Genomic DNA, 66,536 nt, shown 5'->3' with positions numbered 1-66,536 from the left:
GGTGCAGAGAGCTGGAGCGGCAGTGGCTCCATCCGTCACTCCTCACTGAGGAACAGGTCAGGAGTGGCCCTGAGCATCTGCGCGGTGGCCCTCCCAGCAGAGCCCATGGCGCTGGGCAGAGGAGGGGCCTGACCCTGAGGTGGGGAAGCTTGGGCACCTGGGGAGGATGTGTGCAGGTGGGGTGGGGCTCTGGGGCCTGGGGCCGCCCACCCTAATAGCAGGGACCAGAATGCAGAGGGGGAGGGGAGGGGTCCGTGTTGGGCGAGGGTTGGGCGCACTGGGGAAGCCCTCCCAGGGGGTGGCCCCTTGAGTGCCCAGGCCTCCAGCGCTGGGGTGAACAGCACCCGCAGACCCCCGGGGCTGGGCAGAGCCCCCTCCCCCAGGGCTCACCCTCCCGCTCCCAGGCTCGCAGCCTGGCTCTGTGCTCTGGAGCAGACGCCTTCTCTGTGATGAGTTCACCTTCGGGCATGCTTCCTGGCAGCAGGGTCTTTCCAGCTTCAAGCCAGTGAGGAAGGGTTCCTTTTCCAGACAGGCCCCCCACCCGACTTCTGGGTCCTCCAGCCTCCACTTAGATTGGTCCAGCTAGAACATAGTCAGGATTTGGCAAAATCAGCCGCATACAAACAAAGTAATTCTCTCTTGGAGCAAAACAGAAGGCACAGGACAACCTGGTGGAAAATGAGTCGTAAAACTTTAAAAAACGTTTAAAATGTGTCTCAGCCACAACGGAAGAGAACTGAAGCTCCACACAGATTCCAGGACATGGGAGGGGATGAGACACGACTCTCAGACTCGTCGGGTCCCAGGCAGATGGGCTGTCAGAGCTCACTTCTCTGGGGTTTCAAGCCGACGGTGCAGCCACCCACGTCAAACGCAGTCTGGAGACCATCCCCATTTCTGTGGCCAGTGGAGCCCCAAGCAAGTCAGATCTGCACCACAGACCTGCAGATCAAACGATGTTTCTTTACAGGCTGACAAGCAACCTTTTAAGTTTGAATGTTTACTGTTTTCAGTCCTAATTCTGCTTCTATATCTTAATTCTGAATAGCTTTCCTTCCCACTCCCACCTTAGGTCCATGGGGGTGTATCTCCTCTCTGACTGCACCACAGGTGCTGACCCCTGAGCTGGTCACGTGTTGGATGAAGCACTGTGGCCTCATCACACCCAACAGTGGCAGGCAGGGGACATCACTGGTGTTGGTGATACAGCTGGGGACCTGGATTCAGCTGTCAGTCCACAGCCAGATGCCTCTGTTGACACAGGGCCCCTTAGAAACAATGCCGGATGAACGCTGGGCCTTTCTCTTCATGCCTGTTTCAGCTCTCACTTAAGAAGGCACATGCGCTTTCCAGAGAAATGTTGGGAAGAAGTGGGGAAGAATTAAAAGGGAAGGAAACACCAGATGTATTGCAAACAGAATGCATTTTACAGTGAACACCTGTCCGACCCACTAGGAACTGCCAGTTAGATCTCACCAGTCGCCTGTCTTCACTTCTCCAGTTTTATCCTCCGCCCACCCTAGGTCGATGCCCACTCACAGCGTTTCTCCTTCTGGAGCAGAGCTCACACGCAGTGAGTGCTTGAGCACTCGTGGAGCTTTGACACAGGCTGCCCCAAACAGTGTGGGACGGACCCTGCAGAGACAAGGTTCCCGGGGCCCCTCCAGGTCCCCTGCCATTTCCCTGATGCGATCGTGGGTCTGACATGTCTCCACCAAGGGCTGGCCTGCCCGTGGCCTCACAGGACAGGATGCGTGACAGGCTCACCTGTCGAGACTCACCTGTGCGGTGGGGACAGGAGGGACCTCTGTGAACACTCCCTGTTCTCCACCCCTCCTGCCTGCGGGCTCCTCTGCAGCAGGATGTCTGGCTGCTGAGCGTCTGCTATGCCTCTTCTCTTCCTGAAAACGTCTGTTTCCATTGCCCCTGGGGGTCTGGGCTGCAGGGGCGGCACTGGCTTAGTTTTCTGGAGCTGCTGGGCATTCCCCCCGGCTTGTCTTCACTGTCCCCGCCGGCGCTGTCAGCTGTGTAAATCCTGCTGTTCTTCCTGTTGTGTGGTATTCACGCTTGACTCCCTGTGGCTGGTCTGCTGAGAGTTTTTTCATGCGCTTATTTCCCAGCACTTGGCTTGGTGTTTGTTCAGGTGTTTTCACCGTTATTTTCCTTGAGTGGTTTGTATTACTGAATTTTGATGTTATTTATTCTAGGTGTCAGTTCTTTGTCAAATATGTTTTTGAGAATTATATATATCTGCAGTCAGAGCAGTGATTTGATGAGCAAAGATTTTAATTTTGATAAAGTCTAATCATCAAAGCTATGATTTTTCCAGTAGTCATCTATGGATGTGAGAGTTGGACCATAAAGAAAGCTGAGCGCCGAAGAATTGATGCTTTTGAACTGTGGTGTTGGAGAAGACTCTTGAGAATCCCTTGAACAGCAAGGAGACCAAACCAGTCCATCCTAAAGGAAATCAGTCCTGAATATTCATTGGAAGGACTGATGCTGAAGCTGAAGCTCCAATACTTTGGCCACCTCATGTGAAGAACTGACTCATTGGAAAAGACCCTGAAGCTGGGAAAGATTGAAGGCAGGAGGAGAAGGGGATGGCAGAGGATGAGATGGTTGGATGGCATCACCGACTCAATGGACATGAGTTTAACTAAGCTCTGGGAGTTGGTGATGGACAGGGAAGCCTGGCGTGCTGCAGTCCCTGGGGTTGCAGAGTCAAACACGACTGACTGAACTGAGCTGAATCAACAGAAGTAAAGTGAGTGTGTCCCTAATGCACGTTTACGTGGTTCATGTGTTCTTCCGGGTCCCTGTATGTGTCACGTGAAATGTGGCGACTGTGCCCCCCACTGTGTAAGCCCACCACACACCCTGCTCTTTGGGTACAGGTGTTGCAGGCAGGACCTTGCCACGAACTCTAAGTTGCGGTAGCTTTTTCTCTGAGCATCACATGCAGTTGATACTTTCCTGCAAAACCAGGGGCTGCATCTCAGTGTCCTGAACCCACACTGTGCAGCCTTTTGCTTTGTCACCACAACAAGGTTGGCCAGAGGGGAAGAATGCTGTGATGCAGGGTCTTCAGCAGCCTGGAAATTCCTGGAGGTGGTGCTGTCTGGGCACCAATCGTCTGGTGTGGCTCCTGGCCCCACCATGGGGGAATCCAGCTAGACTGATAGGTCACTGACCTCCAAACAGCCAAATGTCTCCTCGAAGTGTTCTGGGCACCCGTGTAACAGCATCTGGGCTGCTCACAGTCCATAGAATGTGAGAGTGGTCGGCTATACCTGTCTGCTTCCTGGCGGCAGGCAGCGTAATGATGACTGTTGAATGGTTTTCAGTTTATGTTGACAAACAGCCTCAGCCAACCCACTGAGAGAATAGTGCTGTCTGCATTTGGGGGCCCTTCGCTTTAATGCAATTAGTTTTCCCTCCCCCTTCAGCTTCCAAGCAAAGCAGTGGTTCTGCCGTTAAAAGTCTGACACTTTAATTGGAGTTTCAATTAGAAATTTCAGGGTATGGAATTGTTACATGGCACCAGGTTTCTGTAGGAATGATGGCTTCACATATGAGTCATAAGAAATCTTCATAGTTTTACTGGAGAGCTTTACTGAAGCCTAGTATGGGGGTTTTGAGGGTTTGTCCAAGACTGAGGAACAAAGAATAATCTTCAGGTCTCCACCCACCCTGGTAAATAGGCATGAAAGTGAAAGGGAAAGTCCCACAGTCATGTCTGACTCTTTGCGTTTCCATGGACTGCAGCCTGTTCCACTCCATGGAATTCTCCAGGCAAGAGTACTGGGGTGGGTTGCTTTTCCTTCTCCAAGAGATCTTCCCAACCAGGGGATCGAATCCAGGTGTCCCACATTACAGGCGGATTCTTTACCAGCTGAGCCACCAGGGAAGCCCAAATAGGCATGAGAGCGACCCAAACCGAAAATATCACCTCCAGGGGCATTTCTCCTGAAAGCCCTGAAGTGGACCAATCAGCATTGCTAGATGGGAAGGCGGGTAAGTGAAGGTCAAGGGCACTGGCATCAGGAAGGACCTGGGAGAGGTGCGTGTGCAGGGCTGGCTCGTTACAGGGTTACACGTGCTTCACGGCCGACAGGCCTCTGCCTCTCGAGTCAGGACACTTCCTGACTGAGCCCGTGGGTGTTGGCGCTGCTGTGACCTACATGAAATCGATGCTCCAATTCCAAGCGTGGGTTAAAAAGTGGTGACTGTGGGTTGGTGGTGGTGTTTCCCAAATTAAGCTGCTGACCAACTGGAAGGTCACAGAGGAGGTGTCCATCAGCGGAGAGAAGGCCCGCTCTTTCCGCAATGAGGAGGCCCTCTCCATCCACGGTGAGGAGATGAAAAGTGGCCTCGGGACACTCTTCCCCACAGACTGCAGACGCCGGGCTTGGGGGGACCCGAGGGGCCTCCTCGTCTCAACCCAGGGCCAACCCACCACCCTCCTTCCTGTAGCTGTCCCCACGCCCCCACACTCCCCACGCCTGCCCACTCCTCCCCACACCCCACCCCACCCCGCCTTCCTCTAATCCAGCCACCCTCGCCCATCCTTCCCTACTGGACCCTCCCACCTGCCAAGACCCCAGGGCCGGGCCTTCACCCTGCACAGCTCTGGGCCCCGGGATGTCAGGGGGGCCTGGTCCCCCACTCCGGGCCGCCCCCTCCCTCACCTGCGTCCCCTGCAGGGCACCAGGCCGCCCTGACCCATCACTGTCTGACCGTCTCCCTCGCGGGGTGGCTCATCCACTCCTGTGTCTCCCGCTGAGGACCCCACATTACCCCTAGGTGCCCAGCCCCTGCTCACACTCCTGCTGACCGTGACTCTGAAATCCGGGGACAGCTGCCCTACGACCCTGCCACCCCCAGCTCCATGGTGTCACCAAACCTCACGGTGAAGTGGGTGAACCAGTGGGAGGTGCTTCTCACTTGATCACAGACACGCCCACCTGACCATGTGTAACAAGACCCCACACAAGTTCTGATGATAGCTGAGGGTGAAATGCATGTTCTGGTGCCACTTTTTGGCATTTTAACCATTTTTCTCTCTCTTTCATCTGGGAGGTTTGCCTCTTCTGTGTTTCACTCACGTGCTGGTTGACTTTTTCTCAGGTTCTCTCCAGATTCATCTCTGAGGGAGTGTCCTTTGCTTCCTGCTCTGAAAAGTTCCTCTGACTTTACTCTTTACCTCACTGAAGGCAGGGCTTGACGTCCGGGTTGGAGCGGGCCTGTGGCCCTGCGGTCGCTCTGCCTGGGGTTTTCTGCCAATTAGGGCCTGTTTGGGCCTCTGAGACGATCCTGGCTTGTTTCCGCTCATCCATCAGGTGCTGCTGCCCGTTGACTGGGGTTTACGAGTAATGACATCTGTGTCGCTCGTACTTGGAGCTGCCCCATCGTGGGGTGCAGCCCACTCTGTCCCTGGGGCCCCATTCCCGTTAGAATGTGTAGAATTGGTTCAACTGTCCCTGCAAAAAGTCGATGTGACTTAGCAACTGAACGGTAGCAAGAGGAGGGGAGCCCAGCTCTCAGCTGGTGTGTTTTTAGCTCCATTTTGGAAAAAGAAAGACAAGATGGAGAGAAGCATAGCTGTCACCCTGAGAAGTATCAAGGCAGCGATGGAGGTTTTAAGTGACAGAGAAGTTGGTGTCCACACTGGAGGTACCACACGGCTGGCATTCAGAGGGAAGGTGCTGGAGACCATCACCCTCTTTGCAATTCAGCGACCCCACCGGCAGGTCAGCTGAGTGGCCCCTGCTTGCCGCTCACTCCTGCCGTCTGGGGTTAAGTCTGAGGCTGCAGTTGCATTTGCCCATCAGGCGGCCGTAACAGAGTGTTATGGATGTAGTGCTAACAACACACATTTACCGTCTCCCGTCCTGGAGGCTGGAACCCAAGACCCAGGTGTGGGCAGGACCGGTCCCCCTGAGGCCTCTCCCCTTGGCCTGTGGACAGCCGTCTCCTGCCCGTGTCCTCGCTTGGCCACCCCGTGTGTGTGGGTCTCTATGTCCTGACCTCCTCTTCCCACAAGGACACCGGGTCTATTGGATCAGGGCCCACCTGAATGGCCTCATTTAACTCAATTCTCTGTTCAAAGACCTTGCTGTCACAGGCAGGCCCGATGGGAGGTGCTGGGGGCAGGGCTGCCACACATGTGTCTGGGGGCAGAACCTGGGCATCACGCCAGCCAGAGGCATTGTGGCCTCTGTGCGAAAGTGAGAGACCGGTATCCCCCACGGTTCTGGGGCTGAGCTCCCGGGGCAGAACCACGGCCTGCCTGAGGACTGAAACTCTTGCGCCTACAGCTCCTGGGGAAGGATGTGGATTTGGAACTCGAGTTGGGACCTGGCTTAGTGTGTGGATGGCGCCCACAGGCCGAGCAGACCCGCTCCCAAGTGGCCATGTCCTGGCGCCCTGCACTAAGCCAGGGCTCCCAGAATGAAGCCTCTGCCAAGTTCCTGTTAGGCCAAACAGAGGGTTTGTGATCCACGTGGTGATGGTTGGAGCTGGAGGTACAGTGCAGACTTGCGGGGACTGAGCACAGATGTGGGCAGGATGAGATGACACTTTCAGACACGTCTATGCACGGGTCAGCACACGAGTGTCCCTTCAGGCATCGATGCCTCGCTCCGAGTATCTTGGAGGTCCTTGGTGTTTATTTACTGGACACCTTCCATCATTGCCTCAGACACACCAGCCGCAGCTGTGGGTGTTTGGGACCGCCTGATTTTCTGTAACAGCAAAGAACATTTGTGGTTCACGCTACTTCTGCGTTATTCCCACATCTGCCCCCTTTGCCCTGGGATCATTAGATCTTCCCTGTTTACACCTCGGCCTCCCTCGTCCAGGGGGTGCGTCTGCCCAAGTGAGCTCTGTTACCTCTGATCAGCCTGAGAGGCAGTGCGGTTCTGAGAACTCCAGCCCGGACAAGAGCAGTGGAGGGGCGCGGACATGGCCTTGGATCTGTCATCCCAGGAACAGACGTTGACTGTGGAATGGTGAAAGTGCCTGACTTTGACCCGGACTCTGACTCTGACCCCAAGCCTAACCCTTCCGATCTCATCTACCCCATGGACACACAAGCTCCTCTTTAGTGGGGAAGACTTTTACTTTGAAAAATACTCTGACAGTAAGGAAGGTTCAGTTGCTCAAGAAACACCTGCCTTCAGGCCGTGTGTGAAGCATTTCGGGGGCGCATCAGGTGAGCCGGGGAAGCAGGCTTGGGGATTGCCCGGCCTTGTAACGTTCCTTCACTGGTCCAGGTGCGCGCCCAGCGCGGATGGGTACAGAGAACTTTCCTGCAGAGGATTCAGTCGGCGGAGGCGACTCACCGCCCTTGCGGGGCGGGCGGAGGGTGTTCAGGAGGGCGGGACGCGGCCGGGGAAGGGGTGCGGGCGGTCACAGGCCCGTCGGTCGGGCGCCCTCTCCCCTGACCTCCGAGTCTCCGCCACAGACACGGCTGAGCTCACCCGCCCCTCCCGCCGGCAGGAGGAAGGCGCCCGGAAAACGTCCACTTTGGGGAACTCTGTTTCTGGGGTCCGCCTACCTGAGGGCAGCCTCGGGGTCCGTAAGGGCTCTGTGCCCGACCCCGCTTCCCTCCGACGAGCGCTCGGCCCGCCGGCAGCAGCGGCCTCTCAGCGGTTGGCTCCGCGCTCGCCCGGCCTCCGCGCTGCCGGCACCGCCCCTCCCCGCGCTGCCGGCCCCGCCCCTCCCCGCCCCCCGGCTCCGCCCCTCCCCGCCCCCCGGCTCCGCCCCTCCCCGCGCCGCCCCGGCTCCGCCCCCGGCTCCGCCCCTCCCCGCGCCGCCCCGGCTCCGCCCCGGCGTCTTCGGGCGGGGAGGGAGACCAGGGGGCGCTACTCCCCTCCCGGCGTGAGGGCTCTGCGCCGGGCCTCCCAGCGCAGGGGCGGGCCGGCTCCCTGCGGCCGGCTCTGGGGGCCTCGCTGACTGGGTCCCGCCCCTCAGGCCTCTCAGCTTCAGGGATGTGACATGAACGCCCTTTGTGGTGAGAAAGGAGGCGGAGGAGAGAGAGGAGAGGCTCACGCCGTGACCAGGAAAGCCGCAGCCGCAGGAGGGGGAGGGGGAGCTCCCGGGGGGGCGGTGGGCAGGGGCGGGGTGCGCCCACCCAGTGTGGGCCCTGCCAGGCGCCTGGCGTCTCAGGCCCCGTGCCCCTGCTGTGACGTCCGCTGGTCCCACTGAGACCCCACACGCTGCAGCCGCGGGCCCGGGCCAGACCGAGCGGGGGTGGGGGTCCCTCGGAGGGGCAGACCGGGCGCTGCCGTTCTCCCAGGCTCTTGCTTCTCCTCTCGGCACTTCCCTCTGTCACCTGTTTATGAATCTTGTCTCCCCAGACCCCCTCCCCGCCCCCCGCACCCCAAGCCAAGCCCAGGCAGCAGCTCAGGGAGGGGCCAGGCCACCGGTTACACAGCCACAGTGCCCGCCTCTCAGCTCAGCGGCCGCGGTGACTGGCAACAAGATGGCGTCATGACCTCTGGCCCCTCACAGGAGGCCCTGCGTTGGAGGGAAGGAGAGTTACTGACGTCAGTGGGCGGTGGTCAGGCTAACTGCCCTGGAAGTGAGCCTGGGGACCTGCAGGAAGGGGGAGCGGTGATCCCTGGCTCCCCTGAGCTGTAGACGCTCTCCTTGCCCACCTCCCGGTCATGTCCCCATCTCCCCCCCCCAATAACGGGCTGGACCTGGGCCTGTTCTACTTCCCCCGGCTCATGAGGCTCATCAGGGGCTCATATCAGCCCCCAAGAGCCAAGGTCAGCAGAGGGGGGACACAGTCCTGCCTTTTACTAGTGAGTACACGTCATATGACGAATGATGATTAAGTGCTCACAACAAATGCCTGGAGGATCCAGCGGCTTTCTGTAGGGCGCGTCCTCCTGCTTCAGGGGAGGAAGGCCCGTCCCCGGCTTCCTGCCGGTCCCGCATCTGTTTGTGAGCTTTGCACCTCCTCCGGGCTCTGGCATCTGTCACCTCCATGCAACACGGTACTGCACGCTCATCCATGCCTAGTGTGCTAATTTGTGCAGTTTTTTAAAAAGAATTGTCTGCTCGTGTCCTCTGCCCGTTTTCCACTGAGGATTTGTGCTTGCTTCACACTTGCACACGTGATTATAAACACCTGCTTCAGGGGCAGTCCACGACACTGCATTTGATGGTGAAACTCTTTAAATTTCATATTTTGAGTTGGCAGTGACAGGAACATACGTGCTGCCCTGCTGACCTTGTCGCTCGAGGAGAACAGGGTTTTTGGAGGAGATTAGCAAGTGAACACTGAGGGTCTCAGTGCATTTGAACTACCCCTGCACCCAAAAAGATTTGAGCCGGGTTTCCATAAAATGCTCCGGTAAATAACTACACGAAAATAGAAATGCATACTGAAAATTACTAGAGAGGGTGAGAAGATGCTGACACCAAAACTACGCCAGAAGCAGGTTCCTGCAGTTGACGTTCAGATTAGTTCTAAAATTTTTAGCTATCAAGGCAGAGACACATCATCTTCAAATGCAAGTGCATTCATTTCTAAATTCGTTGCACCAGCTAAGCTTCGGCCCAATTCTCATAAAGACTGGGAAAGTGACTTTAATCCTTCTAGAAAGTATCAGAGCCACCATGCTCTCTGGTGTTTAACTTTTTCCAGGCAACACAGCTTTCTTGCCCTCTGGCAGCCCTCTGGCTTCATCTGACCTGAGCAGGCACACTGGTTCTTCAGTTGATTTTGTTTCTATTTATTTTTGGTTATATTATGTTGGCTTGAAGCACTGAGCAGATCTCCTGGGACAATTAAGCCATGTTCATTAGGAAAGATTTAGCTGAGTCCCCAATACTCTTATCTGGGCTCTGAAAGAATGCGGACTGCAGCACTGTGTGGGAGAGGCTGAGGTCAGGGTCGTCCAACAGGAATACTTGCATGAGCGGCTGGCAACTGTTTTCACTAAGAACGAGAATGCGCGGCCTCTGTCGCTGCATATTGTATGTTAATTATCACCTTTTTTAAACTAAGAATGCCTGATTGTTAATGAAAGTAAAGAGACAAGACCCTTGGGTGTTATTAATGGCTCTGAAGAACCCATAATCTGTTGGTGTGCTTACATTTTAAAGATCAAAACTTATAATGAAAGCAGATAAGAAAAGAGGCATATTCATGTTTATCCAATTAAATCAATTTCTCTTTTTCGTGTTTAACTATCACAGGGGTCAAACCCTATGGTTTTCCCAGTAGTCACGTACAGATGTGAGAGTTGGCCCCTAAAGAAGGCTGAACACTGAAAATTGATGCTTTTGAACTCTGGTGTTGGAGAAGACTCTTGAGTCCCTTGTACAGCAAGGAGATCAAACCAGTCAATCCTAAAGGAAATCAACCCTGAATATACATTGGAAGGACTGGTGCTAAAGCTCCAATACTTTGGCCACCTGATGGGAAGACCTGACTCATTGGAAAAAACCCTGATGCTGCGAAAGACTGAAGGCAGGAGGAGAAGGGGACGATAGAGGAGGAGATGGTTGAATGGCATCACTGACTTAATGGACATGTGTGGGGCCCTAAATGGGAAACCTTGAAAAAAGAAGGGCTAGCTTTGCGGTTTAGAGCTAAGATGGCGCCTGGCGGAAGAGATGAGGGCGTGGCCTAAGTTGTTTGTTAAAACTTTTGATTGGCGCTCTTGATTTCCATGCACGTGGACAGCGGGTGATCACCATAGACTGTTGTTACAATGAAGCGCATAACGACTTGACCTTTAAAGTGATTGGTGCAACTATGGCATATTACAATTTGACCTTTAACGTGATTGGTGCAACCCTCAAAAAACCCCCTTGCTTGCCTATATAAACCAGGAGTTTGTGGCAATAAAGCGGAACTACTTAGATGGAACCCCTGTCTGTCTGATTGTCTCTCACTCTCGGAGGGGCTGGGTTGGGGGACAGCAGGCTCTCCTCTCCTCGGGACCCCTCGGCTTTGCTGAGGGAAGTTCCACTGCCTCTCTTTCTGCGGAGCGCCCCCTGCAGACATGGACTTGAGCAAACTCTGGGAGATGGAGAAGGACAGGGAAGCCTCACATGCTGCAGTTCACGGGGCTGCAGAGTCAGACATGACTCAGCAAGTCATCAAGCGTCAGCAAACTATGAATCCTGGTCTGAACGAGTCCATCGGTGTTTGTGTAAATAGTTTTATTGGCACTCAGCCATGCTTGTTGGTCGTATCCCCTGTGCTACTATGAGCTTCAAGGGCAGCCCTAAGCTGCTGTGACCGAGACCACATGGACCTGGAGGAGAAGTTTACGCCTGGCCCTTTGCAAGAAACCATGCTGCCCCAGCTTCATCATGTAGCTTTCATAGCTAATCTAGGATTTCCAGCACTTACCCTGATCTAGCACTGGAAATACAACGGTGAGGGAAAGCCCCTCATGGGCTCCCTCAGGCCCTGAGAGAGACACGGTCAGACCCCTCCCACAGGAGGCTGAGCGCCGTGGTGGTGAGCATGAGGAGCAGAGGGTCCTGGGTGGCGCAGAGGGCCAACAGGCTAGTGAGGGGCTGGGGACACCTCTGCTTAGAGTTGCAGGGTGAGCAGGCGTTCTCCAGAAGACGGTAACAGGCTGGGGCAGAACGTCCCCATGTCTCAGCTCTGGGGGCAAGGAGAGACCCTGGGGCACTCGAGGAGTGGAAGAGTGGAAGAGAGACCCTGGAGCCTGGAGACAGCCTGAGCTCAGGGCAGGACAGAGATGGTAAAGGCTGAGGCTGAGTCCCACAGAGCCCACTGATCATGGTGAGGACGTTATTCAGACCAAAAGGAAGTCATGGAAGGTTTTTAGGTGCAGGCCTGATGTGACCAAGCATCACTGTGAAGCGTTACTCCTCGCTGCAGTGAGAAGAGTGGATGGCAGTTTGTGAGCGCTGATACGGGCGGGTCGTTTTCTACTGCAGCAGTCCAGGCAGGAGGACATCATCCCTGGACTGAGCAGGCTCGGAGCTGCAGAGAGGGGATGACTCTTGCTGCTCATCCCTCCCTCCATCCTTTCATCATCCACATACCCATCTACGCATCCGTGGACCCACACACCAACCACCGTCTGTCTACCCATCCACCCATCCAGCTGTTCATAGTTTCACCCCCACCCACCATCCTCCATCCACCCACCTACCATCCTCCACCCACCCACCATCCTCCATCCACCCACCCACCATCCTCCACCCACCCACCATCCTCCATCCACCCACCCACCATCCTCCACCCACCCTCCACCCACCCACCCTCCCACCCACCCATCTATCCCCTAGTGCCAACCAGGTCCTCCCACATGAGCTGCCCACATCTGCCCCACATGGCCCTGGTACAGGGCCATGCACCTCTGTGGAGGGGGAAGGGGCTGAGGCGATGGCAGAGACCCAGAGGCTGGTGCTGGCCTGTCACGGCCTGGGTGGTGTCTGGGGTCAAACTGGAGTGGCCAGAGCCCACGCCTCTGAGGTCAGCCTCTGTGCAGTCCCTGTGGGCACGTGCACTGTGGAAATACAGACCCAGGGCTGACCCCTTTGTCAGAGGCAGCAGGAAATAGAGTGTATCAGAACCAATAGGCTCTACTGTCTATTGTTGATCAATTATCTATTATCTGTCTAGAGACTGCTTTATGTTAGGGAAATAGCCCACCCAACTGTAGGGCTGGCAAGTAAGAAATCTGCAGGGAAGACCAGCAGCTGGAGACCCGGGGACAAGCTGATGCTGCAGCTGGAGTCAGGCCGTGGTTGGGCACAGACCCCTCTTCCTTGGGGAAGCTCAGTGTTTCCTCATAAGGCCTTCAGCTGACTCAAGGAGGCCCCCATCATTATGGAGGATGACCTGCTCTACTCAAAGTCTGCAGACGTAATTATCAGTTCCATCTAAAAACATCTTCATGGTGACGTCTAGGTGGTGTTTGACCCCAAACAGTCCTGCGGTGCTATGGTCTGAATGTTCATGTCCACCCAAATTCATATGTTGGGCTCCTAACCCCCAGAATAATAGTGTAAGGAGGTGAGGACTTGGGGAGGTGATGAGTCATGAGGATGGGGCCCAGTGAATGGGGTTAGTGCCCTTAGAAAAGAGACCCCAGGGAGGTTACTGGGAGAGGTCAGCATCTGCAACTGTGAGGCCAGCCTTCACAGGAACCCAACCAGGTCAGCACTTTAATCTCAGGCATCCAGCCTCCAGGTTGTGAGACTTAAATGCTGTTTATAAATATCTAGCATATATAACTTGCCATAGAAAGACACACAGCCTAGCCAAGGTGACATAAAATAAACCATCAGGTATGGGTTTAATTGTCACCTAATTTTTACATTTTCCCAACGGATCAAAAGTTTTCTTTGGGATGGATTATTCTCTAGCCTGAGGTTGGTACCTTGGCGGGGACACATCAGTGAAGTGTGAGTGGCAGGTGGGGGGTGGGTGGTCGGTCCAGCCCTACGGCCACGGTCCTTCATGGTGATGCTCTCATCCAGGACTGAGCTCTGAGCCCTTGGCCACCACCTATGGCCAGCACAGGGCGAGGGGAGGGGACAGCCCGAGGAGACGCCCACCTGCCTGCACTGGGTGGAAGGGGGCCTGGAGGTGTGTAGCTGGGCCACACTGTCCTGTTCAGAACATCTCACCCCACTGGTGCCTCTGCAGCCCACGTGGAACAGTGCAGATTCCAGAAGTTATAAACGTATTTTGTAGCAGTGACATTTAGAAAGCAGGAGGCATTTAGCTTGTGCTCACAAAGAGAAGATGCTTTATTGTTGATGATTATCTGTTCTCCTTTTTTTTTTTTTTTTTTGGCCAAGAAATAAAATAGGAAAGTATTAAAACCTTTCCAGTTTTGTATTTTATCTGAGGATTCATCTGTGAAGAAACACTGAATAAATTGTCTTTGCAACCAAAGGAAAGACTCCTTATCTCCTTGCATTTGGAGTAATTACCCTGTGTCTTGCATTATGGTATTAGGAAATGGACCAGAAAGCATGCTGATTGAATATCATTTTAGAAACAAGCTCATAGGATGTGTTTGGCACCCAGCTCTGCTCACTGAAGCAGTTTGGCAGGAGGGACAGGATGGTGGGAAGTCGTGGCTGGAGCCTGGGAAGGTCGCATGCAGACCGCATGCTGGTGGGGAGGTTTCCTGAGGCTCTGGTTCCACTGCCATGGACAAGGCTGGGAGCCCGGGAGCTCAGAGTAGATCCTCGCAGCCCTGGCTCCTAAGCCAAGAGACACAGAAGCACAGAGACAGAGAGAATGAGACAGAGACAGGGAGAGGGGCTCCTGGGGGCTCTGTAACCAGGAGAGCGACCCCATTCGTGGGGCTCCACCCACACGACCTCCGCACCTCCCCAAGGCCCCACCTCCTGACAGCAGGGCCCTGCCCACCGCAGCACAGCTGCTCTCCGGTGCCTCCTGCTGCCCTTGCCCGAGGCGTGGTGAGAGCCCAGCTGGAGAGGGAAGCCAAGGCAGAGGAAGGCACAGCCCTGTCCCCAAGCTCAAGCACGGCTGTCTGTGTCCCTAGGGACGCTCTCAGCTCAGTTTGCTCAGTCTGGAATCTGAGATCACGTAATTAAAAGCAGAAAAGCAGATGGTATACACGGAGATGTTAAGGGCTTCTCCCGTGGCTCAGATGGTAAAGAATCTGGCTGCAATGCAGGAGACCCAGGTTCAATCCCTGGGTCAGGAAGATCTAGGCGCTCTAGGTGAGACCCGCTGGTGTGGAAGGGATGGAGAGGAGCAGAGTGCAGAGCGGCCTGGGGTCCTCGCTTCTTGGGGGCTCACACCAGTGTGTGAAGGCACACTGGTCACTTCCTAGGCCTGTGGAGAATCATAGGGAAAATCCCGCGCCTTGGCGGCTGGTGCTCCTCTAACTCAGTCTGCAAAGGGGCCTCACAAGGCCCTTCTGGAGGAATTCCTTTCTGCTTCCCCAGCAGCTACTCCACATGGCCAGGCTGCCCCACTCCCAGGTTCTTTCCCGACTCAGGCAGCACGGAAGCCAGTCTCTCCTCTCACAGAGGAAATCGTCTGACCCACTGGCTCCATCTCCTCAGCCTCCAAAAACCTGCAAGCTTTTCCTCCCAGGCGTGAGAGGGTGTTTCTGTCTCCTTCTCAAGGATACCTGTCCCGCATCCTCTCCCACCTTCCCCCCAGCCCTACCGCGGCTGATTCACATTCTGTCTCTAACTGCACTTTTCAGTTGTTCGGTCGCTAAGTCATGTCCAGCTCTTTGCAACCCCGTGGACTGCAGCACACCAGGCTTCCCTGTCCTTCACTGATCCTGAAGTTCGCTCAAACTCATGTTCATTGAATGGATGATGCCATCCAAGCATCTCCTCCTCTGTCGTCCTCTTCTTCTGCTCTCAATCTTTCCCAGCATCAGGGTCTCCAAATGAGTCTGCTCTTTGCATCAGGGGGCGAAAGTACTGAAGTTTCAGCTTCAACATCAGTCCTTCCAATGAATACTCAGGGTTGATTTCTTTTAGAATTGACTGGTTTGATCTCCTTGCTGTCCAAGGGACTCTCAAGAGTCTTTTCCAAGACTAAAGAATTGAAAACATTGATTCTTTAGTGCTCAGCCTAATTTATGGTCTAGCTTTCACATCCATACATGACTACTGGAAAAACCATAGCTTTGACTATATGGACTTTAGTCAGCAAAGTGATGTCTCTGCTTTTTAATATGCTATCTAGGTTGGTCATAGCTTTTCTTCTAATGAGGAAGGGTTTTTTAATTTCATGGCTGCAGTCACCATCTGCAGTGATTTTGGAGCCCAAGAAAATAAAGTCTGGCACTGTTTTCATTGTTTCCCCACCTATTTGCCATGAAGTGATGGAACGGTATGCCATGATCTTCGTTTTCTGAATGTTGAGTTTCAAGCCAACTTTTTCACTCTCCTCTTTCACTTTCATCAAGAGGCTCTTCAGCTCCTCTTCGATTTCTGCCATTATTGTGGTGGTCATCCGCATATCTAAAATTATTGATATTTCTACCAGAAATCTTGATTCCAGCTTGTGCTTCGTCTAGTCCAGCATTTCACATGATGCACTCTGTGTATAAGTTAAATAAGCAGGGTGACAATATACAGCCTTGATGTACTCTTTTCCAATTTGGAACCAGTTCGATGTTCCATGTCTGGTTCCAACTGTTGCTTCTTGACCTGAATACAGATTTCTCAGAAGGCAGGTAAGGTGGTCTGGTATTCTCATGTCTTTAAGAATTTTCCACAGTTTGTTATGATCCACACGGTCAAAGGCTTTCAGTTAAGTTCAGTTCAGTCACTCAGTTGTGTCCAACTCTTTGTGACCCCATGAATCGCAGCACGCCAGGCCTCCCTGTCCATCACCAACTCCCGGAGTTCACCCAGACTCATGTCCATTGAGTCAGTGATGCCATCCAGCCATCTCATCCTCTGTCGTCCCCTTCTTCTCCTGCGCCCAATCCCTCCCAGCATCAGAGTCTTTTCCAGTGAGTCGACTCTTCACATGAGGTAGCCAAAGTACTGGAGTTTCAGCTTTAGAATCATTCCTTCCAAAGAAATCCCAGGGCTGATCTCCTTCAGAATGGACTGGTTGGATCTCCTTGCAGTCCAAGGTACTCTCAAGAGTCTTCTCCAGCACCACAGTTCAAAAGTATCAATTCTTTGGCGCTCAGCTTTCTTCACAGTCCAACTCTCACATCCATACATGACCACTGGAAAAACCATAGCCTTGACTAGACAGACCTTTGTTAGCAAAGTAATGTCTCTGCTTTTCAATATGCTATCTTAAGTTGGTCATAACTTTTCTTCCAAGGAGTAAGAGTCCTTTATAGCGTAGTTAATAAAGCAGATATTTTTCTAGAATTCCCTTGCTGAGAATGGTCCAATGGATGTTTGGGAATTTGATATCTGGTTCCTCTGCCTTTTCTAAATCCAGCTTGTACATCAGAAAGTTTTTGGTTCACATACTGTTGAAGCCTAGCTTGGAGGATTTTGAGCATTACTTTGCTAGCATGTGAAATGAGTACAATTGTGTGGTAGTTTGAACATTGCCCTTCTTTGCGACTGGAATGAAAACTGACCTTTTCCAGTCTGAGTTTTCTCACTGCTGAATTTTCTAAATTTGCTGGCATATTGAGTGCAGCACTTTTATAGCATCATCTTTTAAGATTTGAAATAGCTCAACTGGAATTCCATCACCTCCACTAGCTTTGTTTATTTAGTAATGCTTCCTAAGGCCCACTTGACTTCACACTCCAGGATGTCTGGCTCTAGGTGAGTGACCACACCATCGTGTTTGTTTGGGTCATTAAGGCTGTTTTTGTATAGTTCTTCTGTGTATTCTTGCCACCTCTTCTTAATACCTTCTGCTTCTGTTAGATCCGTACCGTTTCTTTTATTGGGCCCATCTTTGCATGAAATGTTCCCTTGGCATCTTTAATTTTCTTGAAGAGATCTCTAGTCTTTCCCATTCAATTGTTTTCCTCTATTTCTTTGCATTGCTCAATTAAGAAGCCTTTCTCTCTCCTTGCCATTCTTCGAAACCCTGTATACAGATGGGTGTATCTTTCCTTTCCTCTTTGCCTTTCGTTCCTCTATCTCAGCTATTGCTCAGCACTTCTCAGTAAATGTGGGCATTTGCACAGGACACTTCTTCCCACCCAGGTCTCCAGCCACCGCCACGGCTGTCACTCTGGCTGACAGCCAGGCCAGGATAACATCAGCCTATGCCCCTCAGCCCCTGGATCCGGGTAGAACCTGAGCAGCTCTTGTCCCTAAGCCCCTGCCTCCATGGGGGATAATGTTCTGTACGATGGTCTACACTGCAGGTCCTTGCCTCACTGTGTAGTGCCATGCCTAAGGTCTTGTTCATAGCCTGGCATTGCCCAGTGTGCTCGGACAGAAGCCAGAAAATATGTTCTCAGTTGGAACAGGCTCTATTATTTATGAAGTGCTATTTAATATTTGAAAATCAAAAGCTTGGAAAGAAAACATCCAACAGGGTCTCAGGGTAAACAAACAGGCCCTCTGATGCCATTCTGTGGGGCCTCAGCTGAGGGGCTGGGGAGACTGTGCTGACATCTGGATGAGCCTCCCAGGTTCCGTGTTAAAACTAAACACTCCAAATTAACTTTTGGAACTTACAGCACCCCTCATGGGTAAGGAGTTATCCATTTAATTTAGAAAAATTTACTCCTAGTCCTAAATACTACAATTTTCTTTACAAAGCGGAAGAAAGTACCTGTGGAGGCTGGAGCCAAGTCTGCCAACCTCCATGTGAGAGTAGCTCCGAGATAACCAACCAGTGTGTCTACACTGGGGCAGGCTTATCTCCACTGGGGCAGGTTATCTACACGGGGGCAGGCGTGACTGGGGCAGGTGTGTCTACACTGGGTCAGACCCGACTACAGGAGGGCCGGCATGTCTACACTGGGGCAGGTCCTTCCCTTGTTTGCTATACATTCTTTACCAGGAGTTCTGCGTTTGGGGAAAGTTTAAAGCTACATCTTCCAGACAAATGAGAGCCAGCCGAGGTTGGATTCAGCTCCCGGGATGTTGAAAAGCTCCCAGCCCCACAGGACCAGTGGGCAGCTGAGCCGGGCCACAGCGCTGATGGTGGTGCTGCGCTCAGGAAGGAGGTCACAGTGTCTTCACTGCTAGAGACAACCCAGGGCTCTAGGACCACTCTGGCCGCCGTGACCACCCTTGGCACGGAGAAGCCCTGAGCAGGCAGGCGGCAGACAGAGCCACCTGCGGGGGTGTGGCCTTTGGGAAGGAGGCCGCCGACGCCCACAGGGAGGGAGCTGGCTCTCCCCCGCAGGTCGCCATGTAGACCCGCAGACCGAGGGTGGAGCGCGGGGAACCAAGGTTCCTGGGGCACTCTGAGCCCCTCCTGCCCTTGGCACACCCAGTGAGGGGCGAGGAGCAGAGCTGGGGGCGCACAAAGGTCCGCGGGCCCCGCCCCCCTCCACCAGGGTCTAATTGCACCTCCACTCCCACCCCCACCCTCCCCTGCACCGGCACCGTTCAGATGCCCATTCTGCGTCTAAACTCTGAACCTGCTCCTTCTTCCATCCCACCTCCCACCTCCCCCAGGCCACCTCCCAAAGACACAGGGGTCCCTCAGGTGTAGGGTGAGCGGGCCCCCCCGTGGGCCACAGCCACAAGGGGGCACTTAGTCTCAGCCGGGAGCCCCTCCAGGTTACGCGGAGACCTTCGTGCTTCATCCAGCTCGGCGCTTCTCATGATGTACTCTGCATATAAGTCAAATAAGCAGGGTGATAATTTACAGCCTTGACGTACCCCTTTTCCTATTTGGAACCAGCCTGTTGTTCCATGTCCAGTTCTAACTGTTGCTTCCTGACCTGCAGGTGGTCTGGTATTCCCATCTTCTTCAGAATTTTGCACAGTTTATTGTGATCCACACAGTCAAAGGTGTTGGTGTAGTCAATAAAGCAGAAATAGATGATTTTTTGAAACTCTCTTGCTTTTTCTATGATCTAGTGGATGTTGGCAATTTGATCTCTGGTTCCTCTGCCTTTTCTAAAACCATCTTGAACATCTGGAAGTTCATGGTTCACATATTGTTGAAGCCTGGTTTGGAGAATTTTGAGCATTACTTTACTAGTGTGTGAGATGAGTGCAATTGTGCGGTAGTATGAGCATTCTTTGGCATTGCCTTTCTTTGGGATTGGAATGAAAACTGACCTTTTCCAGTCCTGTCACTACTGCTGAGTTTTCCAAATTTGCTGACATATTGAGTGTAGCACTTTTACAGTATCATCTTTTAGAATTTGAAATAGCTTTGTAGGACTGGCTGAAGAAGCACAAGCCCTATTTGCTGCATAAAAAACAGTACAGACCTAAACATATAAAGACTGAAAAATGAGGAGGAAAAGATTTTCCCACACAATGAAGGTCAAAAGAGGTGGAGTGGCAAATTGTTATATCAAATTTAAAATAACAGAAGATGCTGCAAGTTAAATGACATTTCAGTCGAAGAAGAAAATTGTTAACATATGCACTCAAAAGCGTATCCCTACAGAGACACAAAGGGGAAACTTGAGTAACTCGAAAAGAAACACCTACACCAATAAGGGTCAAAACAGAAGAACCCTTTACACGAACTGGAATGCAAATTGTGTCTTCAGTACATTGCACCCAAGTGGGAATAATTATTAAGTGCATAGTTTTTCAGAAGCCAATTTGGGGGTCACTTAGTAAATTTAATAAAATTTTGTATCAGGATCTTTTTGACTAACGTGTGAGCAAAGGCATTAAGTACAGAAAAGAAGCACCAAAAACAATGATGAAAATTACTGGAAAAAAGGGGAATCAAAAAATTCATAGATGATAGACAGACTAAAGGGAAACTAAAAGCCCCTAACAACGCATAAAGCAATCTCAATAAGCAGAGAAAAGCTCAGAGAAAAGAAAGAAATGAAAAGGATTTAAAGTTAAAGGTAATAAAAAATAAAGACAATAATGAAGAAAGTAAATAAACAAAACTATAGTTGAAGATTACAGAAACAATAAGATCACAATGAATCAGGACTATTTTGACATAAATGACAACTTCAGGAGAAAAGGATATGAGTTTAATAAGTTCAACCTCAAAGAATGAAAGACATCCAGAAACTGTAAGAAAAATTACCAAGCTCTGAGATCCCCAACTATGGTGGAACTCTCTTGAAAGAAAAAGGCTGATCTTCACAGTGAGTTTTCTAAGTCACTTTGAAAGCTCTTAGAACGCGCATGTAAAACACCTCCGAAAACAAGGCACAGTCTGTCCTGGCCAATGGCCACAAATTTAGAATATTACAGGCAATACACAGATGAAAATAGATCAAATTCAACAAGAATATAGAGCAAAACCACAAATACACATACTAATCAAGTCTTAAGAGAGGCCACAGATCCTTCAAATAATCTCAACATACTTTTTGGAGTCAACTACAGAAATAATCAGAAGAAAAGAATGAATGCAGGTTGGAAAAAGGAAACAGTGGGACAGGAAACCCTTGTGATGCCATCAAAATTGTGTTTAAGTTAATGAAGCAAAATGTCCCAGGATAGAAATATAGCAGAAGTCTGTTTTCCAAATTCCCCTTAATGAAAAAAAAAAAAGAATCAAATCACATTACCAATTACAACATAATAATACAGCTAGGGACAAAGGAGCTGTGAGGGAGAGAGGAGAATTCCATGCTCCAGGGTGGGAGAATAAAATATTGTGGAAAATATTATATATAACCTCAAACAATTATCATGGGCAATTTTTCACAAGATTTAATCTTCCCCAGTCAAAGAATATGCGTGTTCACTCAGAGACAGCTAAGCAGATTAAAGAATGGATGGAGGCTAGAGGATAACAGTGGATATTAATGACCATCTTTTAAGTGGTGCTGGGAAAACTGGCCAGTATGTAAAAAAATTGAGAGCCATGTGCCTACACAAAAAATAAAACGCAAAATGATTACAAAGTCCCCTGTAAAAACCATAACTTAACTTTTAAAAACTTATTTATTATACATAAATATAACAAGCAATCTTATCTAATTATTTCAGCAAGAACCTTCTGTGATCCTACCCCGCAAAATGAAAATAAAAACAAGACCTATAAATTAAAGTTAAAAACTTTGTACAGATAAACCAGGTTGAAAAAACACCTCAGAAAGGGAGAAAAAAGAATAAAATGAAAAAAGAAAAAAAATAAACTGACAAAGGAGATTACTTCCGAGACTATTTGGGCGCTAAATAACTCAATAAGAATACACAGCCCAATAAAAATGGGCACAAGGCAAACACTCTTCGAGTATATGGATGCTAATAAAAAATGAAGATGCTAAAATAAACGTCTCCTTTTAGCAAAACTACATGAGACAATGGAAATATCAGAAACTCACAATAATGTGTGGAGAGTGTGGGGAAAGGGGAAAGTGTTCACTGTGGTGGAATTAAAGAACACTAGAGAAAGGCCATGGATAGTCCTCAAAAAAAAAAAAAAAAATCCTGGAAGTGAACAGCTAACCCGCACTGGCATACCGTGATAAAACCACCACTGAAACAGGCACGACTCCAAAATATGCTAGTAAATACACAGCAAGCACTGTTTATCAGCCAAGGAGATAGGAAGGAAAAAGAAATTGATGACTGTGGAACCAATGTGGAATATATAAAAAGACTGTCGAACATATGAAACGGATAAGCTATACAAGAACCCATCTGAGTCACTTGCAGAAAAGGTGCACGAACAATTATATCATGGAAAATAAATGAGGAAAGGAAAAGACACAGAGGGAATCTAGAACATGATGAAGAAACATTTACAGCTAGTACAAGGGGAAATAATGAAAAAGGCTACATAGAATGGGGCGGGGGGAGAGAGGAGGATGGGAAAGAGAAAAATAGCGGGAAAATAACGACCATGTAAAAAGAAAAGCCGGGGAATGCGCTGTGGACTCAAAGTGGGGCCTGCTATAATTAACACCTGGGTAAAACAGGTGGTCGGGTAGAGAGGGACATGAAAAAAGTACAGATATTTTCTTAGGACAGAAATACATACACTCATTAAAATACAGTTAAACGTGGGATTTGGAGAAATGGAACATTCGCAAAACTCTAAGGGAACTAGGAGAAAAGAACTAAACTAAAGTGATGAAAATGAAACGAAAGCTACTAGTACAATTTAAGAAGGCTGAAACAAAATGCTAAAACACAATAGTTGAAACTTGGACTTTGATGTTGTGAGAAAACAAATTGTAAACTTAAAATACGAAAACAAACTGAACAACTAGAAAGACACTCTGCACGAGAGAAAGAGGCTGAACCAACAGGAAGAGAAGAATTGCAACTTTCGTGCTAAGTGATCTGCACGAGAATTTTGAGACGTGAATGTATAAGCCTACATTGGTTATCTTAAAAAGACAAGCAACAAAAAACAAAAAAAGAAAATAACATATAAGCATGATTAAAAGAAGAAAGCAAAAACAAAAAAGGAAAGAAAAAAAAAGGAAAACAAAAAAGACAGGGAGAGAGGAAAGGAGCTGAGGAAATGAATCCAAAGTTGCAGCAAGCCTATGTCTTTCGGAATGAGCTCGCTTTGGGGCTTGACCAACGGCCCTGAAGGGAGAGAAGCATATGTGCCCCTCTCCCAGCATCTTTTGGTGCCAGGACCCTGAACGCTAGGAGAGTGTCCAGTGAGAAAGCATTGAAATCGGAGTGGACCTCACTGGAGAACAAAGTTGAAGCAAGGGTTTATTGTTGTCTGGGGAGGGATTGTCCTCAGGCAGGGGTCTGGGGTGGGGAGACCCCTAAAGGGGAGAGGGTAGGTGGGCAGACATGTTTCCAGAAGTGTGTTAGGATGTGAATGGTGAGCCCACGGAATTCCTCTGCAGTCCGCATTTGTGTGCTGAACTTGGAAGACCTGCAGTGAATCTCTAGCGGACAAGGCTGGAAGGCCAATGCCCTCGAATCATTCGCATCCAGAGTCCTTTGGCACAGGCGGCCAGGTCAGAAGTGCCTGTGGGGCTTTGCCGGGGTCCAACCCCCGCAGGATCCAGGGGAACCTGAAGGAAAAGTGGCCTCAGCAGATGATTTAGAGAGAAATAAGGAAAGAATATTGTAGATAAGAAAATAGAGGAGAGAAAGAGGCTGATATTCCTTGGTTTCCATAGAAAGTCAATAAAACTTCGAGACAAGAAGTTTGCCCCGTTCACGGAGGCCACAGGTGCCTTCCTGGTCTCCCAAGGGAATGAAGATGCAGAACGTCTTCCCGTTCAGGTCTTAGAAACCCGGGCAGATAAGTGAACGCAGGGAGCCTCTATGCTCCAAGGATCAGCCTGAAAAAGAAAGTAAGAGAGAAAAACAGAGAAAAAAGAAAAACACGGGGTTACCAAGCTTCTTCAAGTGAGGTCCATTGTTTTTATTTTCAAAAGGGTCTTTTATACCTTTACTTGTACATAGAGGGAAATGAAAGATGCAAAGTCATACAGAGTCAGCCCAAACATTACGTCTATTTTGTCTTTATCGAAATCAAGATTATTTCTGTAAACCTTTCCCAAAAACAATATTGTGTACATTATCTTCTGGCCTTGGAGGCCTGTGAACATTTTATGACCCTCTTTTGATAAAGGCTGTTCAACCAGAAAACTTATTTTCCCTTGAAATGTTTTTTCTTATATTTCTAATCTATATCGGCCTCAGAAAGTATCAGAGTTACATTCTCACGAAGCAAAGATGCAGTGAGTTACAAGAAAGAACCAATTAGCTCAAAAGTCTGATGTGGTTAATTTCAGGCTACACCTGTTTTTCTTACTTTCCAACTATGTTAACTAATGCACTCCCAGGTGCACAGTGGATTAGAGATATGGGAACTCAGCAGCAAGCATTGGCCCAACAAAGAAATCCTATGCCTAGTACTACTCGAATAACTGTTAACTCTTTGAAAGGCTCTATGTTTTAGGCTTTCTATGCCTCTCACAGTAGGGAGGCTGTAAATAATCATATGATTAGGTGCAACAGTCTGGATATATTTGCCAAGCAAGATATAATGCTAAAAGAGGGGGTTTTGATTGGAAATATTTCTCTCATGCACAGGAGACTTATTAGCTATAGTTCTAAGATGATTTTCTCCAGAGAAAGTGGTCAAGAATAGCACCCAGTTAATGTTAGAGGAGATGGTGAAAGTCATGAAATAGTAAAACAGACAGATACTGGTTTTGGAGTGGATGCTCGAGAAAGACTAGGGAGCCCATTGAGTTCTCAAGACTTGTTTAACAGTTCTCTACCACACGACCTTGTCATGGCTGGGATCTCCCGGGGTGGCTCCAGGCAGGGCTTCGTCAAGGGGAATTCGCCGAGAAAAGTGTCGGTGGTTGGATGGCGGGAGTGGGAGTGGGCAGGCCCTCGGCCGCCTCAGCGAATGAGGAGCTTGCACATGCGGGGGTGGGGCGGTGGGAAAGCCCCCAAAGGACCGAGGGGGTGGAGAACGGGCCCTTTTTGGAGACGACGGTGTGAGGGAAGGAGGCACCGGCGTGCAGCTGCAGGTAGGAGATGGAAAACCTCGTGGGCCTTGTTTGCAGAGACCCGGGGGCTGCTTCTGAGCACGGGAGAGGTGCGTGTCCGGCTCCCTTCAACGTCTTAGCCGGAGGGCAAGGTGGTCGGGCCAGCGCCGCTGGTGCGGATGCCCTTCGGGGACCCTCTGTCCCTGAGGGGCCGTCGCCGGCAGTCGGGCGCCCCCAGCGGGGTGACTTGGCTCCCGGGTCAGCGGGGCTGGCGCCTGGCCAGAAAGTCGCCCTGAGTTGGAGGGGGCCGTGGGGGGTGGGCGCTGGGCTTCAGAATCTGGGGAACACGTGCTACGTGAATGCGGCGCTGCAGTGTCTGAGCCACACGCCGCCCCTGGCCAGCTGGCTGGTGTCCCGGCAGCACGCCACCCTCTGTCCGGCCGGCGGCTCCTGCACGCTCTGTGCCATGCGAGCTCACGTGACCCGAGCCCTCCTTCACGCGGGAGAGGTGATCCGGCCCCACAGGGACCTGCTGGCGGGCTTCCACAGACACCAGCAGGAAGATGCCCACGAGTTTCTGATGTTCACTCTGAGTGGCATGCAGCAAGGGTGCCTGAGTGCATCCCAGCCGTCGGGCCACGCCTCCGAGGACACCGGCGTCATCCGTCAGATCTTTGGGGGGACGTGGAGGTCTCAGATCCAGTGTCTCCACTGCCTCGGTGTCTCGGACACGTTCGACCCTTATCTGGACATCAGCCTGGATATCACGGCGGCTCAGAGTGTGGAGCAAGCTCTGAGAGAGCTGGTCAAGCCCGAGAAGCTGGAGGCGGAAAATGCCTATGACTGTGGCGTTTGTCTCCGGAAGGTGCCTGCCACCAAGAGGTTGACTTTGCACAGCACCTCCCAGGTCCTGGTGCTGGTGCTGAAGCGGTTCACACAGCTGAGCGGGGCCAAAAGGGCTCAGGAGGTGCGCTATCCCCAGTGCCTGGACGTGCAGCCCTACACGTCTGAGCGGAAGGCAGGGCCACTGGGCTATGTGCTCTATGCCGTGCTGGTGCACTCCGGGTGGAGCTGTGAGCGAGGACACTACTTTTGTTACGTCCGAGCGGGCAACGGCCAGTGGTATAAGATGGACGATGCCAAGGTGACCGCCTGTGACGAGACCGCTGCCCTGAGCCAGAGCGCCTACGTCCTGTTCTACGCCCGGGAGGGTGCGTGGGAAGGGGGCGCTGGGGGAGGGGCAGTGGCCCCCCTCGGGGCTGACCCCACAGACCCCGGGCAGCCTGCAGGAGACGCCAGCGGCAGAGCTCCTGGGTCGCAGGATTCCCCGGGGGACACAGAGGCCGAAGGGATGAGCTTAGAGCAGTGGAGACGCCTGCAAGAACACAACCGACCGAAGCCGGCCTTGGAGCTGCGCAAGATCCAGGCTGCCCTGCCTGCCGGCGCGGTCGTGATTCACCGGTCCAGACACGGAGGAGGGAGAAACCGCCCGCCGCCCGCCCAGGAGCACCACCGGCTCGACCGTCCCAGCACGGACACCCCGCCTCCGGGGCCGACGGACGTCGGCCACCGTCCTTGTGCCAGCGGGAGGGCCAGAGCGACCAAGGGGAGGAACAAGAAGCCGCGGCCATCTCTGGGGCTGTGGCGGTAGGCCGGCTCTGATGCACACGCGTGCAGACGCCCAGGCACACCCTGCATGGGGCACGCCCTGGGCGACGCACCAAGAGTGCCGACAAGGAGCGAGTTCCTCTCTGGCGGTGAGGACGATGCGGCCTCCGGGGGGAAAAGGCGGGGCCGGGAGTGAGCCCGGGGTCTCGGTGTTCCCTGGGAACGGGTTTGTGCCCGAGCGGCTCAGCTCTCGAGGGCTGGCTCTGCTGGGAAGTCGGCGGAGCGAATGGGGTGCGTGAGCGGGTCTGAGCACGGTGCCAGGGCCTGCCACTTCTGCGAGGGATGTCCGGAGCCCTTCGGCGGGGAGGTGCAGGGAAGAGCGGGTGCAGGTCCACGCACCGTGTCCTTCCGGCCGGCCAGGCTCTCGAAAATGCCCCAGACGTCGAGCAGCGTCCGGGGGGGGGGGCGGGGGGGGAAGATGGGCAAGCAGTCTTTATGGGTGGCTGTCCTCGGGAGGCCTCGGGCTACTAGGCAGAGGGTCCGGCAGGAATGAGGCGGGGATCTGTGCGTCCCCGGCAGGACGCTCGTCCGCAGAGTTCCCTGGGGCTCCATTTCCGGTGCAAGGAGCATGCTGGAGAAGCGCCAAGTGCCAAACAGGAGAAGCGATCCACGATGCCATGAGCACCACCACCGGCACCACCAGCACCGACACGAAGGCCAAGGGGAGAAAGGCGAGCCAACTAGTCCCAAAGAAACCTCTCCACCAGCTGTGCACCGGGGCCTAGGTGGAGATCCGTCGCGCAGCGTTCATTTCCGAAAGCAAAGGTCCTCCCCGCACTGAGGAAAGGCCCGAGCCTACCCTAGATTGGGATAGCAAGACAACTGGACCTCCGACCCTGCCCGTCCTGCCTGGCAGTCAGTTGTGTCTTCCAGCTGGGCCCCGGACACACGCCGCTGGACGTGAGGAGATGCGGCCGGCCTCCAAAGTGCCTGGGGCGGTGGGGAAACTGTCCTCCCCTAGCTGCTTTCTCGACTGCCTCATGATTCCCGTGACCCGGTGGAGGGGCGCCTGAGGACCTTTATCGATCACCTCTTGCGTTTCATTTCTGTTTCTTGGCTGACGGCCGCGAACCCCGAACCCTCCAGCAAAGGGCACACCGGGAATGTGCGGTTTAACATCTCAGACCTCGAGGGACAACTCTGGCTGCTGACTGCGCGAGGCGGCGTGGCAAGCAAGAGAGAACGTTCCGATGGCTCGTTTTCCCCGCATGGTTCCCTACAGCGCACCATGCCCTCCACACGTGGATTGGAAAAAGAATGATGAGCAGTATCTTCCCCCAAGAACACGAACAAGCGTGCCCCGCGCGAGGACGTGGAGCCACCCACAGCCCTCCCTCATCATCACCACCCATCTTCCTCCGCCCCATCGTCTCCAATGGACTTACTGCTTGCCCCACCCACCCCCTTTGAAGAAGAAGAAGAAGGAGAAGGAGAAAAAGGAGAAGAACGGCGACCGGAGCGGCGTGGCAGAGGGAGTGGGAAGGTGGCCTTACGCTGGGGGAAATCCCTGCAAAAGCGAGAAAAATACTGGCTGATCTCGCTTCTCTGTGCCATGGGAAGGAGGCAAGAGGACAGCAAGGGTGTGAGCACTTGGACAATAAAGCACAAAGCGGTAGGGTCCTGGGATGGGATGGGGAAGCGGAACATGGGAGGGGTGCAAGAGGCTAAGGCAGAAAGCAGGGTCAGGGCCGTTCTTTCCTAGTAAGGGTCCACGGAATCAACGCTTCAGCTATGTATGGGAAACCCATGGACCGTGAAACCCCCATCGTCCTGGAAGGCAAGCATAATGTCCAGGACGGGAGAGCAAACAAACACACCTGTCCCACACTGAGAAGGAAAGCAACAGTCATCCTCTTCCAGGAGGGAAACCTTTTTTATGCCTTGACTCATAGCGGGTTTTAAGCCCTGGAATTGGAAAGACGACTGTATGAGTCAACTATTGTATATAAAATAGAGAAAGAGAATAAAAGCAACAAAAAAATAACAAAATGAACACAAAATTTAAAAAAAAATAAAAAAGGAAAACGCAAAAAAAAAAACCACACACACACACAAAACCGCTCGAAAACCCCCCCCCCCCAAAAACAAAGAAAGCAACGACAACAACAACAACAACAACTATCAAAACAAATGGAAGAAGGAAAAGGAAGGGCGAAAGGCAACGGAGACATAAAAGGAGCTGAAGCAATGCATCCAAAGTTGCAGCAATTCTATGCCTTTTGGAGCGAGCTCGCTTTGGGGCTTGACCAACGGCCCTGAAGGGAGAAAAGCGTATGTGCCCCTCTCTCGGCAGCTTTTGGTGCCAGGACCCTGAACGCCAGGAGAGTGTCCAGTGAGAAAGCATAGAAAGCATAGAGTGGACCTCACTGGAGAGCAAAGTTGAGGCAAGGGTTTCTTGTTGTCTGAGGGGTTGTCCTCAGGCAGGGGTCTGGGGTGGGGAGACCCCTAAAGGGGAGAGGGTAGGGGGGGAGACATATGTTTGCACAAGTGTGTTAGGATGTGAATGGTGAGCCCACGGCATTCCTCTGCAGCCCGCATTTGTGTGCTGAACTTGGAAGGCCCGCAGTGAATCTCTAGCGGGCAAGGCTGGAAGGCCCAGTGGCCCCGAATCATTTGCATCCGGAGCCCTTTGGTCCAGGGGGCCAGGTCGGAAGTGCGTGCGGGGCTTCGTCAAGGGGAATTCCCCGAGAAAAGTGTCGGTGGTTGGATGGCGGGAGTGGGAGTGGGCAGGCCCTCGGCCGCCTCAGCGAATGAGGAGCTTGCACGTGCGGGGGTGGGGCGGTGGGAAAGCCCCCAAAGGACGGAGGGGGGCGGGGCCAAGGCCCTTTTCGGAGACGAAGGTGTGAGGGAAGGAGGCATCGGCGTGCAGCGGCAGGTAGGAGATGGAAAACCTCGTGGGCCTTGCTTGCAGAGACCCGGGGGCTGCTTCTGAGCACGGGGGAGGTGCGTGTCCGGCTCCCTTCAACGTCTTAGCCGGAGGGCAAGGTGGTCGGGCCAGCGCCGCTGGTGCGGATGCCCCTCGGGGACCCTCTGTCCCTGAGGGGCCGTCGCCGGCAGTCGGGCGCCCCCAGCGGGGTGACTTGGCTCCCGGGTCAGCGGGGCTGGCGCCTGGCCAGAAAGTCGCCCTGAGTTGGAGGGGGCCGTGGGGGGTGGGCGCTGGGCTTCAGAATCTGGGGAACACGTGCTACGTGAATGCGGCGCTGCAGTGTCTGAGCCACACGCCGCCCCTGGCCAGCTGGCTGGTGTCCCGGCAGCACGCCACCCTCTGTCCGGCCGGCGGCTCCTGCACGCTCTGTGCCATGCGAGCTCACGTGACCCGAGCCCTCCTTCACGCGGGAGAGGTGATCCGGCCCCACAGGGACCTGCTGGCGGGCTTCCACAGACACCAGCAGGAAGATGCCCACGAGTTTCTGATGTTCACTCTGAGTGGCATGCAGCAAGGGTGCCTGAGTGCATCCCAGCCGTCGGGCCACGCCTCCGAGGACACCGGCGTCGTCCGTCAGATCTTTGGCGGGACGTGGAGGTCTCAGATCCAGTGTCTCCACTGCCTCGGTGTCTCGGACACGTTCGACCCTTATCTGGACATCAGCCTGGATATCACGGCGGCTCAGAGTGTGGAGCAAGCTCTGAGAGAGCTGGTCAAGCCCGAGAAGCTGGAGGCGGAAAATGCCTATGACTGTGGCGTTTGTCTCCGGAAGGTGCCTGCCACCAAGAGGTTGACTTTGCACAGCACCTCCCAGGTCCTGGTGCTGGTGCTGAAGCGGTTCACACAGCTGAGCGGGGCCAAAAGGGCTCAGGAGGTGCGCTATCCCCAGTGCCTGGACGTGCAGCCCTACACGTCTGAGCGGAAGGCAGGGCCACTGGGCTACGTGCTCTATGCCGTGCTGGTGCATTCCAGGTGGAGCTGTGAGCGAGGACACTACTTTTGTTACGTCCGAGCGGGCAACGGCCAGTGGTATAAGATGGACGATGCCAAGGTGACCGCCTGTGACGAGACCGCTGCCCTGAGCCAGAGCGCCTACGTCCTGTTCTACGCCCGGGAGGGTGCGTGGGAAGGGGGCGCTGGGGGAGGGGCAGTGGCCCCCCTCGGGGCTGACCCCACAGACCCCGGGCAGCCTGCAGGAGACGCCAGCGGCAGAGCTCCTGGGTCGCAGGATTCCCCGGGGGACACAGAGGCCGAAGGGATGAGCTTAGAGCAGTGGAGACGCCTGCAAGAACACAACCGACCGAAGCCGGCCTTGGAGCTGCGCAAGATCCAGGCTGCCCTGCCTGCCGGCGCGGTCGTGATTCACCGGTCCAGACACGGAGGAGGGAGAAACCGCCCGCCGCCCGCCCAGGAGCACCACCGGCTCGACCGTCCCAGCACGGACACCCCGCCTCCGGGGCCGACGGACGTCGGCCACCGTCCTTGTGCCAGCGGGAGGGCCAGAGCGACCAAGGGGAGGAACAAGAAGCCGCGGCCATCTCTGGGGCTGTGGCGGTAGGCCGGCTCTGATGCACACGCGTGCAGACGCCCAGGCACACCCTGCATGGGGCACGCCCTGGGCGACGCACCAAGAGTGCCGACAAGGAGCGAGTTCCTCTCTGGCGGTGAGGACGATGCGGCCTCCGGGGGGAAAAGGCGGGGCCGGGAGTGAGCCCGGGGTCTCGGTGTTCCCTGGGAACGGGTTTGTGCCCGAGCGGCTCAGCTCTCGAGGGCTGGCTCTGCTGGGAAGTCGGCGGAGCGAATGGGGTGCGTGAGCGGGTCTGAGCACGGTGCCAGGGCCTGCCACTTCTGCGAGGGATGTCCGGAGCCCTTCGGCGGGGAGGTGCAGGGAAGAGCGGGTGCAGGTCCACGCACCGTGTCCTTCCGGCCGGCCAGGCTCTCGAAAATGCCCCAGACGTCGAGCAGCGTCCGGGGGGGGGGGCGGGGGGGGAAGATGGGCAAGCAGTCTTTATGGGTGGCTGTCCTCGGGAGGCCTCGGGCTACTAGGCAGAGGGTCCGGCAGGAATGAGGCGGGGATCTGTGCGTCCCCGGCAGGACGCTCGTCCGCAGAGTTCCCTGGGGCTCCATTTCCGGTGCAAGGAGCATGCTGGAGAAGCGCCAAGTGCCAAACAGGAGAAGCGATCCACGATGCCATGAGCACCACCACCGGCACCACCAGCACCGACACGAAGGCCAAGGGGAGAAAGGCGAGCCAACTAGTCCCAAAGAAACCTCTCCACCAGCTGTGCACCGGGGCCTAGGTGGAGATCCGTCGCGCAGCGTTCATTTCCGAAAGCAAAGGTCCTCCCCGCACTGAGGAAAGGCCCGAGCCTACCCTAGATTGGGATAGCAAGACAACTGGACCTCCGACCCTGCCCGTCCTGCCTGGCAGTCAGTTGTGTCTTCCAGCTGGGCCCCGGACACACGCCGCTGGACGTGAGGAGATGCGGCCGGCCTCCAAAGTGCCTGGGGCGGTGGGGAAACTGTCCTCCCCTAGCTGCTTTCTCGACTGCCTCATGATTCCCGTGACCCGGTGGAGGGGCGCCTGAGGACCTTTATCGATCACCTCTTGCGTTTCATTTCTGTTTCTTGGCTGACGGCCGCGAACCCCGAACCCTCCAGCAAAGGGCACACCGGGAATGTGCGGTTTAACATCTCAGACCTCGAGGGACAACTCTGGCTGCTGACTGCGCGAGGCGGCGTGGCAAGCAAGAGAGAACGTTCCGATGGCTCGTTTTCCCCGCATGGTTCCCTACAGCGCACCATGCCCTCCACACGTGGATTGGAAAAAGAATGATGAGCAGTATCTTCCCCCAAGAACACGAACAAGCGTGCCCCGCGCGAGGACGTGGAGCCACCCACAGCCCTCCCTCATCATCACCACCCATCTTCCTCCGCCCCATCGTCTCCAATGGACTTACTGCTTGCCCCACCCACCCCCTTTGAAGAAGAAGAAGAAGGAGAAGGAGAAAAAGGAGAAGAACGGCGACCGGAGCGGCGTGGCAGAGGGAGTGGGAAGGTGGCCTTACGCTGGGGGAAATCCCTGCAAAAGCGAGAAAAATACTGGCTGATCTCGCTTCTCTGTGCCATGGGAAGGAGGCAAGAGGACAGCAAGGGTGTGAGCACTTGGACAATAAAGCACAAAGCGGTAGGGTCCTGGGATGGGATGGGGAAGCGGAACATGGGAGGGGTGCAAGAGGCTAAGGCAGAAAGCAGGGTCAGGGCCGTTCTTTCCTAGTAAGGGTCCACGGAATCAACGCTTCAGCTATGTATGGGAAACCCATGGACCGTGAAACCCCCATCGTCCTGGAAGGCAAGCATAATGTCCAGGACGGGAGAGCAAACAAACACACCTGTCCCACACCGAGAAGGAAAGCAACAGTCATCCTCTTCCAGGAGGGAAACCTTTTTTATGCCTTGACTCATAGCGGGTTTTAAGCCCTGGAATTGGAAAGACGACTGTATGAGTCAACTATTGTATATAAAATAGAGAAAGAGAATAAAAGCAACAAAAAAATAACAAAATGAACACAAAATTTAAAAAAAAATAAAAAAGGAAAACGCAAAAAAAAAAAACCACACACACACACAAAACCGCTCGAAAACCCCCCCCCCCAAAAACAAAGAAAGCAACGACAACAACAACAACAACAACAACTATCAAAACAAATGGAAGAAGGAAAAGGAAGGGCGAAAGGCAACGGAGACATAAAAGGAGCTGAAGCAATGCATCCAAAGTTGCAGCAATTCTATGCCTTTTGGAGCGAGCTCGCTTTGGGGCTTGACCAACGGCCCTGAAGGGAGAAAAGCGTATGTGCCCCTCTCTCGGCAGCTTTTGGTGCCAGGACCCTGAACGCCAGGAGAGTGTCCAGTGAGAAAGCATAGAAAGCATAGAGTGGACCTCACTGGAGAGCAAAGTTGAGGCAAGGGTTTCTTGTTGTCTGAGGGGTTGTCCTCAGGCAGGGGTCTGGGGTGGGGAGACCCCTAAAGGGGAGAGGGTAGGGGGGGAGACATATGTTTGCACAAGTGTGTTAGGATGTGAATGGTGAGCCCACGGCATTCCTCTGCAGCCCGCATTTGTGTGCTGAACTTGGAAGGCCCGCAGTGAATCTCTAGCGGGCAAGGCTGGAAGGCCCAGTGGCCCCGAATCATTTGCATCCGGAGCCCTTTGGTCCAGGGGGCCAGGTCGGAAGTGCGTGCGGGGCTTCGTCAAGGGGAATTCCCCGAGAAAAGTGTCGGTGGTTGGATGGCGGGAGTGGGAGTGGGCAGGCCCTCGGCCGCCTCAGCGAATGAGGAGCTTGCACGTGCGGGGGTGGGGCGGTGGGAAAGCCCCCAAAGGACGGAGGGGGGCGGGGCCAAGGCCCTTTTCGGAGACGAAGGTGTGAGGGAAGGAGGCATCGGCGTGCAGCGGCAGGTAGGAGATGGAAAACCTCGTGGGCCTTGCTTGCAGAGACCCGGGGGCTGCTTCTGAGCACGGGGGAGGTGCGTGTCCGGCTCCCTTCAACGTCTTAGCCGGAGGGCAAGGTGGTCGGGCCAGCGCCGCTGGTGCGGATGCCCCCCGGGGACCCTCTGTCCCTGAGGGGCCGTCGCCGGCAGTCGGGCGCCCCCAGCGGGGTGACTTGGCTCCCGGGTCAGCGGGGCTGGCGCCTGGCCAGAAAGTCGCCCTGAGTTGGAGGGGGCCGTGGGGGGTGGGCGCTGGGCTTCAGAATCTGGGGAACACGTGCTACGTGAATGCGGCGCTGCAGTGTCTGAGCCACACGCCGCCCCTGGCCAGCTGGCTGGTGTCCCGGCAGCACGCCACCCTCTGTCCGGCCGGCGGCTCCTGCACGCTCTGTGCCATGCGAGCTCACGTGACCCGAGCCCTCCTTCACGCGGGAGAGGTGATCCGGCCCCACAGGGACCTGCTGGCGGGCTTCCACAGACACCAGCAGGAAGATGCCCACGAGTTTCTGATGTTCACTCTGAGTGGCATGCAGCAAGGGTGCCTGAGTGCATCCCAGCCGTCGGGCCACGCCTCCGAGGACACCGGCGTCATCCGTCAGATCTTTGGGGGGACGTGGAGGTCTCAGATCCAGTGTCTCCACTGCCTCGGTGTCTCGGACACGTTCGACCCTTATCTGGACATCAGCCTGGATATCACGGCGGCTCAGAGTGTGGAGCAAGCTCTGAGAGAGCTGGTCAAGCCCGAGAAGCTGGAGGCGGAAAATGCCTATGACTGTGGCGTTTGTCTCCGGAAGGTGCCTGCCACCAAGAGGTTGACTTTGCACAGCACCTCCCAGGTCCTGGTGCTGGTGCTGAAGCGGTTCACACAGCTGAGCGGGGCCAAAAGGGCTCAGGAGGTGCGCTATCCCCAGTGCCTGGACGTGCAGCCCTACACGTCTGAGCGGAAGGCAGGGCCACTGGGCTATGTGCTCTATGCCGTGCTGGTGCACTCCGGGTGGAGCTGTGAGCGAGGACACTACTTTTGTTACGTCCGAGCGGGCAACGGCCAGTGGTATAAGATGGACGATGCCAAGGTGACCGCCTGTGACGAGACCGCTGCCCTGAGCCAGAGCGCCTACGTCCTGTTCTACGCCCGGGAGGGTGCGTGGGAAGGGGGCGCTGGGGGAGGGGCAGTGGCCCCCCTCGGGGCTGACCCCACAGACCCCGGGCAGCCTGCAGGAGACGCCAGCGGCAGAGCTCCTGGGTCGCAGGATTCCCCGGGGGACACAGAGGCCGAAGGGATGAGCTTAGAGCAGTGGAGACGCCTGCAAGAACACAACCGACCGAAGCCGGCCTTGGAGCTGCGCAAGATCCAGGCTGCCCTGCCTGCCGGCGCGGTCGTGATTCACCGGTCCAGACACGGAGGAGGGAGAAACCGCCCGCCGCCCGCCCAGGAGCACCACCGGCTCGACCGTCCCAGCACGGACACCCCGCCTCCGGGGCCGACGGACGTCGGCCACCGTCCTTGTGCCAGCGGGAGGGCCAGAGCGACCAAGGGGAGGAACAAGAAGCCGCGGCCATCTCTGGGGCTGTGGCGGTAGGCCGGCTCTGATGCACACGCGTGCAGACGCCCAGGCACACCCTGCATGGGGCACGCCCTGGGCGACGCACCAAGAGTGCCGACAAGGAGCGAGTTCCTCTCTGGCGGTGAGGACGATGCGGCCTCCGGGGGGAAAAGGCGGGGCCGGGAGTGAGCCCGGGGTCTCGGTGTTCCCTGGGAACGGGTTTGTGCCCGAGCGGCTCAGCTCTCGAGGGCTGGCTCTGCTGGGAAGTCGGCGGAGCGAATGGGGTGCGTGAGCGGGTCTGAGCACGGTGCCAGGGCCTGCCACTTCTGCGAGGGATGTCCGGAGCCCTTCGGCGGGGAGGTGCAGGGAAGAGCGGGTGCAGGTCCACGCACCGTGTCCTTCCGGCCGGCCAGGCTCTCGAAAATGCCCCAGACGTCGAGCAGCGTCCGGGGGGGGGGGGCGGGGGGGGAAGATGGGCAAGCAGTCTTTATGGGTGGCTGTCCTCGGGAGGCCTCGGGCTACTAGGCAGAGGGTCCGGCAGGAATGAGGCGGGGATCTGTGCGTCCCCGGCAGGACGCTCGTCCGCAGAGTTCCCTGGGGCTCCATTTCCGGTGCAAGGAGCATGCTGGAGAAGCGCCAAGTGCCAAACAGGAGAAGCGATCCACGATGCCATGAGCACCACCACCGGCACCACCAGCACCGACACGAAGGCCAAGGGGAGAAAGGCGAGCCAACTAGTCCCAAAGAAACCTCTCCACCAGCTGTGCACCGGGGCCTAGGTGGAGATCCGTCGCGCAGCGTTCATTTCCGAAAGCAAAGGTCCTCCCCGCACTGAGGAAAGGCCCGAGCCTACCCTAGATTGGGATAGCAAGACAACTGGACCTCCGACCCTGCCCGTCCTGCCTGGCAGTCAGTTGTGTCTTCCAGCTGGGCCCCGGACACACGCCGCTGGACGTGAGGAGATGCGGCCGGCCTCCAAAGTGCCTGGGGCGGTGGGGAAACTGTCCTCCCCTAGCTGCTTTCTCGACTGCCTCATGATTCCCGTGACCCGGTGGAGGGGCGCCTGAGGACCTTTATCGATCACCTCTTGCGTTTCATTTCTGTTTCTTGGCTGACGGCCGCGAACCCCGAACCCTCCAGCAAAGGGCACACCGGGAATGTGCGGTTTAACATCTCAGACCTCGAGGGACAACTCTGGCTGCTGACTGCGCGAGGCGGCGTGGCAAGCAAGAGAGAACGTTCCGATGGCTCGTTTTCCCCGCATGGTTCCCTACAGCGCACCATGCCCTCCACACGTGGATTGGAAAAAGAATGATGAGCAGTATCTTCCCCCAAGAACACGAACAAGCGTGCCCCGCGCGAGGACGTGGAGCCACCCACAGCCCTCCCTCATCATCACCACCCATCTTCCTCCGCCCCATCGTCTCCAATGGACTTACTGCTTGCCCCACCCACCCCCTTTGAAGAAGAAGAAGAAGGAGAAGGAGAAAAAGGAGAAGAACGGCGACCGGAGCGGCGTGGCAGAGGGAGTGGGAAGGTGGCCTTACGCTGGGGGAAATCCCTGCAAAAGCGAGAAAAATACTGGCTGATCTCGCTTCTCTGTGCCATGGGAAGGAGGCAAGAGGACAGCAAGGGTGTGAGCACTTGGACAATAAAGCACAAAGCGGTAGGGTCCTGGGATGGGATGGGGAAGCGGAACATGGGAGGGGTGCAAGAGGCTAAGGCAGAAAGCAGGGTCAGGGCCGTTCTTTCCTAGTAAGGGTCCACGGAATCAACGCTTCAGCTATGTATGGGAAACCCATGGACCGTGAAACCCCCATCGTCCTGGAAGGCAAGCATAATGTCCAGGACGGGAGAGCAAACAAACACACCTGTCCCACACCGAGAAGGAAAGCAACAGTCATCCTCTTCCAGGAGGGAAACCTTTTTTATGCCTTGACTCATAGCGGGTTTTAAGCCCTGGAATTGGAAAGACGACTGTATGAGTCAACTATTGTATATAAAATAGAGAAAGAGAATAAAAGCAACAAAAAAATAACAAAATGAACACAAAATTTAAAAAAAAATAAAAAAGGAAAACGCAAAAAAAAAAAACCACACACACACACAAAACCGCTCGAAAACCCCCCCCCCCAAAAACAAAGAAAGCAACGACAACAACAACAACAACAACAACTATCAAAACAAATGGAAGAAGGAAAAGGAAGGGCGAAAGGCAACGGAGACATAAAAGGAGCTGAAGCAATGCATCCAAAGTTGCAGCAATTCTATGCCTTTTGGAGCGAGCTCGCTTTGGGGCTTGACCAACGGCCCTGAAGGGAGAAAAGCGTATGTGCCCCTCTCTCGGCAGCTTTTGGTGCCAGGACCCTGAACGCCAGGAGAGTGTCCAGTGAGAAAGCATAGAAAGCATAGAGTGGACCTCACTGGAGAGCAAAGTTGAGGCAAGGGTTTCTTGTTGTCTGAGGGGTTGTCCTCAGGCAGGGGTCTGGGGTGGGGAGACCCCTAAAGGGGAGAGGGTAGGGGGGGAGACATATGTTTGCACAAGTGTGTTAGGATGTGAATGGTGAGCCCACGGCATTCCTCTGCAGCCCGCATTTGTGTGCTGAACTTGGAAGGCCCGCAGTGAATCTCTAGCGGGCAAGGCTGGAAGGCCCAGTGGCCCCGAATCATTTGCATCCGGAGCCCTTTGGTCCAGGGGGCCAGGTCGGAAGTGCGTGCGGGGCTTCGTCAAGGGGAATTCCCCGAGAAAAGTGTCGGTGGTTGGATGGCGGGAGTGGGAGTGGGCAGGCCCTCGGCCGCCTCAGCGAATGAGGAGCTTGCACGTGCGGGGGTGGGGCGGTGGGAAAGCCCCCAAAGGACGGAGGGGGGCGGGGCCAAGGCCCTTTTCGGAGACGAAGGTGTGAGGGAAGGAGGCATCGGCGTGCAGCGGCAGGTAGGAGATGGAAAACCTCGTGGGCCTTGCTTGCAGAGACCCGGGGGCTGCTTCTGAGCACGGGGGAGGTGCGTGTCCGGCTCCCTTCAACGTCTTAGCCGGAGGGCAAGGTGGTCGGGCCAGCGCCGCTGGTGCGGATGCCCCCCGGGGACCCTCTGTCCCTGAGGGGCCGTCGCCGGCAGTCGGGCGCCCCCAGCGGGGTGACTTGGCTCCCGGGTCAGCGGGGCTGGCGCCTGGCCAGAAAGTCGCCCTGAGTTGGAGGGGGCCGTGGGGGGTGGGCGCTGGGCTTCAGAATCTGGGGAACACGTGCTACGTGAATGCGGCGCTGCAGTGTCTGAGCCACACGCCGCCCCTGGCCAGCTGGCTGGTGTCCCGGCAGCACGCCACCCTCTGTCCGGCCGGCGGCTCCTGCACGCTCTGTGCCATGCGAGCTCACGTGACCCGAGCCCTCCTTCACGCGGGAGAGGTGATCCGGCCCCACAGGGACCTGCTGGCGGGCTTCCACAGACACCAGCAGGAAGATGCCCACGAGTTTCTGATGTTCACTCTGAGTGGCATGCAGCAAGGGTGCCTGAGTGCATCCCAGCCGTCGGGCCACGCCTCCGAGGACACCGGCGTCATCCGTCAGATCTTTGGGGGGACGTGGAGGTCTCAGATCCAGTGTCTCCACTGCCTCGGTGTCTCGGACACGTTCGACCCTTATCTGGACATCAGCCTGGATATCACGGCGGCTCAGAGTGTGGAGCAAGCTCTGAGAGAGCTGGTCAAGCCCGAGAAGCTGGAGGCGGAAAATGCCTATGACTGTGGCGTTTGTCTCCGGAAGGTGCCTGCCACCAAGAGGTTGACTTTGCACAGCACCTCCCAGGTCCTGGTGCTGGTGCTGAAGCGGTTCACACAGCTGAGCGGGGCCAAAAGGGCTCAGGAGGTGCGCTATCCCCAGTGCCTGGACGTGCAGCCCTACACGTCTGAGCGGAAGGCAGGGCCACTGGGCTATGTGCTCTATGCCGTGCTGGTGCACTCCGGGTGGAGCTGTGAGCGAGGACACTACTTTTGTTACGTCCGAGCGGGCAACGGCCAGTGGTATAAGATGGACGATGCCAAGGTGACCGCCTGTGACGAGACCGCTGCCCTGAGCCAGAGCGCCTACGTCCTGTTCTACGCCCGGGAGGGTGCGTGGGAAGGGGGCGCTGGGGGAGGGGCAGTGGCCCCCCTCGGGGCTGACCCCACAGACCCCGGGCAGCCTGCAGGAGACGCCAGCGGCAGAGCTCCTGGGTCGCAGGATTCCCCGGGGGACACAGAGGCCGAAGGGATGAGCTTAGAGCAGTGGAGACGCCTGCAAGAACACAACCGACCGAAGCCGGCCTTGGAGCTGCGCAAGATCCAGGCTGCCCTGCCTGCCGGCGCGGTCGTGATTCACCGGTCCAGACACGGAGGAGGGAGAAACCGCCCACCGCCCGCCCAGGAGCACCACCGGCTCGACCGTCCCAGCACGGACACCCCGCCTCCGGGGCCGACGGACGTCGGCCACCGTCCTTGTGCCAGCGGGAGGGCCAGAGCGACCAAGGGGAGGAACAAGAAGCCGCGGCCATCTCTGGGGCTGTGGCGGTAGGCCGGCTCTGATGCACACGCGTGCAGACGCCCAGGCACACCCTGCATGGGGCACGCCCTGGGCGACGCACCAAGAGTGCCGACAAGGAGCGAGTTCCTCTCTGGCGGTGAGGACGATGCGGCCTCCGGGGGGAAAAGGCGGGGCCGGGAGTGAGCCCGGGGTCTCGGTGTTCCCTGGGAACGGGTTTGTGCCCGAGCGGCTCAGCTCTCGAGGGCTGGCTCTGCTGGGAAGTCGGCGGAGCGAATGGGGTGCGTGAGCGGGTCTGAGCACGGTGCCAGGGCCTGCCACTTCTGCGAGGGATGTCCGGAGCCCTTCGGCGGGGAGGTGCAGGGAAGAGCGGGTGCAGGTCCACGCACCGTGTCCTTCCGGCCGGCCAGGCTCTCGAAAATGCCCCAGACGTCGAGCAGCGTCCGGGGGGGGGGGGGCGGGGGGGAAGATGGGCAAGCAGTCTTTATGGGTGGCTGTCCTCGGGAGGCCTCGGGCTACTAGGCAGAGGGTCCGGCAGGAATGAGGCGGGGATCTGTGCGTCCCCGGCAGGACGCTCGTCCGCAGAGTTCCCTGGGGCTCCATTTCCGGTGCAAGGAGCATGCTGGAGAAGCGCCAAGTGCCAAACAGGAGAAGCGATCCACGATGCCATGAGCACCACCACCGGCACCACCAGCACCGACACGAAGGCCAAGGGGAGAAAGGCGAGCCAACTAGTCCCAAAGAAACCTCTCCACCAGCTGTGCACCGGGGCCTAGGTGGAGATCCGTCGCGCAGCGTTCATTTCCGAAAGCAAAGGTCCTCCCCGCACTGAGGAAAGGCCCGAGCCTACCCTAGATTGGGATAGCAAGACAACTGGACCTCCGACCCTGCCCGTCCTGCCTGGCAGTCAGTTGTGTCTTCCAGCTGGGCCCCGGACACACGCCGCTGGACGTGAGGAGATGCGGCCGGCCTCCAAAGTGCCTGGGGCGGTGGGGAAACTGTCCTCCCCTAGCTGCTTTCTCGACTGCCTCATGATTCCCGTGACCCGGTGGAGGGGCGCCTGAGGACCTTTATCGATCACCTCTTGCGTTTCATTTCTGTTTCTTGGCTGACGGCCGCGAACCCCGAACCCTCCAGCAAAGGGCACACCGGGAATGTGCGGTTTAACATCTCAGACCTCGAGGGACAACTCTGGCTGCTGACTGCGCGAGGCGGCGTGGCAAGCAAGAGAGAACGTTCCGATGGCTCGTTTTCCCCGCATGGTTCCCTACAGCGCACCATGCCCTCCACACGTGGATTGGAAAAAGAATGATGAGCAGTATCTTCCCCCAAGAACACGAACAAGCGTGCCCCGCGCGAGGACGTGGAGCCACCCACAGCCCTCCCTCATCATCACCACCCATCTTCCTCCGCCCCATCGTCTCCAATGGACTTACTGCTTGCCCCACCCACCCCCTTTGAAGAAGAAGAAGAAGGAGAAGGAGAAAAAGGAGAAGAACGGCGACCGGAGCGGCGTGGCAGAGGGAGTGGGAAGGTGGCCTTACGCTGGGGGAAATCCCTGCAAAAGCGAGAAAAATACTGGCTGATCTCGCTTCTCTGTGCCATGGGAAGGAGGCAAGAGGACAGCAAGGGTGTGAGCACTTGGACAATAAAGCACAAAGCGGTAGGGTCCTGGGATGGGATGGGGAAGCGGAACATGGGAGGGGTGCAAGAGGCTAAGGCAGAAAGCAGGGTCAGGGCCGTTCTTTCCTAGTAAGGGTCCACGGAATCAACGCTTCAGCTATGTATGGGAAACCCATGGACCGTGAAACCCCCATCGTCCTGGAAGGCAAGCATAATGTCCAGGACGGGAGAGCAAACAAACACACCTGTCCCACACCGAGAAGGAAAGCAACAGTCATCCTCTTCCAGGAGGGAAACCTTTTTTATGCCTTGACTCATAGCGGGTTTTAAGCCCTGGAATTGGAAAGACGACTGTATGAGTCAACTATTGTATATAAAATAGAGAAAGAGAATAAAAGCAACAAAAAAATAACAAAATGAACACAAAATTTAAAAAAAAATAAAAAAGGAAAACGCAAAAAAAAAAAACCACACACACACACAAAACCGCTCGAAAACCCCCCCCCCCAAAAACAAAGAAAGCAACGACAACAACAACAACAACAACAACTATCAAAACAAATGGAAGAAGGAAAAGGAAGGGCGAAAGGCAACGGAGACATAAAAGGAGCTGAAGCAATGCATCCAAAGTTGCAGCAATTCTATGCCTTTTGGAGCGAGCTCGCTTTGGGGCTTGACCAACGGCCCTGAAGGGAGAAAAGCGTATGTGCCCCTCTCTCGGCAGCTTTTGGTGCCAGGACCCTGAACGCCAGGAGAGTGTCCAGTGAGAAAGCATAGAAAGCATAGAGTGGACCTCACTGGAGAGCAAAGTTGAGGCAAGGGTTTCTTGTTGTCTGAGGGGTTGTCCTCAGGCAGGGGTCTGGGGTGGGGAGACCCCTAAAGGGGAGAGGGTAGGGGGGGAGACATATGTTTGCACAAGTGTGTTAGGATGTGAATGGTGAGCCCACGGCATTCCTCTGCAGCCCGCATTTGTGTGCTGAACTTGGAAGGCCCGCAGTGAATCTCTAGCGGGCAAGGCTGGAAGGCCCAGTGGCCCCGAATCATTTGCATCCGGAGCCCTTTGGTCCAGGGGGCCAGGTCGGAAGTGCGTGCGGGGCTTCGTCAAGGGGAATTCCCCGAGAAAAGTGTCGGTGGTTGGATGGCGGGAGTGGGAGTGGGCAGGCCCTCGGCCGCCTCAGCGAATGAGGAGCTTGCACGTGCGGGGGTGGGGCGGTGGGAAAGCCCCCAAAGGACGGAGGGGGGCGGGGCCAAGGCCCTTTTCGGAGACGAAGGTGTGAGGGAAGGAGGCATCGGCGTGCAGCGGCAGGTAGGAGATGGAAAACCTCGTGGGCCTTGCTTGCAGAGACCCGGGGGCTGCTTCTGAGCACGGGGGAGGTGCGTGTCCGGCTCCCTTCAACGTCTTAGCCGGAGGGCAAGGTGGTCGGGCCAGCGCCGCTGGTGCGGATGCCCCCCGGGGACCCTCTGTCCCTGAGGGGCCGTCGCCGGCAGTCGGGCGCCCCCAGCGGGGTGACTTGGCTCCCGGGTCAGCGGGGCTGGCGCCTGGCCAGAAAGTCGCCCTGAGTTGGAGGGGGCCGTGGGGGGTGGGCGCTGGGCTTCAGAATCTGGGGAACACGTGCTACGTGAATGCGGCGCTGCAGTGTCTGAGCCACACGCCGCCCCTGGCCAGCTGGCTGGTGTCCCGGCAGCACGCCACCCTCTGTCCGGCCGGCGGCTCCTGCACGCTCTGTGCCATGCGAGCTCACGTGACCCGAGCCCTCCTTCACGCGGGAGAGGTGATCCGGCCCCACAGGGACCTGCTGGCGGGCTTCCACAGACACCAGCAGGAAGATGCCCACGAGTTTCTGATGTTCACTCTGAGTGGCATGCAGCAAGGGTGCCTGAGTGCATCCCAGCCGTCGGGCCACGCCTCCGAGGACACCGGCGTCATCCGTCAGATCTTTGGGGGGACGTGGAGGTCTCAGATCCAGTGTCTCCACTGCCTCGGTGTCTCGGACACGTTCGACCCTTATCTGGACATCAGCCTGGATATCACGGCGGCTCAGAGTGTGGAGCAAGCTCTGAGAGAGCTGGTCAAGCCCGAGAAGCTGGAGGCGGAAAATGCCTATGACTGTGGCGTTTGTCTCCGGAAGGTGCCTGCCACCAAGAGGTTGACTTTGCACAGCACCTCCCAGGTCCTGGTGCTGGTGCTGAAGCGGTTCACACAGCTGAGCGGGGCCAAAAGGGCTCAGGAGGTGCGCTATCCCCAGTGCCTGGACGTGCAGCCCTACACGTCTGAGCGGAAGGCAGGGCCACTGGGCTATGTGCTCTATGCCGTGCTGGTGCACTCCGGGTGGAGCTGTGAGCGAGGACACTACTTTTGTTACGTCCGAGCGGGCAACGGCCAGTGGTATAAGATGGACGATGCCAAGGTGACCGCCTGTGACGAGACCGCTGCCCTGAGCCAGAGCGCCTACGTCCTGTTCTACGCCCGGGAGGGTGCGTGGGAAGGGGGCGCTGGGGGAGGGGCAGTGGCCCCCCTCGGGGCTGACCCCACAGACCCCGGGCAGCCTGCAGGAGACGCCAGCGGCAGAGCTCCTGGGTCGCAGGATTCCCCGGGGGACACAGAGGCCGAAGGGATGAGCTTAGAGCAGTGGAGACGCCTGCAAGAACACAACCGACCGAAGCCGGCCTTGGAGCTGCGCAAGATCCAGGCTGCCCTGCCTGCCGGCGCGGTCGTGATTCACCGGTCCAGACACGGAGGAGGGAGAAACCGCCCGCCGCCCGCCCAGGAGCACCACCGGCTCGACCGTCCCAGCACGGACACCCCGCCTCCGGGGCCGACGGACGTCGGCCACCGTCCTTGTGCCAGCGGGAGGGCCAGAGCGACCAAGGGGAGGAACAAGAAGCCGCGGCCATCTCTGGGGCTGTGGCGGTAGGCCGGCTCTGATGCACACGCGTGCAGACGCCCAGGCACACCCTGCATGGGGCACGCCCTGGGCGACGCACCAAGAGTGCCGACAAGGAGCGAGTTCCTCTCTGGCGGTGAGGACGATGCGGCCTCCGGGGGGAAAAGGCGGGGCCGGGAGTGAGCCCGGGGTCTCGGTGTTCCCTGGGAACGGGTTTGTGCCCGAGCGGCTCAGCTCTCGAGGGCTGGCTCTGCTGGGAAGTCGGCGGAGCGAATGGGGTGCGTGAGCGGGTCTGAGCACGGTGCCAGGGCCTGCCACTTCTGCGAGGGATGTCCGGAGCCCTTCGGCGGGGAGGTGCAGGGAAGAGCGGGTGCAGGTCCACGCACCGTGTCCTTCCGGCCGGCCAGGCTCTCGAAAATGCCCCAGACGTCGAGCAGCGTCCGGGGGGGGGGGGGCGGGGGGGGAAGATGGGCAAGCAGTCTTTATGGGTGGCTGTCCTCGGGAGGCCTCGGGCTACTAGGCAGAGGGTCCGGCAGGAATGAGGCGGGGATCTGTGCGTCCCCGGCAGGACGCTCGTCCGCAGAGTTCCCTGGGGCTCCATTTCCGGTGCAAGGAGCATGCTGGAGAAGCGCCAAGTGCCAAACAGGAGAAGCGATCCACGATGCCATGAGCACCACCACCGGCACCACCAGCACCGACACGAAGGCCAAGGGGAGAAAGGCGAGCCAACTAGTCCCAAAGAAACCTCTCCACCAGCTGTGCACCGGGGCCTAGGTGGAGATCCGTCGCGCAGCGTTCATTTCCGAAAGCAAAGGTCCTCCCCGCACTGAGGAAAGGCCCGAGCCTACCCTAGATTGGGATAGCAAGACAACTGGACCTCCGACCCTGCCCGTCCTGCCTGGCAGTCAGTTGTGTCTTCCAGCTGGGCCCCGGACACACGCCGCTGGACGTGAGGAGATGCGGCCGGCCTCCAAAGTGCCTGGGGCGGTGGGGAAACTGTCCTCCCCTAGCTGCTTTCTCGACTGCCTCATGATTCCCGTGACCCGGTGGAGGGGCGCCTGAGGACCTTTATCGATCACCTCTTGCGTTTCATTTCTGTTTCTTGGCTGACGGCCGCGAACCCCGAACCCTCCAGCAAAGGGCACACCGGGAATGTGCGGTTTAACATCTCAGACCTCGAGGGACAACTCTGGCTGCTGACTGCGCGAGGCGGCGTGGCAAGCAAGAGAGAACGTTCCGATGGCTCGTTTTCCCCGCATGGTTCCCTACAGCGCACCATGCCCTCCACACGTGGATTGGAAAAAGAATGATGAGCAGTATCTTCCCCCAAGAACACGAACAAGCGTGCCCCGCGCGAGGACGTGGAGCCACCCACAGCCCTCCCTCATCATCACCACCCATCTTCCTCCGCCCCATCGTCTCCAATGGACTTACTGCTTGCCCCACCCACCCCCTTTGAAGAAGAAGAAGAAGGAGAAGGAGAAAAAGGAGAAGAACGGCGACCGGAGCGGCGTGGCAGAGGGAGTGGGAAGGTGGCCTTACGCTGGGGGAAATCCCTGCAAAAGCGAGAAAAATACTGGCTGATCTCGCTTCTCTGTGCCATGGGAAGGAGGCAAGAGGACAGCAAGGGTGTGAGCACTTGGACAATAAAGCACAAAGCGGTAGGGTCCTGGGATGGGATGGGGAAGCGGAACATGGGAGGGGTGCAAGAGGCTAAGGCAGAAAGCAGGGTCAGGGCCGTTCTTTCCTAGTAAGGGTCCACGGAATCAACGCTTCAGCTATGTATGGGAAACCCATGGACCGTGAAACCCCCATCGTCCTGGAAGGCAAGCATAATGTCCAGGACGGGAGAGCAAACAAACACACCTGTCCCACACCGAGAAGGAAAGCAACAGTCATCCTCTTCCAGGAGGGAAACCTTTTTTATGCCTTGACTCATAGCGGGTTTTAAGCCCTGGAATTGGAAAGACGACTGTATGAGTCAACTATTGTATATAAAATAGAGAAAGAGAATAAAAGCAACAAAAAAATAACAAAATGAACACAAAATTTAAAAAAAAATAAAAAAGGAAAACGCAAAAAAAAAAAACCACACACACACACAAAACCGCTCGAAAACCCCCCCCCCCAAAAACAAAGAAAGCAACGACAACAACAACAACAACAACAACTATCAAAACAAATGGAAGAAGGAAAAGGAAGGGCGAAAGGCAACGGAGACATAAAAGGAGCTGAAGCAATGCATCCAAAGTTGCAGCAATTCTATGCCTTTTGGAGCGAGCTCGCTTTGGGGCTTGACCAACGGCCCTGAAGGGAGAAAAGCGTATGTGCCCCTCTCTCGGCAGCTTTTGGTGCCAGGACCCTGAACGCCAGGAGAGTGTCCAGTGAGAAAGCATAGAAAGCATAGAGTGGACCTCACTGGAGAGCAAAGTTGAGGCAAGGGTTTCTTGTTGTCTGAGGGGTTGTCCTCAGGCAGGGGTCTGGGGTGGGGAGACCCCTAAAGGGGAGAGGGTAGGGGGGGAGACATATGTTTGCACAAGTGTGTTAGGATGTGAATGGTGAGCCCACGGCATTCCTCTGCAGCCCGCATTTGTGTGCTGAACTTGGAAGGCCCGCAGTGAATCTCTAGCGGGCAAGGCTGGAAGGCCCAGTGGCCCCGAATCATTTGCATCCGGAGCCCTTTGGTCCAGGGGGCCAGGTCGGAAGTGCGTGCGGGGCTTCGTCAAGGGGAATTCCCCGAGAAAAGTGTCGGTGGTTGGATGGCGGGAGTGGGAGTGGGCAGGCCCTCGGCCGCCTCAGCGAATGAGGAGCTTGCACGTGCGGGGGTGGGGCGGTGGGAAAGCCCCCAAAGGACGGAGGGGGGCGGGGCCAAGGCCCTTTTCGGAGACGAAGGTGTGAGGGAAGGAGGCATCGGCGTGCAGCGGCAGGTAGGAGATGGAAAACCTCGTGGGCCTTGCTTGCAGAGACCCGGGGGCTGCTTCTGAGCACGGGGGAGGTGCGTGTCCGGCTCCCTTCAACGTCTTAGCCGGAGGGCAAGGTGGTCGGGCCAGCGCCGCTGGTGCGGATGCCCCCCGGGGACCCTCTGTCCCTGAGGGGCCGTCGCCGGCAGTCGGGCGCCCCCAGCGGGGTGACTTGGCTCCCGGGTCAGCGGGGCTGGCGCCTGGCCAGAAAGTCGCCCTGAGTTGGAGGGGGCCGTGGGGGGTGGGCGCTGGGCTTCAGAATCTGGGGAACACGTGCTACGTGAATGCGGCGCTGCAGTGTCTGAGCCACACGCCGCCCCTGGCCAGCTGGCTGGTGTCCCGGCAGCACGCCACCCTCTGTCCGGCCGGCGGCTCCTGCACGCTCTGTGCCATGCGAGCTCACGTGACCCGAGCCCTCCTTCACGCGGGAGAGGTGATCCGGCCCCACAGGGACCTGCTGGCGGGCTTCCACAGACACCAGCAGGAAGATGCCCACGAGTTTCTGATGTTCACTCTGAGTGGCATGCAGCAAGGGTGCCTGAGTGCATCCCAGCCGTCGGGCCACGCCTCCGAGGACACCGGCGTCATCCGTCAGATCTTTGGGGGGACGTGGAGGTCTCAGATCCAGTGTCTCCACTGCCTCGGTGTCTCGGACACGTTCGACCCTTATCTGGACATCAGCCTGGATATCACGGCGGCTCAGAGTGTGGAGCAAGCTCTGAGAGAGCTGGTCAAGCCCGAGAAGCTGGAGGCGGAAAATGCCTATGACTGTGGCGTTTGTCTCCGGAAGGTGCCTGCCACCAAGAGGTTGACTTTGCACAGCACCTCCCAGGTCCTGGTGCTGGTGCTGAAGCGGTTCACACAGCTGAGCGGGGCCAAAAGGGCTCAGGAGGTGCGCTATCCCCAGTGCCTGGACGTGCAGCCCTACACGTCTGAGCGGAAGGCAGGGCCACTGGGCTATGTGCTCTATGCCGTGCTGGTGCACTCCGGGTGGAGCTGTGAGCGAGGACACTACTTTTGTTACGTCCGAGCGGGCAACGGCCAGTGGTATAAGATGGACGATGCCAAGGTGACCGCCTGTGACGAGACCGCTGCCCTGAGCCAGAGCGCCTACGTCCTGTTCTACGCCCGGGAGGGTGCGTGGGAAGGGGGCGCTGGGGGAGGGGCAGTGGCCCCCCTCGGGGCTGACCCCACAGACCCCGGGCAGCCTGCAGGAGACGCCAGCGGCAGAGCTCCTGGGTCGCAGGATTCCCCGGGGGACACAGAGGCCGAAGGGATGAGCTTAGAGCAGTGGAGACGCCTGCAAGAACACAACCGACCGAAGCCGGCCTTGGAGCTGCGCAAGATCCAGGCTGCCCTGCCTGCCGGCGCGGTCGTGATTCACCGGTCCAGACACGGAGGAGGGAGAAACCGCCCGCCGCCCGCCCAGGAGCACCACCGGCTCGACCGTCCCAGCACGGACACCCCGCCTCCGGGGCCGACGGACGTCGGCCACCGTCCTTGTGCCAGCGGGAGGGCCAGAGCGACCAAGGGGAGGAACAAGAAGCCGCGGCCATCTCTGGGGCTGTGGCGGTAGGCCGGCTCTGATGCACACGCGTGCAGACGCCCAGGCACACCCTGCATGGGGCACGCCCTGGGCGACGCACCAAGAGTGCCGACAAGGAGCGAGTTCCTCTCTGGCGGTGAGGACGATGCGGCCTCCGGGGGGAAAAGGCGGGGCCGGGAGTGAGCCCGGGGTCTCGGTGTTCCCTGGGAACGGGTTTGTGCCCGAGCGGCTCAGCTCTCGAGGGCTGGCTCTGCTGGGAAGTCGGCGGAGCGAATGGGGTGCGTGAGCGGGTCTGAGCACGGTGCCAGGGCCTGCCACTTCTGCGAGGGATGTCCGGAGCCCTTCGGCGGGGAGGTGCAGGGAAGAGCGGGTGCAGGTCCACGCACCGTGTCCTTCCGGCCGGCCAGGCTCTCGAAAATGCCCCAGACGTCGAGCAGCGTCCGGGGGGGGGGGGCGGGGGGGGAAGATGGGCAAGCAGTCTTTATGGGTGGCTGTCCTCGGGAGGCCTCGGGCTACTAGGCAGAGGGTCCGGCAGGAATGAGGCGGGGATCTGTGCGTCCCCGGCAGGACGCTCGTCCGCAGAGTTCCCTGGGGCTCCATTTCCGGTGCAAGGAGCATGCTGGAGAAGCGCCAAGTGCCAAACAGGAGAAGCGATCCACGATGCCATGAGCACCACCACCGGCACCACCAGCACCGACACGAAGGCCAAGGGGAGAAAGGCGAGCCAACTAGTCCCAAAGAAACCTCTCCACCAGCTGTGCACCGGGGCCTAGGTGGAGATCCGTCGCGCAGCGTTCATTTCCGAAAGCAAAGGTCCTCCCCGCACTGAGGAAAGGCCCGAGCCTACCCTAGATTGGGATAGCAAGACAACTGGACCTCCGACCCTGCCCGTCCTGCCTGGCAGTCAGTTGTGTCTTCCAGCTGGGCCCCGGACACACGCCGCTGGACGTGAGGAGATGCGGCCGGCCTCCAAAGTGCCTGGGGCGGTGGGGAAACTGTCCTCCCCTAGCTGCTTTCTCGACTGCCTCATGATTCCCGTGACCCGGTGGAGGGGCGCCTGAGGACCTTTATCGATCACCTCTTGCGTTTCATTTCTGTTTCTTGGCTGACGGCCGCGAACCCCGAACCCTCCAGCAAAGGGCACACCGGGAATGTGCGGTTTAACATCTCAGACCTCGAGGGACAACTCTGGCTGCTGACTGCGCGAGGCGGCGTGGCAAGCAAGAGAGAACGTTCCGATGGCTCGTTTTCCCCGCATGGTTCCCTACAGCGCACCATGCCCTCCACACGTGGATTGGAAAAAGAATGATGAGCAGTATCTTCCCCCAAGAACACGAACAAGCGTGCCCCGCGCGAGGACGTGGAGCCACCCACAGCCCTCCCTCATCATCACCACCCATCTTCCTCCGCCCCATCGTCTCCAATGGACTTACTGCTTGCCCCACCCACCCCCTTTGAAGAAGAAGAAGAAGGAGAAGGAGAAAAAGGAGAAGAACGGCGACCGGAGCGGCGTGGCAGAGGGAGTGGGAAGGTGGCCTTACGCTGGGGGAAATCCCTGCAAAAGCGAGAAAAATACTGGCTGATCTCGCTTCTCTGTGCCATGGGAAGGAGGCAAGAGGACAGCAAGGGTGTGAGCACTTGGACAATAAAGCACAAAGCGGTAGGGTCCTGGGATGGGATGGGGAAGCGGAACATGGGAGGGGTGCAAGAGGCTAAGGCAGAAAGCAGGGTCAGGGCCGTTCTTTCCTAGTAAGGGTCCACGGAATCAACGCTTCAGCTATGTATGGGAAACCCATGGACCGTGAAACCCCCATCGTCCTGGAAGGCAAGCATAATGTCCAGGACGGGAGAGCAAACAAACACACCTGTCCCACACCGAGAAGGAAAGCAACAGTCATCCTCTTCCAGGAGGGAAACCTTTTTTATGCCTTGACTCATAGCGGGTTTTAAGCCCTGGAATTGGAAAGACGACTGTATGAGTCAACTATTGTATATAAAATAGAGAAAGAGAATAAAAGCAACAAAAAAATAACAAAATGAACACAAAATTTAAAAAAAAATAAAAAAGGAAAACGCAAAAAAAAAAAACCACACACACACACAAAACCGCTCGAAAACCCCCCCCCCCCAAAAACAAAGAAAGCAACGACAACAACAACAACAACAACAACTATCAAAACAAATGGAAGAAGGAAAAGGAAGGGCGAAAGGCAACGGAGACATAAAAGGAGCTGAAGCAATGCATCCAAAGTTGCAGCAATTCTATGCCTTTTGGAGCGAGCTCGCTTTGGGGCTTGACCAACGGCCCTGAAGGGAGAAAAGCGTATGTGCCCCTCTCTCGGCAGCTTTTGGTGCCAGGACCCTGAACGCCAGGAGAGTGTCCAGTGAGAAAGCATAGAAAGCATAGAGTGGACCTCACTGGAGAGCAAAGTTGAGGCAAGGGTTTCTTGTTGTCTGAGGGGTTGTCCTCAGGCAGGGGTCTGGGGTGGGGAGACCCCTAAAGGGGAGAGGGTAGGGGGGGAGACATATGTTTGCACAAGTGTGTTAGGATGTGAATGGTGAGCCCACGGCATTCCTCTGCAGCCCGCATTTGTGTGCTGAACTTGGAAGGCCCGCAGTGAATCTCTAGCGGGCAAGGCTGGAAGGCCCAGTGGCCCCGAATCATTTGCATCCGGAGCCCTTTGGTCCAGGGGGCCAGGTCGGAAGTGCGTGCGGGGCTTCGTCAAGGGGAATTCCCCGAGAAAAGTGTCGGTGGTTGGATGGCGGGAGTGGGAGTGGGCAGGCCCTCGGCCGCCTCAGCGAATGAGGAGCTTGCACGTGCGGGGGTGGGGCGGTGGGAAAGCCCCCAAAGGACGGAGGGGGGCGGGGCCAAGGCCCTTTTCGGAGACGAAGGTGTGAGGGAAGGAGGCATCGGCGTGCAGCGGCAGGTAGGAGATGGAAAACCTCGTGGGCCTTGCTTGCAGAGACCCGGGGGCTGCTTCTGAGCACGGGGGAGGTGCGTGTCCGGCTCCCTTCAACGTCTTAGCCGGAGGGCAAGGTGGTCGGGCCAGCGCCGCTGGTGCGGATGCCCCCCGGGGACCCTCTGTCCCTGAGGGGCCGTCGCCGGCAGTCGGGCGCCCCCAGCGGGGTGACTTGGCTCCCGGGTCAGCAGGGCTGGCGCCTGGCCAGAAAGTCGCCCTGAGTTGGAGGGGGCCGTGGGGGGTGGGCGCTGGGCTTCAGAATCTGGGGAACACGTGCTACGTGAATGCGGCGCTGCAGTGTCTGAGCCACACGCCGCCCCTGGCCAGCTGGCTGGTGTCCCGGCAGCACGCCACCCTCTGTCCGGCCGGCGGCTCCTGCACGCTCTGTGCCATGCGAGCTCACGTGACCCGAGCCCTCCTTCACGCGGGAGAGGTGATCCGGCCCCACAGGGACCTGCTGGCGGGCTTCCACAGACACCAGCAGGAAGATGCCCACGAGTTTCTGATGTTCACTCTGAGTGGCATGCAGCAAGGGTGCCTGAGTGCATCCCAGCCGTCGGGCCACGCCTCCGAGGACACCGGCGTCATCCGTCAGATCTTTGGGGGGACGTGGAGGTCTCAGATCCAGTGTCTCCACTGCCTCGGTGTCTCGGACACGTTCGACCCTTATCTGGACATCAGCCTGGATATCACGGCGGCTCAGAGTGTGGAGCAAGCTCTGAGAGAGCTGGTCAAGCCCGAGAAGCTGGAGGCGGAAAATGCCTATGACTGTGGCGTTTGTCTCCGGAAGGTGCCTGCCACCAAGAGGTTGACTTTGCACAGCACCTCCCAGGTCCTGGTGCTGGTGCTGAAGCGGTTCACACAGCTGAGCGGGGCCAAAAGGGCTCAGGAGGTGCGCTATCCCCAGTGCCTGGACGTGCAGCCCTACACGTCTGAGCGGAAGGCAGGGCCACTGGGCTATGTGCTCTATGCCGTGCTGGTGCACTCCGGGTGGAGCTGTGAGCGAGGACACTACTTTTGTTACGTCCGAGCGGGCAACGGCCAGTGGTATAAGATGGACGATGCCAAGGTGACCGCCTGTGACGAGACCGCTGCCCTGAGCCAGAGCGCCTACGTCCTGTTCTACGCCCGGGAGGGTGCGTGGGAAGGGGGCGCTGGGGGAGGGGCAGTGGCCCCCCTCGGGGCTGACCCCACAGACCCCGGGCAGCCTGCAGGAGACGCCAGCGGCAGAGCTCCTGGGTCGCAGGATTCCCCGGGGGACACAGAGGCCGAAGGGATGAGCTTAGAGCAGTGGAGACGCCTGCAAGAACACAACCGACCGAAGCCGGCCTTGGAGCTGCGCAAGATCCAGGCTGCCCTGCCTGCCGGCGCGGTCGTGATTCACCGGTCCAGACACGGAGGAGGGAGAAACCGCCCGCCGCCCGCCCAGGAGCACCACCGGCTCGACCGTCCCAGCACGGACACCCCGCCTCCGGGGCCGACGGACGTCGGCCACCGTCCTTGTGCCAGCGGGAGGGCCAGAGCGACCAAGGGGAGGAACAAGAAGCCGCGGCCATCTCTGGGGCTGTGGCGGTAGGCCGGCTCTGATGCACACGCGTGCAGACGCCCAGGCACACCCTGCATGGGGCACGCCCTGGGCGACGCACCAAGAGTGCCGACAAGGAGCGAGTTCCTCTCTGGCGGTGAGGACGATGCGGCCTCCGGGGGGAAAAGGCGGGGCCGGGAGTGAGCCCGGGGTCTCGGTGTTCCCTGGGAACGGGTTTGTGCCCGAGCGGCTCAGCTCTCGAGGGCTGGCTCTGCTGGGAAGTCGGCGGAGCGAATGGGGTGCGTGAGCGGGTCTGAGCACGGTGCCAGGGCCTGCCACTTCTGCGAGGGATGTCCGGAGCCCTTCGGCGGGGAGGTGCAGGGAAGAGCGGGTGCAGGTCCACGCACCGTGTCCTTCCGGCCGGCCAGGCTCTCGAAAATGCCCCAGACGTCGAGCAGCGTCCGGGGGGGGGGGGCGGGGGGGGAAGATGGGCAAGCAGTCTTTATGGGTGGCTGTCCTCGGGAGGCCTCGGGCTACTAGGCAGAGGGTCCGGCAGGAATGAGGCGGGGATCTGTGCGTCCCCGGCAGGACGCTCGTCCGCAGAGTTCCCTGGGGCTCCATTTCCGGTGCAAGGAGCATGCTGGAGAAGCGCCAAGTGCCAAACAGGAGAAGCGATCCACGATGCCATGAGCACCACCACCGGCACCACCAGCACCGACACGAAGGCCAAGGGGAGAAAGGCGAGCCAACTAGTCCCAAAGAAACCTCTCCACCAGCTGTGCACCGGGGCCTAGGTGGAGATCCGTCGCGCAGCGTTCATTTCCGAAAGCAAAGGTCCTCCCCGCACTGAGGAAAGGCCCGAGCCTACCCTAGATTGGGATAGCAAGACAACTGGACCTCCGACCCTGCCCGTCCTGCCTGGCAGTCAGTTGTGTCTTCCAGCTGGGCCCCGGACACACGCCGCTGGACGTGAGGAGATGCGGCCGGCCTCCAAAGTGCCTGGGGCGGTGGGGAAACTGTCCTCCCCTAGCTGCTTTCTCGACTGCCTCATGATTCCCGTGACCCGGTGGAGGGGCGCCTGAGGACCTTTATCGATCACCTCTTGCGTTTCATTTCTGTTTCTTGGCTGACGGCCGCGAACCCCGAACCCTCCAGCAAAGGGCACACCGGGAATGTGCGGTTTAACATCTCAGACCTCGAGGGACAACTCTGGCTGCTGACTGCGCGAGGCGGCGTGGCAAGCAAGAGAGAACGTTCCGATGGCTCGTTTTCCCCGCATGGTTCCCTACAGCGCACCATGCCCTCCACACGTGGATTGGAAAAAGAATGATGAGCAGTATCTTCCCCCAAGAACACGAACAAGCGTGCCCCGCGCGAGGACGTGGAGCCACCCACAGCCCTCCCTCATCATCACCACCCATCTTCCTCCGCCCCATCGTCTCCAATGGACTTACTGCTTGCCCCACCCACCCCCTTTGAAGAAGAAGAAGAAGGAGAAGGAGAAAAAGGAGAAGAACGGCGACCGGAGCGGCGTGGCAGAGGGAGTGGGAAGGTGGCCTTACGCTGGGGGAAATCCCTGCAAAAGCGAGAAAAATACTGGCTGATCTCGCTTCTCTGTGCCATGGGAAGGAGGCAAGAGGACAGCAAGGGTGTGAGCACTTGGACAATAAAGCACAAAGCGGTAGGGTCCTGGGATGGGATGGGGAAGCGGAACATGGGAGGGGTGCAAGAGGCTAAGGCAGAAAGCAGGGTCAGGGCCGTTCTTTCCTAGTAAGGGTCCACGGAATCAACGCTTCAGCTATGTATGGGAAACCCATGGACCGTGAAACCCCCATCGTCCTGGAAGGCAAGCATAATGTCCAGGACGGGAGAGCAAACAAACACACCTGTCCCACACCGAGAAGGAAAGCAACAGTCATCCTCTTCCAGGAGGGAAACCTTTTTTATGCCTTGACTCATAGCGGGTTTTAAGCCCTGGAATTGGAAAGACGACTGTATGAGTCAACTATTGTATATAAAATAGAGAAAGAGAATAAAAGCAACAAAAAAATAACAAAATGAACACAAAATTTAAAAAAAAATAAAAAAGGAAAACGCAAAAAAAAAAAACCACACACACACACAAAACCGCTCGAAAACCCCCCCCCCAAAAACAAAGAAAGCAACGACAACAACAACAACAACAACAACTATCAAAACAAATGGAAGAAGGAAAAGGAAGGGCGAAAGGCAACGGAGACATAAAAGGAGCTGAAGCAATGCATCCAAAGTTGCAGCAATTCTATGCCTTTTGGAGCGAGCTCGCTTTGGGGCTTGACCAACGGCCCTGAAGGGAGAAAAGCGTATGTGCCCCTCTCTCGGCAGCTTTTGGTGCCAGGACCCTGAACGCCAGGAGAGTGTCCAGTGAGAAAGCATAGAAAGCATAGAGTGGACCTCACTGGAGAGCAAAGTTGAGGCAAGGGTTTCTTGTTGTCTGAGGGGTTGTCCTCAGGCAGGGGTCTGGGGTGGGGAGACCCCTAAAGGGGAGAGGGTAGGGGGGGAGACATATGTTTGCACAAGTGTGTTAGGATGTGAATGGTGAGCCCACGGCATTCCTCTGCAGCCCGCATTTGTGTGCTGAACTTGGAAGGCCCGCAGTGAATCTCTAGCGGGCAAGGCTGGAAGGCCCAGTGGCCCCGAATCATTTGCATCCGGAGCCCTTTGGTCCAGGGGGCCAGGTCGGAAGTGCGTGCGGGGCTTCGTCAAGGGGAATTCCCCGAGAAAAGTGTCGGTGGTTGGATGGCGGGAGTGGGAGTGGGCAGGCCCTCGGCCGCCTCAGCGAATGAGGAGCTTGCACGTGCGGGGGTGGGGCGGTGGGAAAGCCCCCAAAGGACGGAGGGGGGCGGGGCCAAGGCCCTTTTCGGAGACGAAGGTGTGAGGGAAGGAGGCATCGGCGTGCAGCGGCAGGTAGGAGATGGAAAACCTCGTGGGCCTTGCTTGCAGAGACCCGGGGGCTGCTTCTGAGCACGGGGGAGGTGCGTGTCCGGCTCCCTTCAACGTCTTAGCCGGAGGGCAAGGTGGTCGGGCCAGCGCCGCTGGTGCGGATGCCCCCCGGGGACCCTCTGTCCCTGAGGGGCCGTCGCCGGCAGTCGGGCGCCCCCAGCGGGGTGACTTGGCTCCCGGGTCAGCGGGGCTGGCGCCTGGCCAGAAAGTCGCCCTGAGTTGGAGGGGGCCGTGGGGGGTGGGCGCTGGGCTTCAGAATCTGGGGAACACCTGCTACGTGAATGCGGCGCTGCAGTGTCTGAGCCACACGCCGCCCCTGGCCAGCTGGCTGGTGTCCCGGCAGCACGCCACCCTCTGTCCGGCCGGCGGCTCCTGCACGCTCTGTGCCATGCGAGCTCACGTGACCCGAGCCCTCCTTCACGCGGGAGAGGTGATCCGGCCCCACAGGGACCTGCTGGCGGGCTTCCACAGACACCAGCAGGAAGATGCCCACGAGTTTCTGATGTTCACTCTGAGTGGCATGCAGCAAGGGTGCCTGAGTGCATCCCAGCCGTCGGGCCACGCCTCCGAGGACACCGGCGTCATCCGTCAGATCTTTGGGGGGACGTGGAGGTCTCAGATCCAGTGTCTCCACTGCCTCGGTGTCTCGGACACGTTCGACCCTTATCTGGACATCAGCCTGGATATCACGGCGGCTCAGAGTGTGGAGCAAGCTCTGAGAGAGCTGGTCAAGCCCGAGAAGCTGGAGGCGGAAAATGCCTATGACTGTGGCGTTTGTCTCCGGAAGGTGCCTGCCACCAAGAGGTTGACTTTGCACAGCACCTCCCAGGTCCTGGTGCTGGTGCTGAAGCGGTTCACACAGCTGAGCGGGGCCAAAAGGGCTCAGGAGGTGCGCTATCCCCAGTGCCTGGACGTGCAGCCCTACACGTCTGAGCGGAAGGCAGGGCCACTGGGCTATGTGCTCTATGCCGTGCTGGTGCACTCCGGGTGGAGCTGTGAGCGAGGACACTACTTTTGTTACGTCCGAGCGGGCAACGGCCAGTGGTATAAGATGGACGATGCCAAGGTGACCGCCTGTGACGAGACCGCTGCCCTGAGCCAGAGCGCCTACGTCCTGTTCTACGCCCGGGAGGGTGCGTGGGAAGGGGGCGCTGGGGGAGGGGCAGTGGCCCCCCTCGGGGCTGACCCCACAGACCCCGGGCAGCCTGCAGGAGACGCCAGCGGCAGAGCTCCTGGGTCGCAGGATTCCCCGGGGGACACAGAGGCCGAAGGGATGAGCTTAGAGCAGTGGAGACGCCTGCAAGAACACAACCGACCGAAGCCGGCCTTGGAGCTGCGCAAGATCCAGGCTGCCCTGCCTGCCGGCGCGGTCGTGATTCACCGGTCCAGACACGGAGGAGGGAGAAACCGCCCGCCGCCCGCCCAGGAGCACCACCGGCTCGACCGTCCCAGCACGGACACCCCGCCTCCGGGGCCGACGGACGTCGGCCACCGTCCTTGTGCCAGCGGGAGGGCCAGAGCGACCAAGGGGAGGAACAAGAAGCCGCGGCCATCTCTGGGGCTGTGGCGGTAGGCCGGCTCTGATGCACACGCGTGCAGACGCCCAGGCACACCCTGCATGGGGCACGCCCTGGGCGACGCACCAAGAGTGCCGACAAGGAGCGAGTTCCTCTCTGGCGGTGAGGACGATGCGGCCTCCGGGGGGAAAAGGCGGGGCCGGGAGTGAGCCCGGGGTCTCGGTGTTCCCTGGGAACGGGTTTGTGCCCGAGCGGCTCAGCTCTCGAGGGCTGGCTCTGCTGGGAAGTCGGCGGAGCGAATGGGGTGCGTGAGCGGGTCTGAGCACGGTGCCAGGGCCTGCCACTTCTGCGAGGGATGTCCGGAGCCCTTCGGCGGGGAGGTGCAGGGAAGAGCGGGTGCAGGTCCACGCACCGTGTCCTTCCGGCCGGCCAGGCTCTCGAAAATGCCCCAGACGTCGAGCAGCGTCCGGGGGGGGGGGGCGGGGGGGGAAGATGGGCAAGCAGTCTTTATGGGTGGCTGTCCTCGGGAGGCCTCGGGCTACTAGGCAGAGGGTCCGGCAGGAATGAGGCGGGGATCTGTGCGTCCCCGGCAGGACGCTCGTCCGCAGAGTTCCCTGGGGCTCCATTTCCGGTGCAAGGAGCATGCTGGAGAAGCGCCAAGTGCCAAACAGGAGAAGCGATCCACGATGCCATGAGCACCACCACCGGCACCACCAGCACCGACACGAAGGCCAAGGGGAGAAAGGCGAGCCAACTAGTCCCAAAGAAACCTCTCCACCAGCTGTGCACCGGGGCCTAGGTGGAGATCCGTCGCGCAGCGTTCATTTCCGAAAGCAAAGGTCCTCCCCGCACTGAGGAAAGGCCCGAGCCTACCCTAGATTGGGATAGCAAGACAACTGGACCTCCGACCCTGCCCGTCCTGCCTGGCAGTCAGTTGTGTCTTCCAGCTGGGCCCCGGACACACGCCGCTGGACGTGAGGAGATGCGGCCGGCCTCCAAAGTGCCTGGGGCGGTGGGGAAACTGTCCTCCCCTAGCTGCTTTCTCGACTGCCTCATGATTCCCGTGACCCGGTGGAGGGGCGCCTGAGGACCTTTATCGATCACCTCTTGCGTTTCATTTCTGTTTCTTGGCTGACGGCCGCGAACCCCGAACCCTCCAGCAAAGGGCACACCGGGAATGTGCGGTTTAACATCTCAGACCTCGAGGGACAACTCTGGCTGCTGACTGCGCGAGGCGGCGTGGCAAGCAAGAGAGAACGTTCCGATGGCTCGTTTTCCCCGCATGGTTCCCTACAGCGCACCATGCCCTCCACACGTGGATTGGAAAAAGAATGATGAGCAGTATCTTCCCCCAAGAACACGAACAAGCGTGCCCCGCGCGAGGACGTGGAGCCACCCACAGCCCTCCCTCATCATCACCACCCATCTTCCTCCGCCCCATCGTCTCCAATGGACTTACTGCTTGCCCCACCCACCCCCTTTGAAGAAGAAGAAGAAGGAGAAGGAGAAAAAGGAGAAGAACGGCGACCGGAGCGGCGTGGCAGAGGGAGTGGGAAGGTGGCCTTACGCTGGGGGAAATCCCTGCAAAAGCGAGAAAAATACTGGCTGATCTCGCTTCTCTGTGCCATGGGAAGGAGGCAAGAGGACAGCAAGGGTGTGAGCACTTGGACAATAAAGCACAAAGCGGTAGGGTCCTGGGATGGGATGGGGAAGCGGAACATGGGAGGGGTGCAAGAGGCTAAGGCAGAAAGCAGGGTCAGGGCCGTTCTTTCCTAGTAAGGGTCCACGGAATCAACGCTTCAGCTATGTATGGGAAACCCATGGACCGTGAAACCCCCATCGTCCTGGAAGGCAAGCATAATGTCCAGGACGGGAGAGCAAACAAACACACCTGTCCCACACCGAGAAGGAAAGCAACAGTCATCCTCTTCCAGGAGGGAAACCTTTTTTATGCCTTGACTCATAGCGGGTTTTAAGCCCTGGAATTGGAAAGACGACTGTATGAGTCAACTATTGTATATAAAATAGAGAAAGAGAATAAAAGCAACAAAAAAATAACAAAATGAACACAAAATTTAAAAAAAAATAAAAAAGGAAAACGCAAAAAAAAAAAACCACACACACACACAAAACCGCTCGAAAACCCCCCCCCCAAAAACAAAGAAAGCAACGACAACAACAACAACAACAACAACTATCAAAACAAATGGAAGAAGGAAAAGGAAGGGCGAAAGGCAACGGAGACATAAAAGGAGCTGAAGCAATGCATCCAAAGTTGCAGCAATTCTATGCCTTTTGGAGCGAGCTCGCTTTGGGGCTTGACCAACGGCCCTGAAGGGAGAAAAGCGTATGTGCCCCTCTCTCGGCAGCTTTTGGTGCCAGGACCCTGAACGCCAGGAGAGTGTCCAGTGAGAAAGCATAGAAAGCATAGAGTGGACCTCACTGGAGAGCAAAGTTGAGGCAAGGGTTTCTTGTTGTCTGAGGGGTTGTCCTCAGGCAGGGGTCTGGGGTGGGGAGACCCCTAAAGGGGAGAGGGTAGGGGGGGAGACATATGTTTGCACAAGTGTGTTAGGATGTGAATGGTGAGCCCACGGCATTCCTCTGCAGCCCGCATTTGTGTGCTGAACTTGGAAGGCCCGCAGTGAATCTCTAGCGGGCAAGGCTGGAAGGCCCAGTGGCCCCGAATCATTTGCATCCGGAGCCCTTTGGTCCAGGGGGCCAGGTCGGAAGTGCGTGCGGGGCTTCGTCAAGGGGAATTCCCCGAGAAAAGTGTCGGTGGTTGGATGGCGGGAGTGGGAGTGGGCAGGCCCTCGGCCGCCTCAGCGAATGAGGAGCTTGCACGTGCGGGGGTGGGGCGGTGGGAAAGCCCCCAAAGGACGGAGGGGGGCGGGGCCAAGGCCCTTTTCGGAGACGAAGGTGTGAGGGAAGGAGGCATCGGCGTGCAGCGGCAGGTAGGAGATGGAAAACCTCGTGGGCCTTGCTTGCAGAGACCCGGGGGCTGCTTCTGAGCACGGGGGAGGTGCGTGTCCGGCTCCCTTCAACGTCTTAGCCGGAGGGCAAGGTGGTCGGGCCAGCGCCGCTGGTGCGGATGCCCCCCGGGGACCCTCTGTCCCTGAGGGGCCGTCGCCGGCAGTCGGGCGCCCCCAGCGGGGTGACTTGGCTCCCGGGTCAGCGGGGCTGGCGCCTGGCCAGAAAGTCGCCCTGAGTTGGAGGGGGCCGTGGGGGGTGGGCGCTGGGCTTCAGAATCTGGGGAACACGTGCTACGTGAATGCGGCGCTGCAGTGTCTGAGCCACACGCCGCCCCTGGCCAGCTGGCTGGTGTCCCGGCAGCACGCCACCCTCTGTCCGGCCGGCGGCTCCTGCACGCTCTGTGCCATGCGAGCTCACGTGACCCGAGCCCTCCTTCACGCGGGAGAGGTGATCCGGCCCCACAGGGACCTGCTGGCGGGCTTCCACAGACACCAGCAGGAAGATGCCCACGAGTTTCTGATGTTCACTCTGAGTGGCATGCAGCAAGGGTGCCTGAGTGCATCCCAGCCGTCGGGCCACGCCTCCGAGGACACCGGCGTCATCCGTCAGATCTTTGGGGGGACGTGGAGGTCTCAGATCCAGTGTCTCCACTGCCTCGGTGTCTCGGACACGTTCGACCCTTATCTGGACATCAGCCTGGATATCACGGCGGCTCAGAGTGTGGAGCAAGCTCTGAGAGAGCTGGTCAAGCCCGAGAAGCTGGAGGCGGAAAATGCCTATGACTGTGGCGTTTGTCTCCGGAAGGTGCCTGCCACCAAGAGGTTGACTTTGCACAGCACCTCCCAGGTCCTGGTGCTGGTGCTGAAGCGGTTCACACAGCTGAGCGGGGCCAAAAGGGCTCAGGAGGTGCGCTATCCCCAGTGCCTGGACGTGCAGCCCTACACGTCTGAGCGGAAGGCAGGGCCACTGGGCTATGTGCTCTATGCCGTGCTGGTGCACTCCGGGTGGAGCTGTGAGCGAGGACACTACTTTTGTTACGTCCGAGCGGGCAACGGCCAGTGGTATAAGATGGACGATGCCAAGGTGACCGCCTGTGACGAGACCGCTGCCCTGAGCCAGAGCGCCTACGTCCTGTTCTACGCCCGGGAGGGTGCGTGGGAAGGGGGCGCTGGGGGAGGGGCAGTGGCCCCCCTCGGGGCTGACCCCACAGACCCCGGGCAGCCTGCAGGAGACGCCAGCGGCAGAGCTCCTGGGTCGCAGGATTCCCCGGGGGACACAGAGGCCGAAGGGATGAGCTTAGAGCAGTGGAGACGCCTGCAAGAACACAACCGACCGAAGCCGGCCTTGGAGCTGCGCAAGATCCAGGCTGCCCTGCCTGCCGGCGCGGTCGTGATTCACCGGTCCAGACACGGAGGAGGGAGAAACCGCCCGCCGCCCGCCCAGGAGCACCACCGGCTCGACCGTCCCAGCACGGACACCCCGCCTCCGGGGCCGACGGACGTCGGCCACCGTCCTTGTGCCAGCGGGAGGGCCAGAGCGACCAAGGGGAGGAACAAGAAGCCGCGGCCATCTCTGGGGCTGTGGCGGTAGGCCGGCTCTGATGCACACGCGTGCAGACGCCCAGGCACACCCTGCATGGGGCACGCCCTGGGCGACGCACCAAGAGTGCCGACAAGGAGCGAGTTCCTCTCTGGCGGTGAGGACGATGCGGCCTCCGGGGGGAAAAGGCGGGGCCGGGAGTGAGCCCGGGGTCTCGGTGTTCCCTGGGAACGGGTTTGTGCCCGAGCGGCTCAGCTCTCGAGGGCTGGCTCTGCTGGGAAGTCGGCGGAGCGAATGGGGTGCGTGAGCGGGTCTGAGCACGGTGCCAGGGCCTGCCACTTCTGCGAGGGATGTCCGGAGCCCTTCGGCGGGGAGGTGCAGGGAAGAGCGGGTGCAGGTCCACGCACCGTGTCCTTCCGGCCGGCCAGGCTCTCGAAAATGCCCCAGACGTCGAGCAGCGTCCGGGGGGGGGGGGCGGGGGGGGAAGATGGGCAAGCAGTCTTTATGGGTGGCTGTCCTCGGGAGGCCTCGGGCTACTAGGCAGAGGGTCCGGCAGGAATGAGGCGGGGATCTGTGCGTCCCCGGCAGGACGCTCGTCCGCAGAGTTCCCTGGGGCTCCATTTCCGGTGCAAGGAGCATGCTGGAGAAGCGCCAAGTGCCAAACAGGAGAAGCGATCCACGATGCCATGAGCACCACCACCGGCACCACCAGCACCGACACGAAGGCCAAGGGGAGAAAGGCGAGCCAACTAGTCCCAAAGAAACCTCTCCACCAGCTGTGCACCGGGGCCTAGGTGGAGATCCGTCGCGCAGCGTTCATTTCCGAAAGCAAAGGTCCTCCCCGCACTGAGGAAAGGCCCGAGCCTACCCTAGATTGGGATAGCAAGACAACTGGACCTCCGACCCTGCCCGTCCTGCCTGGCAGTCAGTTGTGTCTTCCAGCTGGGCCCCGGACACACGCCGCTGGACGTGAGGAGATGCGGCCGGCCTCCAAAGTGCCTGGGGCGGTGGGGAAACTGTCCTCCCCTAGCTGCTTTCTCGACTGCCTCATGATTCCCGTGACCCGGTGGAGGGGCGCCTGAGGACCTTTATCGATCACCTCTTGCGTTTCATTTCTGTTTCTTGGCTGACGGCCGCGAACCCCGAACCCTCCAGCAAAGGGCACACCGGGAATGTGCGGTTTAACATCTCAGACCTCGAGGGACAACTCTGGCTGCTGACTGCGCGAGGCGGCGTGGCAAGCAAGAGAGAACGTTCCGATGGCTCGTTTTCCCCGCATGGTTCCCTACAGCACACCATGCCCTCCACACGTGGATTGGAAAAAGAATGATGAGCAGTATCTTCCCCCAAGAACACGAACAAGCGTGCCCCGCGCGAGGACGTGGAGCCACCCACAGCCCTCCCTCATCATCACCACCCATCTTCCTCCGCCCCATCGTCTCCAATGGACTTACTGCTTGCCCCACCCACCCCCTGTGAAGAAGAGGAAGAAGGAGAAGGAGAAAAAGGGGAAGAACGGCGACCGGAGCGACGTGGCAGATCGAGTGGGAAGATGGCCTTAAGCTGGGGGAAATCCCTGCAAAAGCGAGAAAAATACTGGCTGATCTCGCTTCTCTGTGCCATGGGAAGGAGGCAAGAGGACAGCAAGGGTGTGAGCACTTGGACAATAAAGCACAAAGCGGTAGGGTCCTGGGATGGGATGGGGAAGCGGGAGGGGAGAGGGGTGCAAGAGGCTAAGGCAGAAAGCAGGGTCAGGGCCGTTCTTTCCTAGTAAGGGTCCACGGAATCAACGCTTCAGCTATATATGGACCGTGGAACCCATGGACCGTGAAACCCCCATCGTCCTGGAAGGCAAGCATAATGTCCAGGACGGGAGAGCAAACAAACACACCTGTCCCACACCGAGAAGGAAAGCAACAGTCATCCTCCTCCAGGAGGGAAACCTTTTGTATACCTTGAGTTATAAGGCGTCTTGAGCCCTGGAATTGGAAAGACGACTGTATGAGTCCACTAGTGTATATAAAATATAAAAAGAGAATAAAAGCAACAAAAAAATAACAAAATGAACACAAAATTAAAAAATAAATAAATAAAAATAAATGGAAAACCAAAAAAAAAGAAAAAAAAACCACCTCAAACAACCCAAAACAAACAATGAGAGCAACAACAACAACAACAACAACAACCATCAGAACAAACGGAAGAAGGAAAAGGAAGGAAAATAGGCCAGGGAGACACAGAAGGAGCTGAAGCGATGAATCCAGAGTTGCAGCAAGCCTATGCCTTTCGGAATGAGCTCGCTTTGGGGCTTGACCAACGGCCCTGAAGGGAGAGAAGCATATGTGCCCCTCTCCCAGCAGCTTTTGGTGCCAGGACCCTGAACGCCAGGAGAGTGTCCAGTGAGAAATCCTAGAATTCGGAGCGGACCTCACTGGAGAGCAAAGTTGAGACAAGGGTTTCTTGTTGTCTGGGGAGGGGTTGTGTCAGGCAGGGGTCTGGGGTGGGGAGACCCCTAAAGGGGAGAGGGTAGGTGGGCATACATATGTTTGCACAAGTGTGTTAGGATGTGAATGGTGAGCCCACGGCATTCCTCTGCAGCCCGCATTTGTGTGCTGAACTTGGAAGGCCCGCAGTGAATCTCTAGTGGGCAAGGCTGGAAGGCCCAATGGCCCCGAATCATTTGCATCCCGAGCCCTTTGGACGAAGGTCTGAGGGAAGGAGGCACCGGCGTGCAGCTGCAGGTAGGAGATGGAAACCCTCGTGGGCCTTGTTTGCAGAGACCCGGGGGCTGCTTTTGAGCATGGGGGAGGTGCGTGTCCGGCTCCCTTCAACGTCTTACCCGGAGGGCAAGGTTTTCGGGCCAGGCTTCCGTATCCTTAGCATAGTCTCAGAGTTTTCAGTCTAATATCCTTGGTTTTGTTGGCTCCATCCTTTGATCTCATCGTCTATTGTCTTCTTTTCCTGCCTCAATCTTCCCAACATCAGGGTCTTTTCAAATTAGTCATTTCTTTTCATCAGATTTCCAAATTATTGGAGTTTCACCTTCAGTATCAGTCCTTCCAGTAAGTATCCAGGACTGATTTCCTTTAGGATGGACTGGTTTTACCTCTCTGCAGCCAAGGTACTCTCAAGAGTCTTCTCCAACACCAGAGTTTTCAAGCATCAGTTCTTCGGTTCTCAGCTTTCTTTGTAGTCCATTTCTCTCGTTCATACACGCCTATTGGGCAAACCATATCCTTAACTCAAAGAACCTTTGTTGGCAAATAATGTCTCTGCTTTTTCATATGCTGTATTTGTTAGTCATACCTCTTTTTCCAAGGAGCAAGCATCTTTTAATTTCATGGCTACAGTCACCATCTGCAATGATTTTGAAGCTCCAAAATAATATAAGCTGAGTTATCTGCCACCGCAGCAAAGAGACTTTGAGGCAGAAACACCCAAGTAAGCCATTTCTGGCTCACAGACTGTGAGGAGTTTAATAGGCAAGGTTTAAGAGTGCAGTCTTGGAGTAATGCTGTCAGAGAGGAACAAAAAGCACGGTCTGCCAGGAACCAGGAACTGACCCCACCCCCGAGCACCATCGCCCACCAGCCTCCCTCCAGACACAGCGCTCACACTCCCAGCCTCACCTGGCGGCTCACTGCTGCCCCCATGTTTCTGTGTAAGGGCTGCCTGCTCTCAGACGCGCTTCTCCTAGAACTGTGCAGGCCCAGCGCCTTCCCTTCAGCCTGGTCACCGCAGCAAGGCCTTTTAGACCCTCCTGACCAGTGACTCCAAGCCCTCCCTCACAACGCCCTTTTTTATTTTCTGTAGAGCTCTTGTTCTTTTCCTTCCCGTCTGGTTTCCATACTTTTCTCTTTCCTCACTCCAGACCGAGAGCTCCTTGAAAGGCAGGGGCCACTGGTCATT

At 57.1% G+C, this 66,536-nt stretch overlaps 9 protein-coding genes and 4 long non-coding RNA genes across 15 annotated transcripts in view; 11 read left to right on the top strand and 2 right to left on the bottom strand.

The window, feature by feature from the left end:
* Positions 1-2,783, top strand: part of LOC138436220 (uncharacterized) — a 14,683-nt gene extending 11,900 nt beyond the window's left edge. Inside the window, exon 2 of the long non-coding RNA XR_011255414.1 lies at positions 2,330-2,783. This is a non-coding gene — a long non-coding RNA (uncharacterized lncRNA). The remainder of the gene's footprint in view (positions 1-2,329) is intronic.
* Positions 1-4,491, bottom strand: part of LOC138436221 (uncharacterized) — a 5,209-nt gene extending 718 nt beyond the window's left edge. The window contains exons 1-2 of the long non-coding RNA XR_011255415.1: positions 1,782-4,491; positions 1-942 (exon numbers count right to left, since the gene is read on the bottom strand). The exon at positions 1-942 is cut by the window's left edge and continues 718 nt beyond it. This is a non-coding gene — a long non-coding RNA (uncharacterized lncRNA). The remainder of the gene's footprint in view (positions 943-1,781) is intronic.
* Positions 4,492-5,000: 509 nt separating this feature from the next.
* Positions 5,001-7,651, bottom strand: LOC138436219 (uncharacterized). Of its 2 annotated transcripts, XR_011255413.1 has the most exons (4): positions 7,562-7,651; positions 7,179-7,313; positions 6,895-7,003; positions 5,001-6,746 (listed from the first exon to the last, which is right to left on the bottom strand). It is a non-coding gene; the product is annotated as an uncharacterized lncRNA (long non-coding RNA). The 2 variants fall into 2 exon arrangements; XR_011255412.1 differs by lacking the exon at positions 7,562-7,651 and having other exon boundaries at positions 7,179-7,350.
* Positions 7,652-7,823: 172 nt separating this feature from the next.
* Positions 7,824-10,891, top strand: LOC138436218 (uncharacterized). Of its 2 annotated transcripts, XR_011255410.1 has the most exons (3): positions 7,835-8,017; positions 8,364-9,008; positions 10,216-10,891. It is a non-coding gene; the product is annotated as an uncharacterized lncRNA (long non-coding RNA). The 2 variants fall into 2 exon arrangements; XR_011255411.1 differs by lacking the exon at positions 8,364-9,008 and having other exon boundaries at positions 7,824-8,017.
* Positions 10,892-25,041: 14,150 nt separating this feature from the next.
* On the top strand, positions 25,042-26,643 carry LOC138436467 (ubiquitin carboxyl-terminal hydrolase 17-like protein 6). Its single transcript, XM_069582036.1, has one exon. It carries the CDS (start codon positions 25,042-25,044, stop codon positions 26,641-26,643), a length of 1,602 nt encoding a protein of 533 aa, XP_069438137.1.
* Positions 26,644-29,542: 2,899 nt separating this feature from the next.
* Positions 29,543-31,144, top strand: LOC138436466 (ubiquitin carboxyl-terminal hydrolase 17-like protein 6). Its single transcript, XM_069582034.1, has one exon. It carries the CDS (start codon positions 29,543-29,545, stop codon positions 31,142-31,144), a length of 1,602 nt encoding a protein of 533 aa, XP_069438135.1.
* Positions 31,145-34,046: 2,902 nt separating this feature from the next.
* LOC138436465 (ubiquitin carboxyl-terminal hydrolase 17-like protein 6) lies at positions 34,047-35,648 on the top strand. Its single transcript, XM_069582033.1, has one exon. It carries the CDS (start codon positions 34,047-34,049, stop codon positions 35,646-35,648), a length of 1,602 nt encoding a protein of 533 aa, XP_069438134.1.
* A 2,903-nt stretch (positions 35,649-38,551) lies between these two features.
* On the top strand, positions 38,552-40,153 carry LOC138436464 (ubiquitin carboxyl-terminal hydrolase 17-like protein 6). The gene has a single exon (XM_069582032.1). The coding sequence runs from the start codon at positions 38,552-38,554 to the stop codon at positions 40,151-40,153; it is 1,602 nt and encodes a 533-aa protein (XP_069438133.1).
* A 2,903-nt stretch (positions 40,154-43,056) lies between these two features.
* Positions 43,057-44,658, top strand: LOC138436462 (ubiquitin carboxyl-terminal hydrolase 17-like protein 6). The gene has a single exon (XM_069582031.1). It carries the CDS (start codon positions 43,057-43,059, stop codon positions 44,656-44,658), a length of 1,602 nt encoding a protein of 533 aa, XP_069438132.1.
* A 2,904-nt stretch (positions 44,659-47,562) lies between these two features.
* LOC138436461 (ubiquitin carboxyl-terminal hydrolase 17-like protein 6) lies at positions 47,563-49,164 on the top strand. Its single transcript, XM_069582030.1, has one exon. The coding sequence runs from the start codon at positions 47,563-47,565 to the stop codon at positions 49,162-49,164; it is 1,602 nt and encodes a 533-aa protein (XP_069438131.1).
* Positions 49,165-52,068: 2,904 nt separating this feature from the next.
* Positions 52,069-53,670, top strand: LOC138436460 (ubiquitin carboxyl-terminal hydrolase 17-like protein 6). The gene has a single exon (XM_069582029.1). It carries the CDS (start codon positions 52,069-52,071, stop codon positions 53,668-53,670), a length of 1,602 nt encoding a protein of 533 aa, XP_069438130.1.
* Positions 53,671-56,572: 2,902 nt separating this feature from the next.
* LOC138436459 (ubiquitin carboxyl-terminal hydrolase 17-like protein 6) lies at positions 56,573-58,174 on the top strand. The gene has a single exon (XM_069582028.1). It carries the CDS (start codon positions 56,573-56,575, stop codon positions 58,172-58,174), a length of 1,602 nt encoding a protein of 533 aa, XP_069438129.1.
* Positions 58,175-61,076: 2,902 nt separating this feature from the next.
* LOC138436458 (ubiquitin carboxyl-terminal hydrolase 17-like protein 6) lies at positions 61,077-62,678 on the top strand. Its single transcript, XM_069582027.1, has one exon. The coding sequence runs from the start codon at positions 61,077-61,079 to the stop codon at positions 62,676-62,678; it is 1,602 nt and encodes a 533-aa protein (XP_069438128.1).
* Positions 62,679-66,536: the final 3,858 nt, after the last annotated feature.

This window comes from Ovis canadensis, chromosome 3 (assembly GCF_042477335.2).
Source record: "Ovis canadensis isolate MfBH-ARS-UI-01 breed Bighorn chromosome 3, ARS-UI_OviCan_v2, whole genome shotgun sequence".
NCBI lineage: Eukaryota > Metazoa > Chordata > Mammalia > Artiodactyla > Bovidae > Ovis > Ovis canadensis.
Note: the sequence above shows the minus strand (reverse complement) of the source record. Positions and strands in the feature narration are given on the sequence as shown.

What these genes read in the sequence shown, in the direction of transcription:
- LOC138436464 (XM_069582032.1), top strand. Translation starts at nt 38,552, where the DNA reads ATGGAAAACCTCGTGGGCCTTGCTTGCAGAGACCCGGGGGCTGCTTCT.
- LOC138436462 (XM_069582031.1), top strand. Translation starts at nt 43,057, where the DNA reads ATGGAAAACCTCGTGGGCCTTGCTTGCAGAGACCCGGGGGCTGCTTCT.
- LOC138436466 (XM_069582034.1), top strand. Translation starts at nt 29,543, where the DNA reads ATGGAAAACCTCGTGGGCCTTGCTTGCAGAGACCCGGGGGCTGCTTCT.
- LOC138436461 (XM_069582030.1), top strand. Translation starts at nt 47,563, where the DNA reads ATGGAAAACCTCGTGGGCCTTGCTTGCAGAGACCCGGGGGCTGCTTCT.
- LOC138436460 (XM_069582029.1), top strand. Translation starts at nt 52,069, where the DNA reads ATGGAAAACCTCGTGGGCCTTGCTTGCAGAGACCCGGGGGCTGCTTCT.
- LOC138436467 (XM_069582036.1), top strand. Translation starts at nt 25,042, where the DNA reads ATGGAAAACCTCGTGGGCCTTGTTTGCAGAGACCCGGGGGCTGCTTCT.
- LOC138436459 (XM_069582028.1), top strand. Translation starts at nt 56,573, where the DNA reads ATGGAAAACCTCGTGGGCCTTGCTTGCAGAGACCCGGGGGCTGCTTCT.
- LOC138436458 (XM_069582027.1), top strand. Translation starts at nt 61,077, where the DNA reads ATGGAAAACCTCGTGGGCCTTGCTTGCAGAGACCCGGGGGCTGCTTCT.
- LOC138436465 (XM_069582033.1), top strand. Translation starts at nt 34,047, where the DNA reads ATGGAAAACCTCGTGGGCCTTGCTTGCAGAGACCCGGGGGCTGCTTCT.